The following is a 60,821-nucleotide window of genomic DNA, read 5'->3' on the forward strand; positions in this document are numbered from 1 at the left end:
GGACGCGGGCCTCTTCACTTGTAATTGTCCCCCAATTGAGTTGCGTGCCGGCAGTAAAACCTTTTATGGCTGGCCGTCCAACTGCTCCGAGATGGGATCTCAGTCACCAGCGCTTCACATAAAAAGGGGGTTACATCATTTATGGTGCCTCTTTAAATTGATCTAGATATATTCTTCATCTGTCTTGTGGATGTCACTCTACGAGTGTGTGTTTGAAGGAAGCGGGAGGGGGGGGCATATTTGTGACGAAGCCAAAATAGATCCCAGGCATCATTTTCAGACTTAAATTAATTGTTCCACCAGTGCTGTCTCTGTTTTTATTCTCTTTAAGATCTGGCAGTCCGTCTGTCTCCTCTGTCTTTTTCTTTCCCGACTCGATGTCTGACTGTCTCCCTTCTTTATGAGATACCATCTCAAACATCTACAACGTTTGCCATCAATATTCTTAGCTCTCTCCTCTATCTTTGTCATATCTCAAAAAAAATCCTTTTGAAAGCCATTTTTAAAAAAGCCAGGGGAAAAGGATTTGGCTCTTTCTTTGAAATTGTGGTTGTGTGGTCTGGCGCCACCCACAAGTATATCCTCGCTTTGACAACCTGAACCTAAACATCTCCCTCCGTGAGTTGTAATCTAGACGCAGAAATCTGGCTAACTACTGTAATTTACAGAATCTGTAGGTTAAAGGAGCCCTGCAGAGGAAAGAAAAGCAGAGGGGAGTATAGCATTTATAATTTACTTTTAGGAGAGTGTGACTCAGGATCCAGATGCATGGAGCAAGGGAGTCCTTTGTGTGGGGGGAAGAGGTCTGTGTGTAACCGTAAACCAGAAGTCTTTACATATCAACCACACAGGGCAACCCCTGACAGGAACTTGAACCCGGGAATCCCAAGGCACTTGCACGTTCTTCCATTTTGTGAGGAATTTTTAAGGTGCTTTAGATTACCACAAGCCACCAAAAATGTCTATAAGAAATAATTAGTCCCATATGTCTCATGTTTGTATATACAATTTGCACATTGTATATTTGTAATAGGCCTATGGGACTGTATTTGATGGCATATGATTGAACCCAAAGCTTCTCCAATGTTTTTATTGTTTCTTACTATTGTCTTATTTGTAACTCATGGTGATTGTCGTGAAGCCAAAGACAATTTTCCACATTGTGGACAACAAAGTTTCTAACTAACTAGCTAATCTTATTATTATTATACTTTTTGATACAGTGTAAAGAAGATACAGTAGCTGCACAAGACCAAGCATGTTGTGTTTACATGGTCGATGTCTTAACCTATCGTCCACCAGGACGACCAATTCTTCAATTTGTCCTTTATTTGATAACGAATCAAAGGGTGTTAGTGTTACACCTTTCATACCTTACACACCAGAATGCCAATTGATAGTTATACAAGGGTCTGAAACCCCTCCAAAGACTTGTAGTCACTACAGTTGGCCTGTTGCTCCTCAACATCTTGTGTTCTGACCAGGAAGGGAGGTGCAGAACTTGGATTCAGCAGATTTAATGACCTCCACCAGCTTAGATTTGTTGATGACTCTCTTCTCTTTTGAGTTTTTCATTACGGCATCACCTGAGAAAAGCTCACTCGTCGTCAGAGCAGACATCAGCAAAAAGAAGAACTAAAAAGAACTCGTTGCACAAATGTAGCTTCCTTCCACAGTGGAATAGTCACCGTTCGAAAGAAACATGACTTATACTTATATGAAGCAATAGATGTCATAGATTTAAAACAAACAGTCCAATGTTGTAGCAACAGTTAGTATTAGTCATCATTATAGATTATGATTATTCTTTACCAGGTTGGATCCTATATATTTTTTGAGATTCATGAACAGGTTTTTTTTGGGGGGGTCGGATACAACAGGAAGTCAGTTTGAACACACCACATGATGAAGAAAAGCCCCCTACTGTACAGTTTCCCCTGCTTCGTGATCTCAGTAGTGTACACAAATCGCACCATCTGCTACACTATAAATATCCCATATGCACTTGCAATCCATCAGAGGCCAGGGAAAAAAAGTATATATGTATATATTCTACCAGAAGATATCTTTCAGCTTTGGATTTATTTCAACTGATCCTAGTTACTAGACAGAAAACATAACAGGAAACATAGATATCTACCCGTTGGAGGTAGGTAGGTGGTACAAACGTAAACAAGTGATTGTACTTTTTAATACACAGTAGATCAAGTTAGAAATATTTTGTTTAACCTCTGAATATAAGATCAGTAGTATGGCTTTAATTTTAGATACTGAATGTTGTACATCAGAAATTGATTCTGTTACTGCAATGTATATAAAGTAGGGCTGTCAAAGTTAATGCGATAATAACGCGTTGATGCAAATTCATTTTGACGCCACTAAGTTCTTTAACGCATTAATGCAACTTGTGATTTTTAGGTTGTAGTTGGCTCAGTTTTAAAGCTAAAGTGAAGATAATGGCCTCATATGAAACTAGAAAACCAAGAAATCCATTGGTACCAACCATGTCATGCTAGGTTGTCCTAAAGGAGGCTAAATCACGTCCAAACTTACGCAAGATTTTAGCATGGAAAAACTGTCATGGCCATTTTCAAAGGAGTCCCTTGACCTCTGACCTCAAGATATATGAATATAAATGGGTTCTATGGGTACCCACGAGTCTCCCCTTTACAGACATGCCCACTTTATGATAATCACATGCAGTTTTGGGCAAGTCATAGTCAAGTCAGCACACTGACATACTGACAGCTGTTGTTGCCTGTTGGGCTGCAGTTTGCCATGTTATGATTTGAGCATATTGTTTTATGCTAAATGCAGTACCTGTGAGGGTTTCTGGACAATATTTGTCATTGTTTTGTGTTGTTAATTGATTTCCAATAATAAATATATACATGCATTTGCATAAAGCAGCATATTTGTCCACTCCCATGTTGATAAGAGTATCCAAAACTTGACAAATCTCCCTTTAAAAATGTGGCATTCATTTGCGATTAATCGTGATTAACTATGAACAATAATGTGATTAATCGCGATTAAATATTTTAATCGATTGACAGCCTTAATATAAAGTATACGTTGGGATAGGATTTCTTAAAGTGTTGTTGTGATTTGCTTTGTTTACACTATAGTCTCCTAAGTTCTCAGGAGATCACTGCCTTCCCACGAGCATTCAAGCTTGCCATATAATCAGCCAACAAAAGCTACTAAGCACCTTTTGGTGGATGGATGATCCACGCTGAGACCTAAAACAGCCACCAGGTGTTTACACTTGTCTTGCAGGAAGCTAATTTGACTTTCCCAACATAAGATCGACTTTCTCTCAGGGGCGAACCCATAACAAACGGACAGACAGGCATGCCTCCACAAGCGTTCCTGCTCTCGCACATTGCCGCTGGTATTTCCAGTTCATGTGGTGTGGGCCGCATCATGTGAGGCCTCTTTACCCAGATTACTGCTATGATTTTATTGCAGTCTTGATTAGGCACATGTGACTAACTGCAAACCCATGTTGGCAACGGGTGAGCGGTTGGCAGTAAGCAGAGGTCTTCCAGGGCTCTGAATTGTAACGAGATTCAGCCTCGCGGGTTCACGAGGCGAGACCAGCTCCTCGGGAATTTGATTCTTCTGGCCGTGTGGAGCGAAGTTGGCCCAACTCACTTCATTTCACACATTAAGTGTTGTGTTTGCGTCGAAGAGAGACATTTTCTTTCTGCAGGCGGTCTCCACTACCTCACAGAAGAAAAATGCGAACGCCGCTTCAGTACCCACGGAAAAACAAGCCAAGACAACTTGGTGAGAGAAGGAAAATATTGGGGTCTTTTAAATGCAAAAATTCAGAGGGGGGGGGAATGGAAATATGACCATTTTCCTGACATTAAAAGCAGAGCACATCAAGATTCAATCATGATATTTTCAAGAATAGCTTGGACCTCTTCTCTTTTCTTCCCTTGGACTGTTTTTCCAGGGGATGGGGGGAAAGAAATGGAAAAATGACACAGTTATGAATTGTATCGTGATGGATGCCAACACAAATTGGGTTTTTTCTCTCTCCCTGTTAAAGGCTGCTGCATAGAAATACCCATTATACATTTACCACATCAAAGGACCATTCAAATTTTTATCATACACACTTCAGAGTGAGAGAGCCAGGGAAACTAAATTAGAGAAACCTTTTAAAACAACAAAATGGGGGTGGGGCATTTTCAGGAATCAAAGTGAGCAGAGGGTCTGTGATGGTATAGTGTGTGGTCCCAGCTTCTCTGTGTCTCTCTCTCTCTCTTACTCCCCTGGCTCTTCCTCCTTCTCTCACATTTTCTCTTCCCCCTTTTGTGGCTCTAAGCCTATGAGCTGGCGTGGGCCCTTCCTTACTACACACCCAGTGGGGCTTTAAAAAGGCAGGGCCGGAGGTCTCAGCAGCCACACACACTCTCTGCTTGTGTCTCTCTCGGTGTGCTGCTCTGAAAGCCGGCTGCGTCAACCTCTCCAGCCTCCAGGTCGCTCGGATTAGAGATGCAGACGCCACATTGCAGGGCCCCCAATCTCCTGCTCATCCTTCTGGGCCCCGTACTGTTGGCCGTGGGCCGGGCCGCTATGGACAGCCAAGGTGAGGGGACAACAGACTTATTATTGCTGCCTGCGGTTGGGATATTAGTAGCATTTTGTGGGCAGACAACTGGACGCGCAAAGGGACTCAAGCAGGTAACCTCAACCTGGGGAAGGGTGAGTTTGTGAGGACAGACTGTGTTTGAGAACTTCAGCAGCACAGATGTGTAGGTGTAATGGAGATGCACAAAAGCGTGTGTGAGTATATTTTTGCTCGTGTCTACCTGTTTATGTAAAATGTGGGACGCGCTGTTTGTCTTTCCGTTGTTTTGGTGTGTGGCAGGAGGAATGTTCCTGTTTGACCTCCTTCACTGTGACTCTCTGTGGGCATGAACGGACAGAAAACCAGTGTCTTCTTGGCTGTTTTTGTCATTTTGACACCTCTTGAGAAACCTCCTCTCTCGTCTAACCCAAGGCCAAATATAATTCAAAGTGTCAGGCATGAGTGTGCAGGCATGAGTGTGCAGGCACCCACAGGCACACTCGAATTCACTTGAAGCTTTTCTGTACTGCAGATTTACAATTCCACGCATGCAAACACCAAACACCCACACATACTAAGCAGTCAATATCACACACAAACTTGATACTCAACGTGCGAAACCTCTGAGATCCCATCCATCCACCTCTCATTCTCCATTTCTGTGTGTGTTTCCTCGGAGCAGCGCTGTATGAACTGGAGAGGGAACCATCCTATTGGGATGCTCAGGCCAGGGCAACACTGGATGCTGCGCTGAAACTCCGCCCTCGGGAGCACCAGGCCAAGAACCTCATCCTGTTCCTCGGCGACGGTAGGTCATGCTATGTTTATGGAATCTATTCCAGCAAACACTCAACGCTGACTTGGTTGTGATTGAAGTTTGAAAAGGCTACTACTTTCAGCCTCAATGACAAATACGGCTCAATATGCAATGCAAGACAATGCTCAAGTGTGTTCAGTTACTGTACGGGTGTGTTTGCTGTGCTCAGAATGGATCATTGACGGAGAGCGGCTTGGACAGCGGTCTGTGGTAGCGCAGACGTGTGTCTCGATTTGTGAGGGCTGATGAGCAAGTAGTCGTAATAAAACTTTGGACAGCTTTAGTCATGTGTTTAAATGCTTAAAATACATTATGTTTATGTGGACTTGACCAGAAAACTCTTGGAGTTGTGTGAGTAATGACTGAGGTAGAAAGGCGTTAATCTCACAGCTCATCTCATACCAGCAGTCAACGCTGGTTCCCTTTAATCATGAGTGATTTTTCTCTAACCTCAAAGCTACAGTTGGTAACTTTAATACATTTTGTCATATTGGCTCAAACTGTCACTACAGTATATCCCTCAGTAGTACATGAGACCGGTAATTTGTGCTTCCTTCTAGTGCTCCTACTGGCATTTATAAGATTCCACTGCGCCCAAAGAAGAGCCGAGGTGTCTCTAACGGAGCTGTCATTCACTGCTCGTGAATTTCGAGAACTCCGATCAAATGGTCAAACTAGGCAGCGCTGATCAAATATCAAACTACTGTAATGCTTATTTCTCGCCTCAAATGTTTTCAGAAATATATTTTAGAAAATTGTTTAGCTGTAAAATTAGAAAGTTTGTGAAGTTTTATGTTGAAAACGGTCGAGCCAAAACCAAGCATTGCCCACCGGCCGGAGCAAACTTTCTCATTTTACAGCGAAATAGTACCCTACAAGATGTTTCTGAAACATTTGAGGCAAGAAATAGACAATTGAGCTAATACGACAAAAAAAATCATGTGCCTCTGTGTCCTCTGGTGTCCTCTGGTGCTCCTAACGGCATCTGCAAGATTTCACAGACCGGAGGAAAACAACCAGTCAGAGCAGATCTGGAGTCTGCCGTATAGCTGCCGTCTATGAGTCGGCTGTCAATCACTCGCAAACTCCGATCAAACGGTCAAACTAGGCAGCGCTAATCAAATATGAATCAATATTCTGTTACTGTAATGCCTATTTCTCACCTCAAACGTTTTCAGAAGCATCCTGTAGTGTACTGTTTAGCTGTAAAAGGAGAAAGTGTGTGACCCAGCAGCCATGTTGAGATCAGTTGAGGAAATACCAAGCACTGCCCACCAGCCGGAGAACAGCCAATAGGAACGCTGTCTCTCTGAAATGACCTGTGATTGTTCAAAGTCTCCCGTCACTGGCTAGATTTTTTATAGCCTGAAAACAGAGCCATGAGGAGGTGCAGAAGTCTAGTTATCTCTCAGAACACTTGAATTACAATATGCTGAAAGGTTATTATGGAATTTTTGTCCAATGATGCCAAAAATATACTGCCTACTACCACCAAGTAGTTTTAGTTACCTAAACTTAAAGCTGCACTGATAGATATGTTGTTGAAATGACAGAGTGTAATGTGAAAGGGGTCACTTGCGGTGGCCAACCCACAGACTCCTGACTATGCAGTTCCCCTTGGCTTTATGGAGCAATTTAGTGCCTTTCAGCTCATTGTTTAGGTTCATAAAGTCAGGAAGCTTGTGGAACATTTTGCAGCTAAAGAGCCACATATTTCAGTCCAAAACAGAGTTGGACTTATTCATCAGGTGGCAAGAAACGCGACTCCAAAAGATTTCTAGTGTTGCAAGGCACTGACGTTAACAAACCCTTATTCTGTAGTTGGACAACTTGTTGAACTTTGCATTGCATTTTTGTGCGAGTGCATTTTCTTCCTCACAAAACATTTGCAAAGCTGAATTTGTTAGATATTTTATATTGTGCATGCATTGTTCCATGTTTTCTTGCTAGCATTCTTCTTCTTTGTTGACACGTGACACATTGCTACATCTGTTGGCACTATGAACTGACGATCAGCTGTATAGCGTGAAACCAACTGCAGGATGTGAGTTGCGTCACCCCACATCCTCATGCGTGCGTGATTCAAACAAAATGGGGACCTAAGAACATTGTGCCCCAGCGTTACTAGTGGTCAGCAACTTCACAGGGTATCTTTAAGGTGGCAGGGACTCGCGGTCTCCCTGGTGATCAACTCTTGACACGCTACATCTCTTAGCAGTGTAGCCTGGCATTCAGTGACGTTACTCTCTACCAAAGGGACAACTATTGGGGAAACTTGCCATCTGGATTGGATTTGATTGGAACATTTTTCCCATTAATTGTCACTGGTGTGGTATATTTACAGCTGGTGAGGCATGAAAGAATTTTTTGAAAGGGGAGCTGTTTAAAGGCACATAGATTTAAGAGTGTTTTTCCTGTTAACTACCAGAATATCTGCTTTAAATCAAACCTACTTAGTCACGTTTCTGGGTGGTCGAGGCTGAGTTTTCTTTGTGCATCTCCCCAGTAATGCCCTCCCCAGAGCATGTTCTCGGTTTTATGACTGTGACGTTGAAGGGAGAGTTAAGTGCATCACTGTGACATGGGCTTAGTAAAGTATGGCTTTCAAAGTCAGGGGTGAAATTCAATAGTGGACCACAGGAAGAGATAAAACAGGTCCCTTAATTGTTTTTGAAAAGCAAAAGGCATATACTGTATGTTTTATGTAATATATGCCAGATAGTGACTTAACAGCAAGTATGTTTTTATGTTATACAGTATGTTCTACCAATAGTGGTCTGAATACGTGCCTGGAAGAGTCAGTGGTGGTCTGTCTGATGATTTAGTTAAAAAATGTGTTTGTACTAGAAAACCACTGCCTTAAATGCCCTGTCCATTTGTTGGTTCAGTTGACGTTAATGACCTTGACATGCGTTCATTTGTTTGTTTAGAGAATTACTGAATCATTCAATCTGACAGTTATAGTCTGAGCTTTTCAAACAAATAATACTTTTGGTCTGGATTTTTGAAATGTTCACCAACTGGACAGATGACAGTATTCTGGGGTCGTTGGGGTCAGAACAGCAAAACCTTCACATGATGTGAATACATTCAGAACATAGATTTCTAAATCGTTGTTTCTTTAGACTTTGGCCAATAACAGGTCATTTCAGAGAGAGCGTTCCTATTGGCTGTGCTCCGGCTAGTAGGCGGTGCTTGGTATTTCCTCAGCAGATCTCAACATGGCTGCAACAAACTTTCTAATTGTACAGCTGAACAGTACACTACAAGATGATTCTGAAAACATTTGAGGAGAGAAATAACAGTAACAGAATATTGATTCATATTTGATCAGCGCTGCCTTGTTTGACTGTTTGATTGGACTTTGCGAGTGACTGACAGCTGGCTCTCATAGATGACTGCTGGATGGCAGTCTCCAGCTCAGCTCTGATTGGTTGTTTTCCTCCGGTCTGTGAAATCTTCCAGATGCCATTAGGAGCACCGGAGGACACCAGAGGACACAGAGGCACATGGTTTTTTTCATATTACCTGTTTCGTGTACTACTGTGAGGATACAGGGACCGTTTTATAAAAATAACTTTTTTTAATCACATTTGCTCCGTTTCTACCCACCGCAGCTTTAATATGTCATTCAATATGTCAGTAGACTGAGATGAACTGATGACTGAGTGAAGCTAAAAAGAAATATCTTGACGGACCATATCTGTGACTTTACCTGTAAATCATTGTCTCCCAGGGATGGGTGTGTCCACAGTGTCGGCAGCTCGAATCCTTCGAGGTCAGATGGAGGGCGGATCAGGAGAGGAGTCAATGCTGGCCATGGACACCTTCCCATATGTGGCCCTGTCAAAGGTGACGACACAACAATGTTGACCTGTAGCTTAATTCATCAGCAAACTAGAAAATGCATTTCCTCCAGAAAACGCATGTGAATGCTGAAAACTAAAATAAGTATTTCTGAATGCATAAATGTGAAATGACTTGCATGAATAAATGTTAAAGCACAAATGGTTTGGTCTTTTAACATGTTGCATCTTGCCTCATACCATCCCGCTCTGACTTAGGTAGTCAAACCTTTGGTTGAAGATGGTTTCAAGGGATTTAGCTAAAAACAACCCATTAACTGAAAATGCTGACATTGTGGTAGAAACTGTGAAAACAGGTTGGATTCAGCCTCGTGGCGTCTAATCCCTCAATTATTGTAACTCAAGTGTGAGTGAGAGTGTGAGTGTGAGTGAGTCTGAGTATTCAGTGTCTTTGTTGTCTTCTATATAGTATAGAAATGGAAATACTACTTTAAATATATATTTCTTTACTGTCCTGTACTTTAATGGTGTTTGTGCTTCTACTCCACAGACCTACAGTGTGGATAAGCAGGTAGCGGACAGCGCCAGCACGGCTACAGCCTACCACTGTGGGGTGAAGGCCAACGCTAAGACGGTGGGGCTCAGTGCTCACGCCGTAGCCTACGAGTGTAACACCACCTTCGGTAACGAGGTCTACTCGGTGCTACGGCGTGCTAAAGCCCAAGGTAAAGGCACTAACTGGCTTGGCTAAGTGTAATATAGTGGGCGTAATGGAAAGGTCAACTGGTTTGAATTACATTCTGATCTCAAGATATGCAATGATAACTGCCTTGAAATAAAATATGAGGAATAAAACAATTATCCGATAAGCATGTTTCCTGCTACTTGATTTGTCACCAGCTATAGTTCAATGTTCAGAATACAACTAATTAAGAGATCATATCACATTGGCGCCCTTTCACTTTTGGGCTTATATAACATGCACACCGTATATCATTTATGTTCAACTGTCTGTGTGTCAAGTAAGGGATAATGTGTAGAGAAACCAATGATTTGACACAAAATATTAATTTAAAAATTATTTTATTGATTTAAAGATGATTGTATGGCTTTTCCGCTAAATAAAAATAGTCCTTTGGAGATCAGGATTGTGTCCATAGCAACGGTCTATTATTCATAGCAACGGTCTAAAAAACACCAAACCATAGAATGCTATAAATGACCAATCAGAGTTGAGTATTCAACACAGCTGTGTATTGGGTTTTGGATTACTGCAGATATATAAGCTCTGTGGCAAACACACATTTATGATACTTACACGTTTTGTTCAGCAAGATATTCTCCACAAATGAACACCACTTTTATGATTTTTGAAGTGTAAATGTAATCGCCAGAAGTAAAAAGCTAACGTTAGGCTATAAACGAACTACACCACGGTCGCATGAGCGCGAGTAAACACAACGAGGCTGTAAAGACGGACGAGTCGGCGTGATGACGTTAATAGTCTCATTTAGCCACTTGTTAGCAACCGTCTTTTTAAGACACATAAAGGCTTCAAAATTCACGAGTGGGATATCTACTCTATTTTATGTCGTAGAGCAATACGTTAAAATCTCTTCAGCTTGTGTTAACTACAGACCTTAACCACAGACCTTATTTCAGGCATCTAACCAAAAACCCATTCAAAAAACCCATTGACTTCCAGACGACGGCACCGGAAGTGCTCAAATGTGAACTCATTTCTAGGTTTTAGGACTCGTTCCCGTAGCACTCTATAAGGCGTGTTTATGATTGGTGTGTGAAGGATCAGTGTCCCTTATTAGAAATATTATGCTCACTGTATTTATGTTGGTTATGTGTCCGTGGTCTTACATCTATACATCTTTATACTGGAATATTTCCCATAAAGCCATACAGTTTTAATTATAGGCTACAAAGTTTCTATGAGGCGGCACTTTGTTGTACGAGGTAAACCTCAAAGGTTGAAGCCAAAAAAACTAAGTTACAATGAAATTGGGATTTATTTTTACATTTTTTATTGAATTATTGTTAATTAGGCCAGCAAATACTACGATATACTACACATATAACACTACAATATACTATATATATATATATTTATATATAAGGATCAGTGATTTTCATTTTTTACTCATTCATTGCTGTAGTAACAAGCTTTTCTAAAAAGCAATAAGTTATGTGGTGACCTGGAACCTCTCTCCCACTGGGCTTCATTACTTATAGTCAGAAAGGACTGTGGGACTGTGGCTACACCCATCAGTCTTATTATTTCTTCCTCCAGAGCAGCTTTATGTCCAAGAACATTTGAGTTCCCACAGTCATTTGTTAGTTGTTATTTTGTACCAATGACAAAAACGTTCACATGGTGTGTGATTTGCCTTTACAGTTTTACCTCTTGTTTGGGTGTGTCTCTGCATTGTCCAGGTAAATCAGTTGGCGTAGTGACCACCACCCGTGTCCAGCACGCCTCTCCGGCCGCTGCTTATGCCCACTCTGTCAGCCGCAGTTGGTACAGTGACGCAGATCTTCCTATCAGCGCCCGCCGACAGGGCTGCGTCGACATTGCAACACAACTGGTCACCAATTTTGACATTGATGTAAGAACAATTTCGCTTGGCACATTTATCTTTTTGATAGCTTAATGCATTTCTCAATCTTGATCCTCATGACCCAGAGAGTATTACTGGTTTAAATTGTAGCCATGTAATAAAATAAGTATGGTAACACTTCATTTTAAAGGTCTGCAAATTTCATAGTAATTAGTTGATAGTTAGCGAGTAACCTTTGAAATTTCTCAAAATATATCGAAAATTACTTTATTATAAACATTATTTAATAATTATATGCTAAAATAGCATATAATCGTTAAAGTAGGGCCCTTAGGCTTGAGAAGCGGCTGCGTGCTGCTCTTCATCACAGGTGGAAAACCAAAACTAATAGCAAATCTCACCATTGTGTGACTTATTGTCTACACAAATATAACCTGGTATTTAATGTCATGATTCAGGGAGTTTTTTTTAAGAAATTTCAAAGAAGATATTTGCTAATTATTATCTATTTACCAGCAGACATGGAAATAAAGCATATCAATTAATTTTGTATTCTTTTACTGGAAATGTATTAAATAAATTACCAACTATTTATTACTGCTTATTGGGAAATAGCGGAATATAATTATTAAATAATGTTTATAATAGATATCAAATAATAATAATAATAATAAAAGTCCCAAGTCAAGACAGCCAAACAAAGTATTTTTTGATAAATGTTGAGGTAAATATTGGGGTAATTTGGCAGTAATTTTAAAGAAATTTCAAATAGGTTACTTGCTAATTATCACCCAATTATCATGAAATTGTTAGACATGTAAAATGAAGTGTTACCATAAGTATTTACACATAAGAAGTAAGTTGAATGTAGTTAAACACCTGGTAGATGGAATTTACCAGTGCTCTATTGTTAGGGAAGAATAATTCTTCAGTACAACGACCATCATAGGCTACTAAACATAATGATTCTGTCTGGTGTCCCTTTAAGGTGATTCTGGGTGGAGGGAGGATGTATATGACGCCGAAAGGCACTCTGGACCCCGAGTACCCTACCTCCAACTCTCGCAAGGGAGACCGCAAAGATAAGAGGAACCTCATTGACGTGTGGCTGAAGGCTAAACCAGTAGGATTGTTTATTTAACTTTTGGATATTTCCATATATTTTAAGAAACGAGTCAAAGGTTCAAGTGTCCTCTGGTTTGTTTTACAGAACAAGAAGTCACACTATGTCTGGCACAGGAAGGAGTTCGATGAGATAAATGTGAAAGCTACTGATCGTCTCATGGGTTGGTATACTGTAGCTGTGTCAACACAGGCAAAGACACTCAGGAGTTGACAGATAAACTTCTTATCTAAGTTACGAAACCTTCTCAATGGCTCAGAAGCAAGGGGATTCCAGTAAAATCAGCTTTACAGCCATAAAATGGTCATGACAGTACACCATAAATGCAGTTAGCTGGTATTATCACCCCTAACTACAGCAACAAAAAACAAAGGATTAAGGCTGTGATTATGCGTATCATAGTAATACAGATACAATTGTTATCGTCATGCACAGTTATATTGCTTTCGTGTATGTGTTACAAATAAATGTGTACTGTCTGTAATCTTTACTTTGCGTTGATGATCTTGGAAGCAGCTTTAACTGAGAATTCTTCATGTGTTTTCTCTCGCTCTGTTTGCTCTAGCTCTGCCAGTTTAGATTTAACTCAGCGTTACCACCTTACGGTACCAAAGTCTTTTAATTCTATAATGTCTTCAAAATATTCTCTCCTTTTTTTTCCCGGCGGTTTCAGGTCTGTTTGAGCCGAAGGACATGCGATTCGAGGTTTTCCGGAACAGATCACGTGACCCCTCCATTGTGGAGATGACGGAGAAGGCCATACAAATCCTCAGCAAGAATCCCAAAGGATACTTCCTGTTTGTGGAAGATGAGTACTATAACACTTTCTATAAAGCCCATGTCTATAATGCATTATAAACATACTTATCATGCATTATAATCTGCTCATAGCACTGTGTAATTATATTTAAAAGCACTCATAAATATTCATAATCCTGTATAATATTAATCATAACACATTATAAAACATTTTAGACTGACTTATAAAGTCAAGCATCATCACATCACATCACAATATTTCATAATTACTGTTCACTCATTGAAATTTTTTTGCAAGGAACATAGTGTATTATAATTCCCATAGATGTAATATGCTATATTTTTTATAATGCATTATAATCACTATTATAATGTGATTATAAGTTACTGTAAGTGGTCATTTTTTGCTTTTTAAGTAAGGTGAAAAAAAACACATCATTAGATCTATGCAAGAACAATACACAAAACATTGTAAAATTATTTTTTACTTTACCTAAAGCAAATGATGACCACTTAGAGTAACTTACTATGATCCTTGCAACAAAAAAAGTCAGTGAGTGATCAGCAATTACGAAGTATTAGTTACTTGACCTTATAAGTCATTATAAGATGATACAGAATAAGTGGATGAGATAATGATACAGTGCTATAAGCAAATTGTATTGCATTATAAGTATGTTTATAATGCATAATGGACAGATTTCTAACCTAATGATTTAAAGAATATTTGAATGTTGTTGTAAAACAGGAAATTCATTCTTTAATTTTTGTCTTTAATGTTGTCTTTAAGATAGATTACTCTACAGCACCAAACACTTATTTATGAAGAATGTAAGGCAAAAACAACATATATGCTAAAATGAGTGTAGAGGAGACGTGCTAGTGAAATGTTTTGAGCCAGGTCTAATTCATTGTTTTGTGCTGTTCTGTTACGAGGGAGAATTGATCATGGCCACCACGACGGCATTGCCAAACTGGCGCTGACAGAAGCTGTGATGTTCGACCGAGCCATTCAGCGCGCATCACAGCTAACCAGGGAATCCGACACTCTCACTGTGGTCACCGCTGACCACTCCCACGTCTTCACCTTTGGTGGTAACACACCTCGAGGAAATCCCATCTTTGGTATGGTTCCAAGCACAAACACTTGAATGCAGTCCAGATTGAAATTGGCATGAAAATCATACTCATAATAAAGATTTAGAAAGTACAGGAGGAGAAAACGGGGATTTATATTCGGATGCGGGCCATAATGTGGTAAATAGTAGAACTAGCCTAGAATGACTAGTTTTATACATTCTTGTATGGAGTTGATGACATAGTTTTGGAGATTGAGGTTGCGTAACTTGCGAGTTGAAAGCTTCTAATTTGTATTTGTCTCATAAAGTACATGTGAGCCGTTTACTGGTAATGCCTCTAAGATACTGTGACCAATGTATTATTACACGCCTTCTCCAATAATTTTTTTCATTCAGGTCTGGCACCAAAGAAAGCCGATGACAAAATGCCTTTCACCAGCATCCTGTACGCCAACGGCCCCGGTTATGTCCATATAAATGGAACCAGAGGGAATATCACAATGGTGGATTACTGTAAGCACAAACTAATGTCTTTCAGATGTGACACTCGTCTGTGCTGATGTGCGTACAGACAGCGAGAACTTATGTGGTTACGGCTGACTCATGCCTGCGTTTTCCTTTGGAAAGCAAAGATGAAATATGATGTTTGTGGCATTTGCTGTGCTGTCTTCTGCTCTGTTCCCTGCACAGGCCTCATTGTGTGCATGTAACCGTACTAAAAAAAGGCTATTTGTATTTCTTTGTGGAACACTGGACAGCAATGATCCAGTTCCTCCTCCTCTTGTTCTGCACCATTCACTTTAGTCATTGCATGAGTGTGTATACTTGAAGGTGGAAATACCTCTATTCAGGGATGAATTACCTTTTGAAACCCCCAATTTTGTGTTTCTGAATGTTTTTGGAACCAGTAGTTGTGTCTGAAAAGTGCACACTCTGGCACCTTAAGTAAACATGCAATTACAAGTGAGGGATTCTTTCTAAAACTTTATGTATCCATCTGGAGAAATATGAAGCACTGTCAGCATCTATATTCTGATGAAGACTATGAGGCCAAAACACTATTGCAACATTTTTTTTAGAGACGTAGAGGTATGATTAGCCAAAGGTTACAAGATAACAATCAGTCTACAAAACGGCAAAGAGGACCCTTATCTAGAGCGCACTAAAGACTACACTCTTTTTCTATCATGACTTCAAGAACACTTTAGTATCTTACTTGGTTAACAGTTTTATATGTTTGAATTCTGGGAGGAAAAAGTTATGGAATATGTCAGTACACTTTAGAAAGTTCAGGCAGCAAAGTTAGTTACTTAGTTAGTGAAGGAATTCCCCTCAGGGAGTCGTCACCTTCATGCGTGTTGGTTTATCTTCTAAGCAGCTGCAAGCTCAGAGTAAATCATAAACAAATACAAGTAAGTTTAAAGCATAATCAGTATCAATTTATTCCGAAGATATACTCATCAAAGTTGCACAGAGTTATTACAGAAGTTCTGGATTCATCAATGTGTCCCTGATACCATGCAACACGGTTGTCAGTTCGCAGAGAATGAACCCCGATCTCTGCTATACATTTAACTTTATACACAGCAGGCTCACCCTGGGGGAGGGGTCAGGCTTTTAGCAGAACCAATACTTTTCCATCCTATGTCTGACTCCATCTTTTACAACCTTGGGTCTGCACGAACATCCTGTCCCTTCCCCCTTCCGGTTTTACCCCCAATGCCCTTTTGACCTTGCAACTGCTCTTTGTACAGGCCCACTCAACATTCCATCACGAGATAATCCAGGTGATCATTCTTGCCCCGTCTTACATTAGTCAATTATCTGTAGACAGTCTAAGCCTAGTATTTAACACTAAACTCGCTAAACTCACAACATAATTAAGTTTGTTACACAACAACAGTTTTATCATGATATATTTCCAACAATTCCTCTTTTGAACTTGTCCAAGTTCACTTCTGTCCTAGAAATATATTCTCATGAGGCATTCATCAGTATTATACTATATACAGTGTTACAGTTTTTTTACACAGAGTTATCATCTACCACCTCGTCCTCTGAGTCATGATCATGGAACTCTATGTTGAGTAACCCCTGTACCTGAAAGCTAGTGTTACTTCCCACGGTGTAATTTAATTGTACCCTGGCAGGCGGACAGTGTGTTGATCGTTTTAGTCTATTATGGACCTGTTTCTGTGTGAAGCTGTTGAACGCTTGTGTGTAGTTGTCAGGTGTTGAGTTAGTCGGTGGACTGGTTGGACCTGGAGCATGTTTAGTTTTTTGTCGTGGTAAGAAATCTAAAAAGAGAAGGATAAGGCTCACCAGTAGCACTGATCCCAGTACCACTAGCGCCTTATTTATCCATCCCATGTTATCCCTAATATTTCTCCCTCTTCCTCTGGATACATGCACAAAAAGTAAAATATCGTTAAAGCAATGTATAAGGCAAGAAGTAAAATAACATAAAGCATATAAATCTTCTATTGAGTCACCTTTTCTTTACTTGTAAGCCGTGTTTTAACTGTAAAACCGGCAAGACCTTGAAACCTTCTTTCCCTGATTTGTGTCTCATACAGCTCTTTTTAAGCATACAGATATAGAATGTATAACATAAGATGAATCCTCACCAACGTTATTACCAAAATAGACAAAGAAAATACAGTTGACTTGCCCGTCTGGCGACATCGAGATTTAAAATCGGAAAAGAGAGTTTTATAGTCACGCTTTTACTGTTCCCGTGTCTTCTTCTGTGTTCTTCTCTGGTGTCCCTGCAGAGATGCTTGCATCTACCCCTGGTGCTGATCCTTTGTCCGGTTCTGGTGTCCCTGCAGAGATGCTTGCATCTACCCCTGGTGCTGATCCTTTGTCCGGTTCATCTGGTGGTGTAGTTGGCTCGTCCACTCCTCCGCTGATCAGATCTGCCTTTGGCGGTGGATTTTTTGTTGAGCTGCACTGGGTTAAGTGCCACCATACGCCACCTTTCCCTTTGAGTTGGACTGCTGTTGTTGTTCGTGCGGTCACTTGGTGTGGACCCGTCCACCGTGGCTCCGACCACTTCCTCTTTAACACCTTCAACCAAAGGTGTTCCGGTGGACCCGCTGGGGTGGTTTTCAACACGGGAGGATCAGGATGGGGGGCACCTGGACAAGAAAAAGCTGATACAATAGCATTAACCGACTGATAATACGGGCGGTAACCAACAGCAGGAAGTACACAAAAAGGATGCGAAGGACCGGGAAATGGTCTGCCACAGGTTAGTTCAAAGGGAGTCAAACCTGTAGAGGTGTTTACAGAGGATCTGATGGCCAGGAGCACAATAGGCAAAGCATCTGGCCAGGACATCCCCGTGGTTTTACAGACTTTCAATAGTTTACCCTTTATAGTCCGATTAGCCCGTTCAACTTTGCCTTGCGATTCTGGGTGGTACACTGAGCCAAACTTATGTTGAAGACCTAAGACCGTTTCCACCGTCCTTAGGTCTTTGTTTTTGAAATGAGAACCATTATCGGATCTGATTAGTTTTGGAAAACCATGTTTTGGTATATAATCGTTAACCAGGCATTTTATGACTGATTTCGCGTCCTCTTTTCCAGTGGGATAGGCCTCAATCCACCTGGAAAAGGCATCTACAATTACCAAGAGAAACCTTTTCCCCCCAGCCCGGACACCCATGTCAGTGAAATCCATAATCACTTGTTCCCCCGGACCCTGTGGTTTCGGATATGTGCCCACTGGAGGCTTGTCCGTGGGTCTTATGTTACACGCCTGACAAACAGCACACTGTTGTACAAAATCCACCACAACTTTCCTCTTTTGAGGGAACCACCATGCATCCAATGCGAACATCATTATTGCTACTCCTGCGTGGCATAAACCATGAGTCTGTTTCAACATTGACGGGATCCATCCCTCGGGCATGACAGTTTTCCCATTCTTCTGCCATAAGCCAGTGAAACAATCAGAGGCACCTGCGTCTTCCCAGGATTTTTTCTCATGCTCGGGAGCGTCCTCCTGAGCTTTTTGTACATCATCTATAAAACTTCCTATGTTTTCAGCTAATAACATTATGCATTCAGCGACATACCCTGCAGCAGCCTTTGCTGCTTCATCGGCAGCGTTATTCCCAATGCTCTCTGGATCACTACCCTGTGAGTGTCCTTTTACCTTTACCACAGCCACCTTCTCCGGAAGGTGGACAGCAGCCAATAAGTCTTTCATGAGTCCTTCATGAGCCATAGATTTATTTCCGCTTGTTTTGAATCCTGCCTGGACCCAACCTGACATATCCCTGTGTATTGCGTTACATACATAAGCTGAATCTGTAAAAATATTGACAGTTTTACCCTCGGCCAATCTAAGAGCACATATCATGGCAGTTAGCTCAGCAGCTTGAGCTGATTGTTTGCCCTCAAGTGGGGCAGATGACATGGTTACAGGATTTGCACCGTCGTCAGTACAGGATACAACAGCATATCCAGCTTTAAGTCCCTCTGTAGGGTGCCTGAAACAGCAGCCGTCAGTGAAAAGGCTAAGATCAGGATTGGTTAGCGGTAAAGCGTCGAGTCCTGGTCTCAATTTCACAAAAGGTTCGGATTTTTCAGCACATAAATGTTTTTCTCCCCCCCCTTCAACCATATTGTCTGCCATGTTACAGCCTTCGTGTACAAAGGAAACATGTGGTTTTGATAATATCTGTAAGATCTTGGTTTGTCGCAATGGAGTGAGAGTGAAACACGCTGATGTAACGTAGGCTACAGTACTATGGGAAGTGAGAATTTGGAGTGGGTGGTGCATGACGATATGACCCACTTTCTCCACTATTTTAGCCAGTGCAGCTGCATATCTTACACAGGGACTAGCTCTCTGCTCTGGTGTGTCCAGTAAAATACTGCAGTAATAGAGTACTTTCCTGTCCCCTCTTTGCTTCTGAAATAGAACACCATGTGCTGTGGAGAGCTGTTCCGAAACGTCAAGATGAAAGGGCTGGGAGTAATCAGGGAGGGCTAAAGCAGCCGCCTCAGCCATCTCTTGTTTCAGTCTGATGAACCCCTCCTCCCCTTCTTGCGACCATTCCAGTTCTGCAGTAAAATTCCTCATCCCAGCCATAGTTACCATTTGTCTTAGTAACTGTGTGTCTCCTGCATAGTTAGGAATGTACTGTCTGGAATAACCAGTTAGACCTAGAAATGATAACATTTCCTTCACCGTTCGTGGTTTTGGGTGATGCAAAATCGACTCTCTGTGTGCAGGTGACATAGCAGTGCCTTTAGCTGTAATCATTCTTCCCAAGAATGATACCTGCGCTCTGCAACACTGGAGTTTTTCTTTAGAGACCTTATAGCCACAACTATGTAGTCTTAATAACAACACATGCGTTAAGGATAGACACACCTCGGCCGAGGGTGCTGCCACCAGCAAGTCGTCAACATACTGTACAATAAAACATCCTTCTGGGAGTTCCAACCCTTTTAAGTGTTGTCTCAATGTTTCATTAAAAATAGAGGGTGAGAGGATAAACCCCTGTGGTAAGACATTATAGGTTAATCTTTGTCCCTCATAGGTAAATGAAAAAATATCCTGTAAATGTTCTGCTAATGGTAGACAGAAAAAAGCATTAGCCAGATCTATACACGTAAAGAAGGTGTGAGCCGGAGTGAGCATTGAGAGAGCAGAGTGGGGGTTGGGCACTGGTGTGACTTGAGTCAACACCTCCTTGTTTATGACTCTAAGGTCATGAGCCATTCGATACGATCCAGAGGGCTTTATTACCGGCAGGATGGGCGTATTCCACTGTGAATACGATTTTCTTAACACCCCTGCTTTTATTAGGCCCTTAATGGTAGGAGAGATCCCTTTTGCTGCTTCTACTTTATGTTTGTATTGTGGTTTCCAAATGGGACAGTATGAGTTCATTTCAAAGGTCACTGGTTCCATATTGCATCTCCCCACATCGAATGGTCCTGTAGACCACAAAGAGGAAGGGAGAGTAGCCAACATGGAAGTAGCTCCTTCCCCATCGGTCATTTCACATCCGTGATGACGCTGCAACGAGACATTCTCACATCTTCCCCTTACGGTCCCAAAATATGATATTTTGTAATGTCTTCCCTGGTCAGCCACCCATACTCCCTTTAATGTGGTTTCCTCCCATCCGGTGAGGTGCCCTGCTTCTTTACACATATTTCCTAAGTCTTTTGCTTGATGTTTTGGAGCTAATGCTAATGAGATATGGGGAACAGCATAATCTGAAAGACGGTACCATTCCGTTTGCTCTGGGGTTAGAGACACTACAGCGGCCACCCCTTGTGGTCCTATTATAATGTCTGTCACCTGTAAACACCATTCTTTATCAGCTAACTGCTGTTGAAACTCATCTTGATATTGTAAGTTACTTTCCCTGTCATAATTTAGTGTGCAGTGGGGAGGATCAGGAACGGGGAGATAGGGATGAAGGGCTCGAATCCATGGTTGCCACTGTAGATAAAAGACCAGTAGAGGGTTTGGGTCATCCAAGAGAACCCAATATATCTCAGCCATGGGTTCTATGTTCTGTGGGTCTGATAGTTCTTTTAACATCATTTGATGTGTTTTCCCTGCTGACCCGGAACAGTGTACTATTTGTCCATTCGGGAATTCCACTGATATTCCTTCCTTGGAACAATGTACTGAAGCTCCCAGTGCAGCCAGCACATCTCTTCCCAAAAGATCTCTAGGACATTCTGGTGCATATAAAAAAGAATGCATCAAACTCTGAGTTCCATTTTTAACAGTGAGGGGTACCGTAAAAGGTAACTGTTGTTCCTGGCCGGAAAACCCTAAAACAGACACATAGTGAGAGGATAGTTGGCACTGTGGTTCTGCCATGGTTGAATACCGGGCTCCGGTATCCACCATGAACCATCTTCTTTTTCCGTTCACTGTTAATTGTAAGCAAGGTTCGGCCAATCCCTGCTCTTTTCTGCTTTCTAGGCTTCCCTATAGTCCCCAGGGTGGGGGCTGTTGATAGAGGGAAGCCTGAACTGGTGCGTACTGCTGGTTGGGAGCCTGTGGGGGTGGGGGTGGGGGTGGGGGTGGCCCACCCTGACTCTGCTGCTGGTTGTTGCTGGGACATTCTCTTGCCCAATGATCCAGGCTTCCACATAGGAAGCAACCTCCTCCTCCATGGGGTCCTCCTCTTCCTCTTCCTCGTCCTCCCCCCCTTCCTCTTCCTCTATTCTGTCCCTGTCTGTTCTGATAAGGTGCATATTGAAACGGGGCAGGTGGTGGGGGGCCATACTGCTGGGGTGCGTAATATTGCGGATATGGTGAAACTGGAAGTGGGGCAGGTGCGGGAGGTGGGATAGGTGCAGGTGTTTGCACCATTTGTTTCTGTTTTTTGTTCTTCTTATCCTCTGTAGCACTGTCCCTAGCTGATGCTAACTGTAGTTTCGCTAATTGTGCCACTATTTCCCTCATTTCCCCCATCTCACTATCTTTCTTATCCTCATGTTTGCTCCAATGATGTAGGAAGTGTGTTTCCCATTTCCCCACATCAGCCCCATGCATATCGGGATTATTATCCATAGCGTCTTTCACTCCGTGGGGTGCATACTTTAGGACTGCAGCCCTGAATGGGTGTTGGTGATTTACTTTATCTGGATTATGTCCAGATGCATCTGCCCATTCTTTTCTACACCTATTTAGATATTGTCTTCCGGATTCGTCTGGCTTTATTTTGAAGACCAAGCTATGTAATTTTCCTGCAGGTATGGGATATTTTGCCCTTATACTGTCCCCTAAAGGAGTGGCATAGCTTGCCCAGGGTCTGTCATCATTCACTCGAGTGGTGTTTGCTTCTTCCTCTAATTCTCTTTGAACCCATGTTGACACTCCTCCCCCGCCCATAAGTGCTCTCACATCTCCCATAGAGAGTTCCACACCCCGAGTCTGCGCGTCCAATGCTCTTAACCATGCTCCTCCTCCTTCTGTTAGTTCGGGCATTAAAGCCAAAATAGCCCCTTTATCTCCAGCCCCAAATGGCTGATATCTAGGGCCACCTGTACCCTGGACTATTGGGAGCATATGTTGTGCGGATTTCTTCATTACTTTATTATCTGGTCCTCTTTTTCTCAATTCATACCCATGTAATGGCCCACCATCGGTGTCTAATTGGGCAGTAAATCGTCCAGACAGTATACCAGGTTCGTCATTACCATTATTTCCTCTCTCATACAGTTGTGGTTTTTCCCCAGACCTTTGCCAATGAAACTGTTCCTTACCATCTTCCCTTTCTCTGTCATCTTCCCTCCTTGACCTCTCTCTTTCATCCTGCCTCATCGATCTCTCCCTCTCCCTGCTGGACGTATACAGGGGTCTTGTCCTCATACACAGACTCATAGTGTCAGATGAGTCACCACCGTCACTATGCTCGTCTTTCCCGCATGCTTCTTCTAAGTCTTGTTGTAATTCTCTTTCTTCCGCTATCCTTCTTCTTCTTATTTCCTCCCACATTCTATCCTCCTCCTTCTCGTTACGTTTCTTTTCATCCTTCTCTTCCTTTCTTCTTCTTTTCCCCTGCTCAGTTTCTTCTTCATCTACCCGCCTACCCTTAGGGTCAGAGGATTTGCTTGGGGGGACGACCATCAGTGGTGATATGGGAGATGTTAAGTTCTGTTCTGAGATTGTCTCCCCCATTAGATCCACAACCCCAGGCTGATTTCCCACTCTGTTTAACCCTAGCAGGCCTATTTCTAGGAGCCGGGTCCTTCTTTCTAAATCTTCTCTACTTCTTGTGTCTTGGGGATCTTCTTCTAACCATAGTCTGCCCCCGTTTACTTTGAACAGAGGCATTTGGATAGTCACGATAGGTTTTGGAGGGTCGGGTTCATCAGTCTCTGGGGGAGGGAGTGGGGGAGGGAAGTCTTTGTCAACATATGGGGGAGGTGTAGTTGGTGTTTCTCTCATTATCATTTGATGTTGTGGCATGGGGGGAGGATCGGGGAATGGGTCAGGATAATCACCTAGTTTAGGGTACAGAGTACTCTCTGTCTTAGGCTGTTGTTTTTCCTTTTTTGAAGACCACTGATGGCCTAATTCAGTCACTGAGGCCAGATACACACCATTAACCTTGGCCAGAGCTTTGGCCTTTTGTTCTACTAATTTTTTTTGCTTTTGCTCGTGTGAACATGTTGCTGTTTTTCAATTGTTTTCTACTTTCAGCCAAATCGTCTTGCTGCTTTGATATGGTCTTTCGAACTGTCAGGGTAACAGCTGCCTTAGAGTCCTCTTTGGGAAACTCCTCTTTTTCTATCATTCCTTTGAACCAGTCATCCAAATCCCTAGTTCGTTCTGCCCTTTTCCTTGGGTCAAAGGTGCATATCACATTTGTCCTTACTTTCGCCCACTGTTGGCCGAAGGTTAACCCACTTTTGTTACAACCGCCTTTCTCCTCCCAATCTTTGTCAAATTCTCCGTCCATTCTGTCCAGTACTACTTCACACAGGTTTATTCAGTTTATGACAGTAACTAGATTCAGAGTAAATGGGTCGTTATGCCCCCACCACAGATCCCACCAACACAAGCTTCTACTAACGGTCTCCCGTCAGCGGTGCTGGCCCGGTATCTGAGGCAGTTTTAATTTTCCTCTGAATACTAGTTATTAATGTACACTCATACAGGCGCTCCAAGCGCTATTTTTACTAAACTCTAACGTCCCAGACGTTACTAAACTAGCGCTCCAAGCGCACTACTCTAGCGCTCCAAGCGCAGCGTTCCAAACGCTTTTCTAACGTCCCAGACGTTACTAAAAGGGCAACTTCCCTCCTTTTAGTTTTCAAACAGTAGTGATATCAGAGTAATTGGGTCGTTATGCCCCCACCACAGATCCCACCAACACAAGCTTCTACTAACGGTCTCCCGTCAGCGGTGCTGGCCCGGTATCTGAGGCAGTTTTAAATTTCCTCTGATGTACACTATCAATACAGTTTATTAGTGTTCCAAACACCACAGTACGGATCCCAGATCCTTTTTAACTAAGATCCCAGATCATTAGCGGATCCCAGATCCTTTTTAACTAAGATCCCAGATCATTAGCGGATCCCAGATCCTTATTAACTAAGATCCCAGATCATTAGCGGATCCCAGATCCTTTAGGATCCCAGATCCTTTTAACTATGCAACTTGATGTTTTTAAATAAACAGAGATGTGTCTTACTCAGCAAGAGAGATTAAATTTAGAGCCTATGCCAATATGCAGATTTGATTTAACAGGTTCTGCTTACCTTTTGCCTTGTAGTCAGGGATCCCTTATTCTCTCTCTCACTGAGTCGTCCAGTCTCTGGCTCGCGTCACTCTTTCTGAAGATCACGTCGGGGTCACCAATTTGAAGGAATTCCCCTCAGGGAGTCGTCACCTTCATGCGTGTTGGTTTATCTTCTAAGCAGCTGCAAGCTCAGAGTAAATCATAAACAAATACAAGTAAGTTTAAAGCATAATCAGTATCAATTTATTCCGAAGATATACTCATCAAAGTTGCACAGAGTTATTACAGAAGTTCTGGATTCATCAATGTGTCCCTGATACCATGCAACACGGTTGTCAGTTCGCAGAGAATGAACCCCGATCTCTGCTATACATTTAACTTTATACACAGCAGGCTCACCCTGGGGGAGGGGTCAGGCTTTTAGCAGAACCAATACTTTTCCATCCTATGTCTGACTCCATCTTTTACAACCTTGGGTCTGCACGAACATCCTGTCCCTTCCCCCTTCCGGTTTTACCCCCAATGCCCTTTTGACCTTGCAACTGCTCTTTGTACAGGCCCACTCAACATTCCATCACGAGATAATCCAGGTGATCATTCTTGCCCCGTCTTACATTAGTCAATTATCTGTAGACAGTCTAAGCCTAGTATTTAACACTAAACTCGCTAAACTCACAACATAATTAAGTTTGTTACACAACAACAGTTTTATCATGATATATTTCCAACATTAGTTAGTTAGTTAGAAACTTTATTGTCCACGATGTGGATGTGAAAACTTCTGTAATTTCATCAAAATGATTTAAGTTATCCTCTGGGTGTTGAAAATGTTGTAATTAAATGTAATTAGGTAAATTACAGAAGATTTTCCAAACACCATTTTATGGGCAACACCCACAAAAAACATCTACTGTATGAGGAGAATGTAATCTTAACGCTGGGCGTAGGTGCTCTCTTTAGTGAACGTTCAGTATTTGAATTGACAAACAAAGGGAATCCGGTGCTGCGAGCAAACGGTGACATTTCTACACAGTCACAGTGAAGAGTGCAGTTAATCTTGACTGGCATCATGGTTCATTTATGGTGACATAGTCTATAGAAGCTTTGTATTGTACAGTTAATGATCCAAGCAGAGAGTTGCCTAATAATACAGTGCTTGGTTACATTCTACTCACATTTCTCTCCTGTAGACGATGAGGAGTACATGCAGCAGGCTGCCGTCCCTTTGGATGCCGAGACGCACGGCGGGGAGGATGTGGCCATCTACGCCAAAGGCCCGATGGCTCACTTGTTCCACGGGGTGAAAGAGCAGAACTACGTGGCCCATGTCATGGCCTACGCTGGCTGCTTAGAGCCCTACACGAACTGCCCTCCTCACCCCCACAGCCGCCCCTCGAGCGGGTGTGCGAACACAACCCCGAGCCTCCTGTTTGGCCTGCTTAGCCTCCTCTGGTTCCTCAGATGACCCCAAACACATCAACACACACACACTTACATAAATACATTGTATGCATGCAGCAATAAATGCACTAAACATTCATAGAGTATAGAGCACACACAATCACTGTATGCACACAGGCTGGCGAAGTCAGAACGCAGGGAAAAATATACAGTACTGTAGCCTTTGTGTTAACAGAAATACTCGCATACATCCTGGTGTATATTCACATGAGCTTGTAACCTAGAGTGCATCCAAAATGCAGGCTTAAACATGCATGTAGTCGCTGTTATTCAAATACAAACTAACAAACAGGCAGGCTAGAACGCAGACAAATATGCAAACATTAATTCACACGCAAGCAGCTCTTTAAGAAACACTCCATGCAACTGTTGCCATTGTAGAGCCATCTGTATTTACTTCATAAGGACTATTTACAACCTGTACTTGCAACATGACTACTAATTTGCACTAACTAGTTCTTTCAGTAGTTAGTTTGATTTTTGTACTCTTTTTCCAAAGTTCAATACAAACTCTGTTATCAGAACTCTGCTCGCTCAGAGCTATTAAACATTTGCAAGGAGCTGTATTTACTATTTACACATTAATCTGAGGCTTCAACCAGAATAACTTGAAATAAGCAAGCAGGCTGAGGGCTCACTGTTCAGCTCTACACACAGCTGTTGATGAACATGACCGTCATTGTCCAGATGGAATAAATGACTATGACAGTAACGTGAACGAGCCATCGTGCCAATGCCAAGCTGCGACACCAACCGACCTTACGAGTATTCATAAAGATGCTGTACCTCTTTCAGGAGTGAAAAATATGTAGCTTTTAAGTTTTTTTTTTGTTTTTTTTTTTATCAAGTTTGTATCTTGACCTCATTGGTTCCAAATAGTAAATCTGCTTTCTGTCAGATCACTTGATATGTAATCTGTTTGGATTGTACATGAATGTATTTTGTAAGCAAATATTTTGTATTTTTATACTGTGTTTTTGCAAATGTTACTTAAATAAGGATGACAAAAAAACACTTTTTCTTGGTGAGTCCTTTCTCCAATTTATTTGATAGCAATTGTTTTAGGTAACACTTTATTTTATTAGAAAGTAACTGATATTTGGGACATTTTCTGGAAAGGGTTTGCTGATTTCTAACGCAAGAAATATTTAGAAAGGACCTATTATGCTTATTTTCAGGTGCATACTTGTATTTTGGGTTTGTACTAGAACATGTTTACATGCTTTAATGTTCAAAAAATGCTTTTCTTTTCTTATACCGGCTGTGCTGCAGAACCTTTTGTCACCATCTGTCAGAAACACTCTGAACATAGAAAGAGTCACAGGCCTTATTATACATCTATGCTTCAATCTCACAGCTCGTAGAAACGACCTTTCTCTTACAATGCCACACTGTCACAACAGTAGTGAAAACATTCCCAGTTAAGCAAATTCCATGGCATTGACCTTTTGGAGAAACTCAAGGTCTTTTCCGTGGAAAGCTGTGTCCATCTCGTGCTCATTGTCATTTACTTAAATTTTTTTGTGGATTCTACTCACTTGATTTATTACCTCAGTAAACATTGTAAACATGAGTTTATGGTCTCAATCGCTAGTTTAAAGTCTTCTTCAATACAGCATGAAGTTCATTTAGTAAATTATGGTCCCATTTAGAGTCAAATGGTTGCAAAAAAACAAGATAGCGACGGCCAAAATGACAAAGTCAAGGCGGCTTCAGAATGGCAGTCCACAAACCAATGTGTAACGTCACAGTGCCTACGTCAACTTCTTGTCTATGGCTGTAATATGTCCAAATGTTGATGCTGACAAAATACTACGTGACCTTGTGACGGTCTGTCTGAACCACAAGGCCCATCAGAGTAAAACTGCTGAGGATTGTTTAACCACACTGCTGAAAAGCATCCCACAGACGGATATAAACTCCGACCCGACCACCTGTACACACACAGACTCACATGTTACCAATTATTTCTGCCACAAATTCAAATAAATGGTCTTTCTGTTAGAAAAGTGTTTTAATGAAGCAGTAGTTGGTTGAATTCTGGCCTCTGGCCTACACGTAAATATGAGCTGTATATTGTAAAACGATAATAATATTGTGCCATAAAACACTGTAATCATCATCATCATTACCTGATGATTGATGGTGGCTATAAGACAATATTGAGTAAAGCTGCTTCTGTTTAACATTCATCATAAAGTGTTGTGTGTTACAGCTGTGTTTGTACTTTAGCTGAACTAATAAACACAAAAATAAAAATAGATAATGGGCCGATTAGATCACAGTTAAGATCAATGATTATTAAACCTCATGGACATCATCTTGCATTCATTGCGCTGTCAAACAAATAGAGTGTTTTGTGTCTCATGTTGAAAGGTTCCTCCATGTGCCCTTTGCTCCTTGCCTGCAGCTATAAAGGACAAGCACTCTACTTTCTTTTAATCCACATACAGTCAGCGCCATGGCCAGCGGACATAAACTCATTTTCACTGGATTATTGATTTTTATTTCAGTGCCATGGACTTTGTCTGCTTCAGGTAAGGATCTGTTACATACTGCTGCTGTTAGACAAAAATAGACTAAGAATGCTTTCTTTCAGAATTCAAGTTGAACTTTTACAACTTGATTTCAAGGACAAAACAAAGACGTACCTTTTTACAGTACACATATCAACTTTCAATTCAAGAAAGAAAAAAGTTTACATGCAAAAACAATAATAATAGTCAATTGTTACAACCATTTTTATACATAACAGAGTGTTTAAAAAAACTCGCAGTGACTTAGCACGGTCACATAATCAGCCTTTGCTCTTATCTCTCATTCAGCTTCTTTGTCTTGTATAACTATTCCAGTGTCATGAGGTTATTGTGTGTCCGTAATGACTTTGCTCATTGTATTTCTTATTTCAAATGGCAGTGATGTAAGAATTGGTGTTTATACACCTGTTATTGCAAGTCACACTAAATAAAAGCATCACCTGGATGGCAAATATAGATTTAAAATGTAAAAGCACGTTTAATTAAGACCCTTCTGATTGTGGGTGACATCATCATATTGTATTTTTCTTGCTTATAGACGAAGAGCTCCAGGCCAGCTACTGGAACAACAAAGGGAGGCAGGCTCTTTACACTGCCTTGAATAATCAACCTAATATTCACCAAGCGAAGAACATCATCCTCTTCCTGGGGGACGGTGAGTATGATGAAAAAGCAGCTTTTCCCACCATTAAAGAGGTGTCTTTGATTTGAAGAAGCCATTATAGCTGGAAAGTGTGAGTCTCGTCATTATTGTGGTGTAGTTCACCAAGAGAGAGAGAGAGAGAGAAAATGCAATGCAGACCAAATGTGACCCCAAAAAGCATGGGTTTACGGGTAGAAGGAGATGAATGTTGACATTTGATCACCAGCAGTTATTACTGCTTGGAAAAGCCAAAATAAACTGAGGCTCAACCACAGTCTACACTGCATGTGTAGCCAAGCCATTTCCACATTGTGTCCTTAACTGATCTGAGCACCAAAGAAATGTATACCACTGCAACAAGTTAAAAAAAAGCCCCATGTATAGCTAAAGTTTTAGAAACTGGTCGCTTATTAAATTAGTTTCAACTCCCATTAACACTAATATCTCTAAACTGGTAAAATCAGATTACGCTGAGTGAATGTAAACTGAACAATTACTCACAAAAATGGAGCAAAGTGAACTTTTCCCCCTATATTTAGGTAAAAAGAAGAAAAATAAACAGTGAATCCTGTGTAAAGAAGCCAAACAACATATTTAAACATTAGCCTTAACCTGGGACTAAACACACAGATAAAACGCTGTTCACCACATTCTGTTAACTACATGATCCAGTAACAGTATCTGGACACTCCACTGCACAAATTAAACATTTATAGATCAATGGATTTATGGTTACAGCTGCCTCCAACTACCCCCAACCCACATACCTGCTGATAGCAACGCAATGAAGATGTTATCAGTGTTTGGGATTGATCAGTAACATTTAATTACCCCGTAGTGACATGTTTATGAGAACAACGTTAATGACGTGTATCAATACTATAAGGAAGAATGACATATTTGACCTGAAACTTTGGCTACGGGCAGTAATTTAACTCTGATTTATGTTGAAATACAGTATATTTGAGATTTTCAAAGGCATCTTTAATCTAATGGTCAACTTAATCAACTGAATGGCCTCATGGGAAACAGACCCAGAGGAAAGATAGGTAATTTGTTTCGGTAAATGTAGTTCCTAACCACCACTTTATGATAAATAACTCAGATGTCTTTCACCACCTTTTAAACTCTCACATCAGCTGAGCCTTATGAGGTTAACGGAGCACAATGGCAGCCCTGTGTCTGCCTGGCCCAGGTTATCTAACACTCAGGTGTGTTTCCACCTGCTTCCAGGTATGGGGGTATCGACAGTGACCGCTGCCCGCATCCTCAAAGGCCAGTTGGCGGGACATTCTGGGGAGGAGACCAGTCTGGTTATGGATACCTTCCCTCACCTGGCGCTGTCTAAGGTCAGCCCACTGTGACCAACACATTCAGACTGCTACATACTGTAGGAATGTTATACTCTCGGAAGATCGGCAGCAGTACTTCAACCATGCTTACTAACAACCACTAGAATTAGGATTTTCTTTGTCATTTATGCAAAACACCACATATTTATTACATTATCATGGAGCGACGTGTGCATTAAAGCAACTCACAAATAATTCTTAGGAAGTAGCTCACATATTGTATTTAGCAATGATGCTTCATGTTGTTTTATTGTATAACTAAACTTGTGATGTAATGCCAACACTGGCAATCATCATTTTTAAACCCACATTTTTACCTAGGTTGGACAATTTTAATTCCTTTCTTCACAGTTAGCGCGAGTTTTCTTTCTTATTTTCAAAGTGATTACCCACCTCTTAACAAAAGGGTTGCCAAGGAGTACGCCTGACCCAAACCGACATTTGACAATTTGATTGGAAGTCAACAAAACAACTTCGACTACAGAATGATTGGATGTGAAGCAGTGTTGTTCAGAATAAAGACATTGTTTGAGCTGCCTGTACGTTATACCACACTAACAAGCTAATAATAATATATTTATGTGTTCTGCTGAAGTTGAAGAAAGATTTGAGTTTAAATGTGAACAGACTGTATTTAGAGGTTGGAGGTAGTCATTATAATCATGCCATGGTCACACAAGTAGTCATCAATGTGTCTTGGCTCTGATTCTTGGCTTGCAACACAATTCCATCAAATTTCATGAAATGACAATGCCATCTGAAATGCAAGCAGCGTTGTCAGCATGAATAATAAGAAGGTAACATTTGTCCACCGTGGATGTGATTTATGATGAGAAGCTTAGGCATGTAAAATAACTTTAATTAGAGTTAGTGGATTGGAACATGGGGTACATGTACATGCCCACCTAGTCCAAGAATATAATCTCAGTGTAAGTAATTGGATGCTGCTAAACGCCTGAGATGATAAATGCTCATGTTAAAGCAGCAGTAGGTAGAATTGGAGCAAATATCATTACAAAAAGTTATTTTTATAAAACGGTCACTATATCCTGACAGAAAGTAATCATGTGCCTCCGGTGTTCCCAATGGCATCTGCAAGATTTCACAGACCGGAGGAAAACAGCCATCAGAGCCGAGCTGGAGTCTGCTGTCTCTGAGCAGCTGTCAATCACTTGTGAATTCCGACCAAACAGTCAAACTAGGCAGCGCTGATCAAATATGAATCAATATTCTGTTACTGTAATGCCTATTTCTTGCCTCAAACATCTTGTAGTGTACTGTTTAGCTGTAAAATAAGAAAGTTTGTGACCTGGCCGGCAGCCATGTTGAGATCAGTTAAGGAAATACCGAGCACCGCCCACCAGCCGGAGATCAGCCAATAGGAACGCTCTCTCTCTGAAATGACCTGGAAAGTCTCCTGTCATAGGATGGATTTTTTATAGCCTGAAAACAGAGCCATGAGGAGGAGCAGAAGTCTAGTTATCTATCAGAATACTTGAATCACAATATGCTGAAAGGTTATTATACATTTTAAGCCCAGTGATGCCAAAAACATTCTGCCTACTGTAGGTTTCATGCATGTGTGTGAATTTATTTGGCCCCTGCAGACGTACAATGTGGACCAGCAGATGCCAGACAGCGCTGGCACAGCCACGGCTTACTGTTGTGGTGTGAAGGCCAACTACGGCACCTTGGGTGTCTCTGCCGCCTGCCCAAGGTACAACTGTAGTACTGTCAAAGGAAACGAAGTCTCATCAGTTCTGCACCGCGCAAAGCAAGCAGGTATAGGTTCAGGTTCACACAGCTTTACTTCATACTGGTTTCATTTATACATCTGCTCTGATACTGTTTGGATGAGTCCTTGTTAATGTGTCAAGGACATTTACTTTGACTATGACTTTGCGTCTGCCGTGGATAATATCTGTCTATAATATGGTTTGACGCAAATATCAATCTTGTTTTTGGTGTTACATAACTTTCTTTAATGTCTCATAGGTATACATGTCTATAGTAAAAAACATGTTTGATCACAGCTTCTCTGTGTGTTGCAGGAAAGTCTGTGGGAATTGTGACTACAACCAGAGTGCAGCATGCCTCTCCTGGTGCAAACTACGCTCACACTGCCAACCGAAACTGGTACTCTGACTCCGACCTCACCGCTGAGGCGATCGATAATGGCTGCCATGACATTGCTTACCAGCTAGTTTATAACACAGAGATAAATGTAAGTCTTAAAAATGATGGTATTTCTAGAGCATGACTCAATAGATGTCATATCTGTGGCTATATGTACAATCTCTCTCCTGACAAAACAACAAAAACCAAACAGCAAGTCTATAACCTGGATGACAGAGAATTTCCTTTGACAAAATGAACTCAGTCATCATCAGGAAGCCATATTAAAGGTGCTTTTAGGTCCATTTACTTCACAACAAGTCGTTGCCAGGCACTTACCGTCAATATCAGCCGTTTATCTGTTTTTTCCACACTAACTGACGACCCAGAGAGACCATGTGATACCAACGTCGTTATACTATTGGCCCAGAAGCCTTGTTAGAAGTGGGAATCAAATATCTGATATCTTCCACAGAAGATGTATTTCAGGAAAAGCCATACTTTTATTCAGCACCTTTCTAAAGGCTCTGTAGATGTATAATGTTTTTTTAAATATTCATCTTCATAAAAATTTTATTAATAAGACCACAATTTGATCATTACCAGACAACATGGGATTCAATGTTTGATGTGATCCTTGCACTACAACGTGCCTAAACTAGCATCCCAAACGATGGTTGTTGCAGAGTAAACTATAGGGGCAGCACACGGGTGGTAGGCATCAGACACCACTCTGGTTTAGAGAATCTGCTAAAAGCTTAAAATGCATGAAATATATATAAACTGTCGCCCTGTCTCTTGATCCAGGTCATTCTTGGTGGAGGTCGTCAGTACATGTTTCCAAGAGACGTCGCAGACCCAGAGTATCCAGAGAATTCAGCGTATAGAGGAGACCGAGATGATGGAAAAAACCTTGTTACGGAGTGGTTGAAGAACAAAATGGTAAATGGTCCCTCTGGCTGCAACTTATCTTTTTTAAATAAGTTATTAAAAAAAGATTCCTCCCTCCCACCACCACCCTTCCAAAAACGTCTAATAAATTGTTTTTTATTCATTACCTACAGAATGCTAAATATGTTTGGAACAAATCTGAATTCGATGCAGTCGATCCTGCAAAAACAGACTTCCTGATAGGTAAGAACTATTTTGCCATTTTGACAATCTTTGGCATGGTCATTTTCAGTGGGGTCCATTGACCTCTGACCTCAAGATATGTGGATGAAAATGAGTTCTATGGGTACCCACGAGTCTCCCCTTTACAGACATGCCTGCTTTATGATAATCACATGCAGTTTGGGGCAAAAACCATGGAGTTTTTTTCATGCAGTAAAATTGTGTTATTTTCGCCTATTCTAAAAATGATGTATTTGAATATTTCTGCATAATGGGGTCTCTAAACAGCCTTTGAATTACATAAATTGGGTATCACTGTAAAGCTGAGACTCTTGTGGATCCAATAAGCCCAATTGCATTTATATGTGATGATGTTAGTCCCCATAGTAATCATTTCATTGCATTGAGACCATTTTTTAAAATTTGACCTCACTGTATAAAATGACCTGTGGTGACCGCTAAGATAATCACAGCCTCATGAAACTTTACATCAACAAACTACAGACCTAGAGCATTCAGAGGATGGATGGCTTTCCTATCTATGTTGACAATAAGGGGGTTTCTGAGCAGTTTCCAGAACAGAAGTGCTCACCATCCAATCGCAGAAAAATGCAATTCCTGCAGAAATCTTAAAATGTCAAAAGTTTTTGAAACCAAATCACAGCATGGCTTTTTCTGTGGTGTTCCTCAAGGTCTTGATGTCTTAACGTGGTATTTTAGAGGGATTATTGATCATTTTAATCAATTCTCAAATGGTAAAAATTATTAAATTTAGCACCAAATCTGTGTAACAAATGGTATCAACTCATGAGACATAGAGCATGGGGATGGATATCATATACTTCTATCATAATGTTTTAAACCCTTATACACTTGAACAATTAATTTTAATTAATTAATTAATTAATGAATTTGTGTTTATTTCTGATTCATGACTAGAACAAATTAATCTTTAGGTTCCCAGCTTTATTATGATGTACACTACTTCTATGAGACATCTTCTGCTGACCTAAATATTTGGTGCTTAAATGACTGCCTGAGCTGTCCTTGGCGAAATAGGGTGAATCAAACAGGGTCTTGATTAAAAAAATCATAAGATTATCTTCTTCTTTGCAGCCTCAATTGCTTTGCAATTTAGAGCCATAACACAAGTTGTTATTTTGCAGAAAAACTCACATTGTGCACATTTAATCATATCGTGGCACTAACACTGTCAGCTGTATTAAAAGAAAAAATGAGCATGTATTTCTTCAATCTGAGGCTTGTTGTTTCTGCATTTAGGTCTCTTTGAGCCCAAAGACTGCCGCTACGAGTTGGACCGTGATCCGTCCATGGACCCCTCCCTTACGGAGATGATGGAGAAAGCAATTAAGATTCTCAGCAAGAACCCAAAGGGATTTTACCTCTTTGTGGAAGATAAGTGTTAATTGTTTTCTATGCATATTTCCCAGACAGCAAACAACCATTTCATCTTGAAACTGTCAGTGTAACTGTCGCCTTCCCACCATAAATGTACTGTTAAATGTTAAACACTCTTTATTTCAAAACATTCCTCACCTTTCATAGAGGATATATCATTTTAGTTGTGGCTTGTAGTACTTATTTACCAACTTGCAATTCTGAATTACTAATATGAGATATTCTGCTGATGCTTATTAGTCAATTGCTTCCTTTTGGACTTTAAGTGGAAGAATTGACCACGGTCACCATGCCGGGAAGGCCAAAATGGCTCTCAATGAGGCTGTTGAGTTTGATCGGGCGATCGGGCGAGCAGCTGAACTCACCAGTGAGCTGGACACCCTGTCTGTGGTCACTGCTGACCACTCTCACGTCTTCGCCTATGGAGGATATTCCGGCAGAGGAAACTCTGTTTTCGGTAAAATGCACTCTTAGAATTTGATAAGAGCTGAGCTGAGGGAGGTTATATCATCTGATTTTGAACAAACCTGTTTTTGTCCTGTGATTTACAGGGGTGTCTCGCTCACTAGCTAAGGACGACAAGCACTTCACCACTGCTGTGTATGGAAATGGACCAGGATACCGGAATGGAACTCGCCCAGATATGAATGAAACAATTTCATGTAAGTGTGCATTGATAATCTTCTAAGGAAGACAAAGTGATTTAGTAGCTCCATCTTGTGGTGTAAGAGCATACCTACTATAGAGGCACAAAGAAGAACTGAATCTAGGTGTAGAGTGACAGGAATGTCCCGATGAAGATGATGATCCACCACCTGCTCACTCATATTAAAAAAATGTGTTATAGCTCCAAGTCAATGTTGGCTCTTTTGAAAGCACAGCAACTCTATAATGTAACACCTGTTCTTTCACACCGTATCTGTTGTCTCCTCTATGCGAAATGTGCCAGATATTGTTTGTGCAAGAGCTTTGTAAATATTATATTATTTGCAAAAACATTTGATGTATGAAGGGATCACAGCAGATGCCATAGATATTTTTTTCCAGCTACAAATAAAAACAGAATAACTCTTAAATACCAACACAATAACTGTTGTTATATTATAAGCACTACATGTAATATAAAATACTGTAAAATACTATAACATTATCATCCTATAATCATTAAGAAGTGTCAAATACTGTCCAAAAACTTGGTGCAATACTGTAAAAACTGTCTACCTTATGTTATGACTGATCGTTTACAACATAATGCAAAGATACAATTCTGCAATGAATACAACAGTAAAACGTATGATATTCCCTTGTTGTTGTTACTGTGTCAAAGATCTGACTCAGTTTAGCTGTATTGGATTTGATCATATAGTCATATTGTTATTTGTCTATGTGCCAGAAAACCCCGATATAGCTACTATAATGCTCCTTTGTCCCGTTCTTCCTCAGCGGATAAGGAATACCGTCAGCAGGCTCCTGTCCCTCTTTCATCAGAGACCCATGGCATAGAGGATGTAGCCATCTTCGCCAAAGGTCCCATGTCACATCTTTTCCACGGGGTCCAGGAGCAGAACTACATTGCCCACGTCATGGCTTACGCTGCCTGCCTGGAGCCCTACGAGAACTGCGAGCTACCCGAACCCCTGCAGCCCAGCCACGCTGGATCCATCCACCCCAGCCTGCTGGTCCTCCTGATGGGCCTCCTCCTCCTCTCCCTCTGCTCTGTCTGAGATGACTTTGGCATCTGGTCCTGACCTTGGAATAACTGTGCTATCTGACATTTTGATTGAAATATTAATAATCCTTTCATCGTGTTTTCTTTGTGGAATTTAAGAGCTGTATAGTTGCACAACTTTGAGATCACTGCCATTTTTATCTTGTTCAGATAACCTTGTTGTAAAAAATCAATCAATCAGAGCCATGACTTTTAACACTCCATTGAGTTTATTTTTTATAAAAAATGGTGTTGTAATTATTTTTTATATATATATTTTGAATAAAGGAGTAATTTTCTCATATTAGATAAAAAAAAATGTAAAAAAAAACACTCTTTTAATGTTTCAATATGTCATGCTTTCATTTGTTCTTTGTGGGAGAATCATTGTCCTACAACGTAACAGAGTAATTGTCATTATTGTAGGCCTATCTCTTTCCAGGCCTCTCTTTCTCTATACAGATAGACAAAATGCTTATTGTAAAAGGTTAGAACCAGTCACATTTTCGTCACCCTCTATAACAATTAGCCTATGCTAATTGTTTTTAAGTGGCTTGTCAGTATCTTGTTACTGAAACATAATTTTATTAAAAAAAAATATGCAATGAACACACAAGACTCAACATTTATTGTGGGATAATTAATATAAAAATAAACATAGCATGTAACCCAGAACATAAAGCATGTCTTTGCAGAGTCCAAGTAGCAAACATTTGAGCTTTACTTAACTTAATCAGTTAATGCAAAAGTATGGATCTTTCAAAGTCATCACAAAGCCAGTATGTGATTTAGGCCTATAACAATTAGGCTACATTTAAATATAGATTTCTAAAATGGTGCTTTGAGGTCAAGCTGTGATACTTAATGATGGAATCTTACTTTAACAAAAGACCACACATCTTTTATTCAAACATTAGGAACATGTGATAAGTACAACAGTGATTGTTAAAATCTGTTCTAAGATTATTGGTGTTCAACAGAGAGACTTGAATTCCTTTTGTAACCAACAGATCCTCCGTAAAGCGGAAAGTATTTTAGCATCTTCTGGTCATGTGCTTTTTAGTGAATTTTCTCTGTTGCCATCAGGACGTCGTTAAGGTTTACCGGTTTGTAAAACTAACCGCTATTCTAGATCGTTTATCCCCTCTGCAATCAGATTATTGAATGCTACTTAGATCTTATATTTCTTATGGGTTTTTATCCTTTTAGCATCACAGATCATTTTATTCTTTATTAGACTGATCCTTCTGTTGTTCTTATTCAGTCTGTTTATTTATTAGTTAGTCTCATTTACATCAGTAATCGTTTTGGGTCCTTATTTATATTTTTTTAGCTTACATGGAGGGGGGTTATAATTTAAGAGGAAATTGAATTTTAAAAAGCATTGTGTTCGTACAACAAAGAAGAGTATGTGTATTTCAGTCTGTGGGGTGGATTTGTGGAATGGGTTAGCACCTAACCCATTCCACAAATCCTGGATGGGTTGAAGCGGAGCACAAATATAAATCAATTTAAAAAGCTATACAAAAAAGATATTTTTGGGAGGAATATGGATGAGGAGGAGTTGTGATAAGGGTTGTGTTATATACTTTTTAACCCCGGATGGATTTGTGGGTTGTAAATAAACTTGGGATGCTGTTCATATATTTAATTTGGGATGTAAATAAATCTGGGATAGTTTATATATTATATTATATCATCATTCTATGATATATGAGTTATTAGAGGAGAAGTGAGAAAGGGGTAGGCAAATATAAGTTTTACTTCTACCTACTCCTTTTCGGACACTATTACTCTTGTTTTGTTTGTTATTATTTTGTATCTGTTTTTATTTATTTTATGTTCTAAATAAAGTCTTTCATTCATTCATGCATACATATACAGTATGTTGTTGTGTGTCACTATGTTTTATCTATGTTTTTATGTTTTTATGTACAAGCTGTTCCAAACCAATTGCCCCTAAAGAGATTAATAAAGTTGTTTGAATTGAATTGATACAGAAACTGGCTTTTGACAGGTTAAATGTCCTTTTTCAATTAACGTCTCACCTGATTGGGTGAAGTGAAAGCATTGTCCAATCAGAGACAGCGAGGGGCGGGACTTCCGCCTGCTGCCGGAAAGGAGGATGTGTTTGTGAGTTTGGAGGGAATTTCAATGAAAACAGTCGCGCTGGTTCCTCGATAACTATGATAAACAAATATAACATATGAACGGAATATAACATATGAACGGAATATAACATATGAACGGATAACGCTGGCCATGGATCGAAAGGCGGAGAGGCTCGTGAGTCAGCTGTGTAAAGCAGTGAAGGATGGAGACCCGAGGTGATGTGTAGCCCTCTTCCTCTGTGTTGTGTCTGGACATGCCTTTTGTTGACATGCGACAGCTCTGACATGCATGTTAGTACATCTTGCACCATATGTTCCTGATACCATAGTGCAAGTAAAGCGAGCTTCCTTCCTTCCTAGCTAAGTGTTTGTTTTCTGAAGTCCTCAAACCCACAGAGTTTTAAATGTTTTCCTGTTTGATGATCTTTGTTTTAGCATTGTTTCTAAATAATCCATCAGCATTAGGGGCCTGTTTGTGACCACAGATTCCCTTAAACAGAGCAGTTTGTGTGTGATATGTCCACATGATGAATGAATGAATGAATGAATGAATGAATGAATGCATGAATGAATGAATGAAAGCATGAATGCATGAATGCATGAATGAATGCATGCATGCATGCATGAATGAATGAATGAATGACTTTATTTCGAACATAAAAAAAAATAAAAACAGATACAAAATAATAACAAACAAAACAAGAGTAATAGTGTCCGAAAAGGAGTAGGTAGAAGTAAAACTTATATTTCCCTATACCCCTTTCTCACTTCTCCTCTAATAACTCATATATCATAGAATGATGATATAATATAATATATAAACTATCCCAGATTTATTTACATCCCAAATTAAATATATGAACAGCATCCCAAGTTTATTTACAACCCACAAATCCATCCGGAGTTAAAAAGTATATAACCAACCCTTAATGCAACCCTTATCACAACCCTTAATGCAACCCTTAATGCAACCCTTATCACAACCCTTAATGCAACCCTTAATGCAACCCTTATCACAACCCTTAATGCAACCCTTAATGCAACCCTTATCACAACCCTTAATGCAACCCTTAATGCAACCCTTATCACAACCCTTAATGCAACCCTTAATGCAACCCTTATCACAACCCTTAATGCAACCCTTAATGCAACCCTTATCACAACTCTTATCACAACCCTTATCACAACCCTTAATGCAACCCTTAATGCAACCCTTATCACAACCCTTAATGCAACCCTTAATGCAACCCTTATCACAACCCTTATCACAACTCTTATCACAACTCTTATCACAACCCTTAATGCAACCCTTATCACAACTCTTATCACAACTCTTCCTCAACCATATACCTCCCAAAAATATCTTTTTTGTATAGTATCTTTCAGATTTTTACCATTTGACATGACTGAAGCTTTTCACTGATGCACCAGCCATCAGTGAGACCTTAGTTAGGCTCTAAATATAAATATAATATAATATATATAAATATAAATAACTAGGGTAACTTGTCCTATGCTGTACAGATAAAGCACCCTGAGGAAAAAATAAAACTTCCTGTTCACTACAGATTTACTTGTCATCTGTCTACATCATCTACAAATTGCAGATAAACATGATGACTTAATATACAGGGCCTAGTATTTAAAATAAGGTATTGAATCACCTGATAGTGATACTCCTACCGTAACTATTTAGGGATGCATTGATCGGATATCAGGCCGATACTGACTGAAATAACTTGATTGGATATCGGTGACGATGGGGTCGATACATTAAATTCAATTCTATGTTTATATACAATATACGTTATGTACTGGAATTTAAATTCCTGGTCAAGTTTTGACCAATTTGTTGCTTCATTAAAAAGGTTCACACTTGAACTGTATTTCCTATTCATTTTGAAGATTTTGTTTTTGCCAAGTTTTGGTGTATATCCATCCATTATCTGTAACCGCTTATCCTATCAGGACTGGAGCTGATCCCAGCTGACACTGGGCGAAGGCGGGGTACACCCTGGACAGGTCGCCAGACTATCGCAGCGCTGACACATAGAGACAGACAACCATACACGCTCACATTCACACCTACGGGCAATTTAGAGTCAACAATGAACCTAACCTGCATGTCTTTGGACTGCGGGAGGAAACCGGAGAACCCGGAGAGAACCAACGCTAACACGGGGAGAAGGTGCAATCTCCACACAGAAGGGAACCTTGAACCTGCGACCCTCTTGCTGTGAGGTGGCAATGCTAACCACTGCACCAAAGTGCAGCCCTGTTGGTGTACAATTTATTATTTTAATAATAAATAACAATTCACTTAATGTATATCTATGTATTGATTTGGTACATTTTGTTTTATGAAGTTAGGAAAGCAATGTTTGAGTCAAGCCTGTTGTTGCCTTGCACATAAAAGTCCCAGTCACTTCCACACAGTGAGGCATATAGATCCGATCGGTACTCGGTATCCGCCGATACCCAAAGCCCAGGTATCGCTATCGGGACTGAAAAAGTCTGATCGGTGCATCCCTACTCATATTAGCCACTGTGTTTAGAGTCTTTAAAGTTTCTGTGTCAAACACAGGAAGCTATTGTATAAGTGATTATGCTTTTTTTATCCACCTTTTATCCAAACTACAACATTTTGCAGGACATCCTACCTTTTCTTAGTACAGTAAGTCTGTATCCTGCACTACAGATTGTAACAGATCTTTCTTCCTGGGCAGATCTGTGCTGCTGCTTCTTTCACAAGGTGCATGCCCCGACCTGGTGGGTGGTAAAGGGGTGGCTGCCTTACACTTGGCTGCTGGCAAAGAGACTGAGAAGAACACACGCTGCCTGAAGATGTTGCTGCAATATGGAGCGGACCCCAATATCAGGTATGGTTAGAACACAGTGGAAAGAAAAATCCCCATGTCACCTTGTTAGATCATTTTCCTCTTCACCTCTTCCTCTATCTGTATAACTACAGAACCCATTTATTTGAAATTGCTTTTGAGATTACTGTTCTTTTGATAAACACAGCATCTGTCAGTGTATATGAAGGTTGATTTGAGCAATCCTCCACAGATTTTTTGCACCACATAAAGCCTGCAGTAACTTTACATTGTCTCTAATAGCCTCCTCTATTTGGAAATATGTTAAAATATAGACACGAGACACTACTAAAATTCTTTGAGCATAACAATAATGTAATGTTTTGTAAAGTTGTTTTCTTGTGTTTTTCTCCCAGGTCATCAGACGGCCTGACTCCTCTTCACATTGCTGCACTGTGGGGATGTTATCAAAATCTGAAGCTGCTCTTGATGAACGGAGGGAACCCAAACATTAAAGATAATGTAATTAATCATTTTCCATCAGTGCTGCCGCACCCGAGCTGCAACAAGATATGTACTAATGTGTGGCTTTAAATGTTTGCTTCAGTTTGGTTTACACCTGTTGTCTCCTTAACGTATGTAGGAAGGGAATGCACCAGGGCAGCTCGCAGAGCAACAGGAGAATCGAAAATGTGCCCAGCTCCTTCAGGAGCACCAGTCCAGCTCAGTGGAGACAGAGGAGGACGACTTACCTCAATTCCAATACTGTAAGAAAGTCTCTTTGAAGCCATTGTTTTGTTGGAGTTTACTTAAAACACTTCATCTGAAAAATACCACTTGAATGCAGAGGTCATTTGTCCAACTTCTGTTATTTCATAAACTTGAAGAAAACAATACATATCAGTGTTAGAAATGGAGATACAGAATATTACAGGAATATTTATTCAGCTAGTCAAGGGTTTAACATCAAGCTCGGCTGCAAGCAGATTATATCATAGTATGATAACTAGGGGTGTAAGAAAATATCGAGTATCACAATATTTATATTTCGTGATACTGTATTGAGTTTCAAAAACAATATTGATTTTTATTTAATAGTTGACATGCAAACATTAACTCAATCAACACTTTATTTCGTTTTCAAAGAGATGCCCCCTCTCAGTGTTTGTGCCCTCTCACAGTAGTGCTGTGATGTTGGATGTTACAGGGACTGTGATAAATGCGAATGCAGATCCCACTGTTCTGATTGTCAACTTTTACTCAGATTTGATGCATATGCTGGTGTGTTCTTTATACTATGACAGTTTTCCTAAAATTAGATTTAAAAAATCACAATACATTGCCTTGCTTACAGTATCACAATATAACGTAATATATTGAATCGTAAGTTATAACCCTGTATCATGATACGTATCTGGTCGCCAGATTCTTGCCAATCCACTGCCCTAATGGTAACGTCATATCTTAGTAATACCACAATTATTACAGTGGTCATATACCAATCTCAAGTGTTAACTCCCTAAATCCCTTTGAATACAAAAAACACACATCTGACTGTATTGATCTTGGATATTGTGTCTTAAAAATGTAGGGAACCAGGAAAAAAATACTTTGTCAATACCTGTCATCAATTTTTTTTTTTTTTTTTTTTTTACCTTTTTCAGACAGTTTAGACTTTTATTTTACGGACATTTTTCAGATCTTTTTTTTCAGACTTTTTTTGTCGGACATTTTTCAGATCATTTTTTTCAGACATTTTTCAGATCTTTTTTTCAGATCTTTTGTTTCAGATCTTTTTGTTTTCCAACATTTGTTTTTCATACATTTTTTCCAGACTTTTTAATTTTTTTTTATACCTTTTTCAGACATTGTTTAGACTTTTGTTTTCCAACATTTTTCAAACTTTTTTTTCAGACTTTTTTCAGACTTTTTTTTTAACGGAAATTTTTTCAGACTTTTGTATTCCAACATTTTTCAAACATTGTTTAGACTTTTGTTTACGGACATTTTTTCAGACTTGTTTTCCAACATTTTTCAAACTTTTTTTTTTCAGCCATTTTTCAGACTTTTTTTCGGACATTTTTTCGATCTTTTTTTTCAGACTTTTTTCAGATCTTTTTTTGGGACATTTTTTTAGATCTTTTTTTTCAGACATATTTCAGATTTTTTTTTTCAGACATTTTTAAGACTTCTTTTTGGGACATTTTTCAGACTTTTATATTTTTTATTTTTTTTTACCTTTTTCAGACATTGTTTAGACTTTTGTTTTACGGACATTTTTTCAGACTTCTTTTCCAACATTTTTCAAACTTTTTTTTTCAGATATTTTTTCCAGACTTTTTTATTTTATATTTTTACCTTTTTCAGACATTGTTTAGACTTTTGTTTTTCAGAGCTTTTTTCAGAATTTTTTTTGATCTTTTTCAGATCTTTTTTTTCCGACTTTTTTCCGATCTTTTTTTCGGACATTTTTTCAGATCTTTTTTTTCAGACATTTTTAAGATATTTTTTTCAGATCTTTTTTTTCTGACTTTTTTCAGATCTTTTTTTCGGACATTTTTTCAGACATTTTTCAGACTTCTTTTTGGGACATTTTTCAGACTTTTATGTTTTTTATTTTTTTTACCTTTTTCAGACATTGTTTAGACTTTTGTTTACGGACATTTTTTCAGACTTGTTTTCCAACATTTTTCAAACTTTTTTTTTCAGCCATTTTTCAGACTTTTTTTTGGACATTTTTTCGATCTTTTTTTTCAGACTTTTTTCAGATCTTTTTTTGGGACATTTTTTTAGATTTTTTTTTCAGACATATTTCAGATTTTTTTTTCAGACATTTTTAAGACTTCTTTTTGGGCCATTTTTCAGACTTTTATAATTTTTATTTTTTTTTACCTTTTTCAGACATTGTTTAGACTTTTGTTTTACGGACATTTTTTCAGACTTGTTTTCCAACATTTTTCAAACTTTTTTTTTCAGATATTTTTTCCAGACTTTTTTATTTTATATTTTTACCTTTTTCAGACATTGTTTAGACTTTTGTTTTTCAGAGCTTTTATCAGAATTTTTTTTGATCTTTTTCAGATCTTTTTTTTCCGACTTTTTTCCGATCTTTTTTTCGGACATTTTTTCAGATCTTTTTTTTCAGACATTTTTAAGATATTTTTTTCAGATCTTTTTTTTCTGACTTTTTTCAGATCTTTTTTTTGGACATTTTTTCAGACATTTTTCAGACTTCTTTTTGGGACATTTTTCAGACTTTTATATTTTTTATTTTTTTTACCTTTTTCAGACATTGTTTAGACTTTTGTTTACGGACATTTTTTCAGACTTGTTTTCCAACATTTTTCAAACTTTTTTTTTCAGATATTTTTTCCAGACTTTTTTATTTTATATTTTTACCTTTTTCAGACATTGTTTAGACTTTTGTTTTTCAGAGCTTTTATCAGAATTTTTTTTGATCTTTTTCAGATCTTTTTTTTCCGACTTTTTTCCGATCTTTTTTTCGGACATTTTTTCAGATCTTTTTTTTCAGACATTTTTAAGATATTTTTTTCAGATCTTTTTTTTCTGACTTTTTTCAGATCTTTTTTTTGGACATTTTTTCAGACATTTTTCAGACTTCTTTTTGGGACATTTTTCAGACTTTTATATTTTTTATTTTTTTTACCTTTTTCAGACATTGTTTAGACTTTTGTTTACGGACATTTTTTCAGACTTGTTTTCCAACATTTTTCAAACTTTTTTTTTTCAGCCATTTTTCAGACTTTTTTTCGGACATTTTTTCGATCTTTTTTTTCAGACTTTTTTCAGATCTTTTTTTGGGACATTTTTTTAGATCTTTTTTTTCAGACATATTTCAGATTTTTTTTTCAGACATTTTTAAGACTTCTTTTTGGGACATTTTTCAGACTTTTATATTTTTTATTTTTTTTTACCTTTTTCAGACATTGTTTAGACTTTTGTTTTACGGACATTTTTTCAGACTTGTTTTCCAACATTTTTCAAACTTTTTTTTTCAGATATTTTTTCCAGACTTTTTTATTTTATATTTTTACCTTTTTCAGACATTGTTTAGACTTTTGTTTTTCAGAGCTTTTTTCAGAATTTTTTTTGATCTTTTTCAGATCTTTTTTTTTCCGACTTTTTTCAGATCTTTTTTTCGGACATTTTTTCAGATCTTTTTTTTCAGACATTTGTAAGATATTTTTTTCCGATCTTTTTTTTCCGACTTTTTTCAGATCTTTTTTTCGGACATTTTTTCAGATCTTTTTTTTCAGACATTTTTAAGATATTTTTTTCAGACTTTTTTTTCCAACATTTTTCAAACTTTATTTTTCTGACATTTTTCTCTGATTTACTAATTTACTCCAACATTTGCCAGTAGCACTCACTATTTTCCCAGTCAAATAAAAAAAATAAATACAAGGCTGATCATCTGCCAAACTGTCTGGCAGTTTATAAAGATGATTTGATTTGGCTGGCTAGTAGTCATTTTTTTTTTTTTACCTTTTATAGAAACCATGTTGATTTTTATTTCTTTTTTTTCTCCACAGCTGTGTATTCAGACCAAACAGACACATCCAGCTATCCTGAGTCAGACTACAGCTTCAGTTCCCGCTCTTCTATGATAAGTGACTTCGGTGAAGCCCTATTGAGCAGCACAAGGCACTCATCATTTTTCAACCTGTCAAACATTAATGGAAGGCCAGAGTGCAGAGGAATATCATATAACAGACTTTCTGACATGGACACTAAGAGGCATCTCAGCCAGGACTGGAACAATGCCTCCTCACATCGGGCATCTGAAGGTCCCTCCATACTATCAAGCACTCGCATGTCTGCAGCGGGACCTGCAGCTGCAATGCCGACTCTTAAGGAGGAGGATTTATGTACTGATGATGGTGTGTTCACATCAAAAGCAAGTGAACATGTTGCCACAACTGATGGCAGAGTCTCCCCCTCCAGAAGAGACACTCTCCAAGCGTTTCTCTCCAGGCGAGCGAGTCGTAAGAGTGTGAGCTTCAGAAATGTGGATGAGTATTTCCCTGTTTTTAGTCCTGAATCCCCCAAACAGCAACTTGGTGTTGACGGAGGCGGCCAGTGCTCCAGCAACTTATCTTTTGACATGTCTGAGTACACTGACTTCCTGGATTCCGATCGCATGGCCACTGTTTTACACAAGCAGGGCATCGACGTCACATCTCCGGATCACGTTTATGTTTTTTGCAGGGAGAGCAGCGGGAGTGCAGAGGAGGACATGGAGAAAACGGTCATCAGTCCCTGTGATTTGGAAGAGAGTGATGATGAACGTGTAAAAGAGGCTCAGGTGGATATAGCAGATCGGCCAGCCCGTTGCCACGTTGGCAGCAGTAGCAGCGGTTCTGGTAGTAGTCATTATAGTAGCTGTGAAAGCGATGACCATTACACCAGTGCTCTGGATGCTTCTATACACCCCAGGCATCGTTTACTCCCCAAGGTAAAGGAGGTTTCTCTTGAGGCTGAATCTGACAAAGAGATTCAGATTTGTACAGACTCTGATTGGAATCTTCCACCTGTTCAAACAGAACCACAGGTAGATTCAAAACCTGAAACTAAAGAGCATGCACCAGGTATGTGTGACAAACTGGAAGAACACCCAAACAGTGTATTGTTTGAGGCTTGTAATGGTGCTGTTGTGGACACTTCAAGTGAATGTGGTGTTGACACCCCATTGAATGATGCAGCTGAGGCGTTACAGGAAAACGTCCACCTCCCGTTCACTCCAAGTCCTTTTGTAACAGGCAGGACTCGCTCCCGGTTGAGTCGCTGCTCATTGAGAACAAGCCAAACCCCCGAAAGCCTCCTCGCCACGTCTTCTCTGTTTGAAGAGACCCTCCCCACACCGTTTCGAACACGCCGCCAGACGCCCAGATCTCAGAGCAGTGAAGACTTTTACAGTTCACCACATGCACCTTATTACACACCATCCTATGCAGACAGTAGCGCGGGACTTGCCTCCTTGTTGCCTGCTGATTGCCAGGACACACAGTCCAGCACCCTCAGAGCCGGTTCAAGTGTTAGCGATAGCCAAGCCGACACTCTCGTCCTCTCCAAGAGCGTAACCGATTCTGCTTCTGAATCGCAGACTTTGTCTGACACAGTCATACTGGAGGAAAAGCAGGACTCTTCAATGGATGCTTATGAGAGAAACCTTGCAGAGGTCATAATGGCCATGCGAGGCCATAATCTTGTTGAAGGTAGGGACTTTCTGACTGATGATGTGACTAGTACAGATGAGGCAACAACAGAGAGAAACGTAAATGATGCTTCTGGTCAGGACAAAGTAGAAAGCCCAAAAGACGCCTGGATCACTGAGGACTACAGCTCTCAGCTGGACTCTGTCTCATCTTCATCCAGCTCCACCTATTTTTCCCCAAGGAGGTCCAGGGAAGATTCCGACCTTCCTTGCACTCCAGGCACCGGATGCACCCCCAGGTACAGCATGAGCCGGCTGTCGAGCTGCCGCAGGCCGCAACACCTGGCCAGCCTGTCTTACACCCCTGGAGGGCGTCCGCTCATTCAGGATCTGGACGAACCGGTGGAGTACCTCTACACCGACTCGGAACAGGGCCACAAGCTGATCGAGACTCACGTCCCGCCTACGGCGAACACCTCACTCAGCGCCAGCATGAGTACCAGCAGCAGCAGCGAGGATACCATCCTTTATGACTGGCGCTCCACGCAGACTGACATGAGGAACGGAGGAAAGGAGAACCAGAAGCCCCAGATGGTGCCGCAGAAGGAGGAAAATGACGAGGACAGACTGTTGCCGGAGACCAAAGGGTTGACTGACAGGGAGCTGAGATCGAGGCTAGTAGAGATGGGGGAGAGCCCGGGCCCTATCAGCTGCCGTACCAGACCCACCTACATGCGAAGGCTGTGCCGTCTGTTGCAGGAGTCAAAATCCCAATCAGCACATCCCCAGCAGCAGTTAGACCAGCCACAGACAGGTAACGCTTCTGATCTTTATTTAAAGTTCTTATTTATCGTACTTGAGCCATGCTCACCACCACTGTGGGTGGATTAGATTAGAAACACTCAACGAATGAGGCATATTAATACACTTAATATCATTTAGCTTATCGACCCTGTCACTGACGCAGCGAGCAATTTTCTTGTGTTGTCTTATTTTATTTCTGTAGATTTAGGTTATAGTCCAGAATTGTGTCGCGCCCTGCGGATTTTCGAGCTGCCTGACTGCCAGGCTGACGAGCAGGCTTTGTGCCAGCAGTTTGACCAGCCAGATCAAAACAGGAAGTGGAGGGAGGGCATCATCAAGTCCAGCTTCAACTACCTGCTGCTCGACCCAAGGTCTGCCGCCTCTCGATTCCTCTTTCTCTTTGCTTTCTTGTTGCAAGCTCTCTGAGGAAAGATGTTTCGCCTAATGTGATGAGATGATGCCATTTCTTACTTGGCAAGGAAATCATTTCTACAACCCCACTGCTTGTAATGGTAATTACAGGAGGCTATGGTGTGTTTGAAAAGCAGCCATTTGATCATTTTGGGATTTGCTGTAGGAGCTCATCCATTTATTTTGTCCCGTAATCGGAGAAACAGCTCGGTTTGTCGGTTGTCATTTATTGTAAATGTCACTGGGATGATCAAAAAAGCTGGAAAATCAGGCAAAACATTTGCACAAATCAGCAACAGTGGCTCAGTAAGGAAAGCCGTATAAACTCCTCTCCATATATGTGTGTTTTTATTGATTTGGCTCCATTATCATATCACTTGTTATAAGGTCAACAGAGCTGGAACTAAACTAACAAAACAAGCTAATTGGCTGATTTTCTAGATTAATTAAGTCTTAACCACCATATCCCTGTAAGACAGAGAAACACCGTTCACCCTCAAAGTGTAATTAGATGGGTCTTTGTTTTTCTTTCTCTGCCAGAGTGACAAAAAACCTCCCGTTCCGCAGTCACACCATGACTCCACACGAGTGTTTCCACACATTTATCCACGCTATATTTTATGTGGGCAAAGGAAAGCGCTCCCGTCCCTACAGCCACCTGTATGAGGCTTTAGAGTACTTCAAAGGAGACAAGACTTCCAAGGTAAGGCAGCAAACACCGATCTGTCTTAGTTTAATTACATTTAAATTACGTGTACATTACGCATTATAAAACGCTGTCCCTTTATTCTCTGTGACAGAAACTGTGCTCCAAAGTGCAGCACATTCTTCAGGTGTGGAACGGCGAGCAGGGTGTCATCTCTCTGCATTGTTTCCAGAACGTCATTCCAGTAGAGGCTTACACAAGAGAGGCCTGCATGGTGGAGGCCATCGGTGAGTACAAGGAGGGGTCAAACTCATCACCAATTATCTTTGTTAAGTTGCAAACAATAATGTAACCTACTGGACTGTATGAGACATCTGTTAATTTTTCCAGAGGAAAATCCACAAATGAAACGACAAACTTGGAGAACATTGATCTTATGCCAGTCCAGCATGTCAATAACTTTAATTCTCCAATTGTCCCAGGGTTGAAGATGCTCACCAATCGGAAGCGAGGCGATTTTTACGGCGTGGTGTCCAACTGGCAGTTGAAGAAGAAACGGGACTTAGGCGTCCACCTGCTCTACCGGGCCATGCAGATCTTCCTGGCAGAGGGTGAAAGACAGCTCAGACCAGCAGACATCAGACAGTAGTGACCCCCACTGGAGGGGGGTAAGAACAGCAGTCGAATGCACAGATGGGGACATTTTGCTTCTCAACTGCTGTAGCACTAATGACTTTTTCAAATTGATCCAAATGCATGTCAGCATAATCAAATTAGCTGATTAGCTGTCACATTAAACATAAACAAGTTAATTCATAATGTCTTAAAAACATATTTACCAACGAAGCTGGGAGAGTGTTATTTACATAAGAAGCATGGTAGTTAATCATGTACTTTTTGTAGTTAAAAACTGTTAGAGCACTATAGCATTAGAGCATTATTAAACTTAGCATTATATGGTTTAATGGATAAATCAACAATGAAATGTATAGTTTTAGAAACTTAAAGGGAGAGTTCAGGTGTTTCTCAGTGAGGTAGTGTGAGGTACTTATTCACAGTCAGTGTATTACCTACAGTAGATGACGGTCGGCACGCCCCGAGTACATTCAAGAGGACATTCATTTTATAAACAACAATGAAGACCATTGTTCCTTAATATGATATGCATCATTTAAAAAAAAAATCAACTCATTAATGCGAAGCAAAGGGCTGCGAAATCTGACAGAGAGACAGTACGCTATATTTAGAATATTTTCTTTCAGTTTATCTTGCCATGAGAGCTATACAGTCTTTAATTCTGACAGGGAACTGAAGCCGTTATCTGTGCTCTCGCCAAAGCAAACAGACTCCACTGGGGGAAAAAAAACGCTGCCTCGATCAGTTAGTTTGTGTTATTGCGTGCCTTTGGTTAGTTCTGATTCACCAAAGATAGAGATTTTTTTTAGGTGAGCCTTTCTTTTAGGAGGCTAAAATACGTTTTGCCGCCGGCCCCGTCCACAGCAGTACATTGCTTTGCTTCCGTGCGGTAACTCCTGTCTGCTTCTCCAAACTGGGGGCGTGCTGACCGTCATCTACTCTAGATAATACACTGACTATGGAGAAGTACCTCATACAACTATTCCTTTAATGTGTAAAATGTGACTGAATATAATTTGTTTACATGGCTGGATTTCCATTTTGTTTGTTGTGCTATTTTGTCATTGTTAAAAAAAAAAAATGCATTACAGGGAAGCCGATGATATGATAGCGTCCACTAGTAATAGGTTTTTGTGTGTATACAATTCTTTTAGAAGTGTCAATATATTCAGATATGTAGAAATCGGTTGCTTAAGTTTGTCTGTAGTACATCGGCACTAGAAATGTTAAGATCAGTAGACTGTCTAAGTTGATAGCAGAACTAGTTTGTATTAGTTAACGTCATTGGGTTGGCAATAGTTGTCTCACAATCTCATCTCATGGTTCACACATTTATGTCAGCAAGCTTCAAAACCATTAATTATCTCCTCAGGGTAATGCACTTGATCAATTATCTTGGAGCTGCACATATTCTTTATTTCACACAAAAGACATCACTTTGTATTTTAGAAATCTATTTTTTTTATCCCCATTGAAGAAAATCAAAGCATGAGATCATAGAGGGAGTAAAAAGCACCTGATCTGTGGCATTTACTTTTAATTGTGAAATTAATGTCATGAAACTAATTACCTATGATAATTAAACTATAAAACCACAGATAGTACAATGATTAGGTATGCGGACACTTTTGTTTCTAGTTCTCGTTGTTCTAAAAATAAAGCCCCTTCATTGTGTTTCATATGTTTTCTTGATTGATTGTCAAAAAAGAATTTATCAGTTTCAATGTGTCACAATGTGATAATGCATGTATACATGTTATCAAGTGCTCTCTTTTCATTATGATCATTAACTTCTACTTACCCCACCCTTTATTTAGCATTTATGTAAATGTAGTAATAAGAAAAATACAAATGACATAAACCTGAGCTGGGAGACTCTTTGGTCCTTCTCATGTCCTGTTGTTGGGCGTCCCTCTAGTGGACAAAAGAAGTCATTAAATTTGTTCTTCAGTCTTGCGTTCTTCCGTCTCTTCACAGTCTTCATCCACTATGATTCATTCAAATTAATGTTTGGTGTTGATATTACAAACCGGTCTTTCATGGAGAGCTGTATATTGTGCTTAGGTCTAATACCCCTCTTTAACAACATATTCAAAAACTAAATTTAAATCATTCAGAAACTGTCTATCTTTACAAATGTATAACATTTTGCCAATAAGGGCTTCAGTTGCCTCAATCCTAAAACACAATTCAGGCTTTAGTGTGCCATACAGTCTTTTGCTGTGCAAGAATGAGTTGATTTTCTTTTTTTGTCATCATGCACATCCTAATTAAACAACTAGTCTTCAATTGCTGTTATCATGACTTATTCAGTTTCATAGATCTGCAGCTTCTTGCTAATGGTTTGACATTATTTTATCACAAGCATCACAGTGGTTTATACAATAAATGTCCTCTTGAATGTTCTCTTGTATAAAGTCAGTCTTGAGACATTAAATTACTTGACTGAGCAGAGCTGCAAATCTCATCTGAGTATTTGCTCTCCTGCACCCTGCCCATGCACACATTTCTCAATTTGGTCTTTTGAGATAATGGTATTAAATGTGCAGAATATGTGTATATTTTGTATAAAATATAAGTATATTTAAGAAAATATTTAAAATATTGGTGATACTGATCTCCAATCATCTCCTGTCTCCAAAGCCCATAGTGCGTAAATTAAATTTAAAGACCACATGCACCTGTACTGTTCCTCTGTCTGTGCTGGTCAAGCAGATAATTAGCTCTGTTCAGGTTTTCATTGAAATACTGTGCAAGTACTTTCCTGACAAGATAAATGAAAATGATTTCAATTTACTGGAATTATACAATGTCTCAAATTGTGGTTTGCAAAATGTGTTTTTAATTGTGCAAGCTGGGTGAGCAGCTGGCTTTAACTAAAACTATTTCATATGAATTATATTTACGTCACATCCCTCGTCCTAGATTTTAATTGATATGAAATGTCATTTAACCATAAATGATATAGGAAATATGATTATCATGACATAGCAGTCTACTCTGAGGCCTAAGTGAATTCAGGCAACAAGGAGTCAGCATTAACAGTGAAAAAAAGTAGTGTGATTGATGTTTGCATTTTGTTGGCTGTTGCATGTTGAGTGACTCATAAAAGTTTTGTTGGGCTTGTCATTTTCAGTTGCAAGTTCTTTTTTTATTTTAATTGCTGACTGTTCGGTTTGCTGTGGTTGTGTGTACAGTAGTTTCTTTTTCTGTGTGTTGTATGTAATAATCTGTTGAACCAAAAGACATTTGTACATGGTATAGTAAGTCATTAAAAAGTCATATAAGATGTTATAGTATATTGCAAAAAAAAAATCAGACGGTCTATATCTATTTCAATGACTATGCTTTTGGTATGACTTTTTTATGACTTTTTTTTTCAATATACTATACTATGACTGTTTTCAACAAACTTTACTTATGACATACTATACGAAGACTTTTTTATGACTTTTTTCGAAAAACTATACTAAGAATGTTCCTGACTTTTTTCTACATACTATAGAATGACTTTCATGGCTTTTTCCGTAATACTACACTTTGACTTATTTATGACTTTTTTTTATCTACTATACTATCACTTTTTTCTGATTTTTTTTTCGACAGACTTTGCTATTACTTTTTTTTCGAAATACTATACTATGACTTTTTTATGACTTTTTTCGACTTACTATCCTTTTACTATTTTTGGCATACTATACTATGACTTTTTCCTGACTTATTTCGACATACTATACTATGCCTTTATGACTTTTTATGACTTTTCTCGACATACTGTAGTATGACTTTTTTTCGACATACTATACTATGACTATTTCCACCTTTTTTTTTTTACATACTTTATGATGATTTTTTTCGACATTATGTACGAAGACTTTTTTATGACTTCTTTCGACATACTATACAGATTTTTTCACGCTTGCACCAATGCAAGCAATGGCAGCAATGGCACCATATAGTGGTTAAGAGGGTACTACATAATGGCGTCCACCCACAATGGGCATGCCCTCCGCACGTGGGGACATTAATTAATTGATCCTTTCACTGCAGTATCATTTAAAAAAAACTTTAGACATACTGTCCTATGACTTTTTTTTTTACCCTTTTTTGACATACTATACTATGACATTTTTTTTTTTTCCGACATACTATACTATGAATTTTTTTTTACATACTATACTATGACTTTAAAAAAAAAAAATTTCAACATAATATACTATGACTTTTTTTCAACATACTATATTATGAATTTTTTTTTTTTTAAATTCGACACACTATACTATGACTTTTTTTACATACTATAATATGACTTTTTATTTTTTCAACATACTATACTATGACTTTTTAATTTTTTCGACATACTGTCCTGTGATTTTTTTTGACAAGATATACGATGACTTTTTATTTTTTATTTTATTGACATACTATACTATGATTTTTTATTTTGTCCAAATACTATACTATGAACTTTTTATTTTTTCTACATACTATAGTATGACCGTTTTTTGACATATTATATCTTTACTTTTTTGTAGTCTTTTTCTGACATATATGATTTGTGAAATGGCTCAGGCTGGTAGATAGCTGGTTGGTAAACTAGAGGTTGTGGGTTCGATCCCTATGTGACACAGTGATTTTTTAGGATCAACTTCAAATGAAGAAGTCAAATACAGAAAGAAACACCACATAAGTGTATCTATGTAAAAAAAAAGTCATAGTGTAGTATGACGAGGAGATTAATAAAAAAGACATATGTCGAAAAAAAGTAATAGTATAGTATGTCAAAAAAAGTCAGACTATAGTATGCTGAAAAAGTCATAAAAAAGACAGTATAGCATGTCGAAAAAAGTCATAGTATAATATGTCAAAAAAGTCAGAGTATAGTATGTCAAAAAAAGTATATAGTAAGTCGCAAAAAAGTCATAGTGTAGTATGTTGAAGAGAAGTCATAAAAAAGACAGTATAGTATGTCGCAAAAAAGTTATACTATAGTATGCTGAAAAAAATCATAAAAAAAGACATAGTATAGTATGTCGAAAAAAAGTCATAGTATAGTATGTCGAGAAGATTAATAAAAAAGTCATAGATTAGTATGTTGAAAAAAGTCATAGTATAATATGTCAAAAAAGTCAGAGTATAGTATGCTGAAAATAAGTCATAAAAAAGACAGTATAGCATGTCGAAAAAAATGTCATATAATAGTGTGTCGAAAAAAAGTCATAAAAAAGACATAATATAGAATGTAAAAAAAAAGTCATCGTATAGTATGTCAAAAAAAGTCATAGTATTGAAGAAAAGTCATGCTATAGTATATTAAAGAAAGTCTTAAAAAGACATAGTATAGTATGTCGAAAAAAGTATTATATAGTATGTCGCAAAAGAGTCATACTATAGTATGTTGAAGAGAAGTCATAAAAAAGACATAGTATAGTAGGTCGAAAAAAGTAAAGAAAAGTCTCAGTATACTTTGTGAAAAAAAGCCATAGTACAGTATGTTGAAAAAAAAGTCATAGTACAGTATGTCGAAAAAAAGGTCATAATATATTATGGCGAAAAAAAATCGTAGCATAGTATATAAAAAAAAGTCATAGTATAGTATATCGATAAAAATTCGTAGTTTGGTATGTGGAAAAAAAGTCATAGCATAGTAAGTCGAAAAAAAGTCATAGTTCAGTATGTCGAAAAAATGTCATACAGTATATTGAAGAAAGTAAAAAAAAGTCTTTGTATACACTGTGAAAAAAAGGCATAGTATATTATGTTGAAAAAGTTTGAAAAAAGTCTCAGTATACATTGTGAAAAAAAGCCATAGTATACTGTAGTTTGTTGAAAGAAAGTCATAGTACAGTATGTCGAAAAACAGGTCATAGTGTATTATGTCAAAAAAAAATTGTAGCATGGTATGTCAAGAAAGGCATGGTATAGTATATCGAAAAAAATTCAGTTTAGTATGTGGAAAAAAAGTCATGCTATAGCATGTTGAAAAAAGTCATAGTATAGTATGTCGAAAATAAAGTAAAAAAAAAGTCATAGCATAGTATGCCGAAAAAAAGTCATAGTATTGTATGTCGAGAAAAGATTGATAAAAAAGTCATAGATTAGTATGTCGAAAACATGTCATATTATAGCATGTAAAAAAAAAGTCAGGGTATAGTATGTCAAAAGTCATAGTATATAGTATGCTGAAAAAAGTAATAAAAAAACATACCATCAGCTTTTAAAAAGGTGTTTGTGTGACATTTCTGCCTCTGACAATTGATTTAAAAAGCCTCTAGGATCTAGTTTTTTAATAAATACATATTTTGATATTCATATTGCTTTGAGTGCAGGGCTCTTTCACTTTTTGCTGTATAAATCATGCTAATAATATCTTTGTTATGACCATCATCAAAGTAATGAAAACTATTTTTTTTCCTTCTACCTCAGGTAGGGGTATCTGAAAACTAAAGCCCTTTTGAGGATTTGTGCCTGTACTGATAATAATAATTGTACCTCTGAATATTGTATATAGATTAAAATAAGCATTAAATCAGTGTCACATTAATCTCACATTCTTACTTTTCTGAATATTCAAAGGAATATTTGACTCTGTTACATCCAACCTCATCACTTTCACATCTCCCAAACCGAAAGAAGAACGAAGGAACAAACAAAGACCCACCACATCTTTGAGGGCGGAATTGGTGACTTTATTTGATAAAACACAGCAACTCAAAGAGCATGCAGTTCATATTTCATTACACATAAACAGTTGATGGTAAAATGACATGTCTACCGTTAAAAAGATTATGAAATATTAATATACTTACATTTACTTTTGAGTGGTTTGGCTGTTAGTATTATCTTGAAAAATTGGGTTGACCTTTAATGACTAAATCCGTTTTTTTCTCCAAAAAGGTAATTTATCTTTTTGGAATGCATCTATTTATAGTCAACATATTGTTTCTGGTTATTTTTCATGTAATATTTACAACATTTAAATAATTCATCAGACCCTGGATGCAACGCAAGCTATGTACTCGGTGTATTTTTTTTGAAAGGTCATTTTCTTCCAACTATCTCTTGCATCTTTCTTCTTCTTCCTCCTCTTCTCTAGCCAGACTCGGGGCCCCTACGCCTCAGCAAGCGTGATCGAGATGCAATCTGAACTGCCTGTCAATTCACACTGCCTGTGTGTGCCTGTTGTTGGTGGGAGGCGAAGGGGGGGAGACAGGCGGAGAAATAAATAATGCCATCATCAGCATATCGTGACGCTATTCCTTGTGACGTTCGGATGAAATCTGGGACACAGTTGCATTCATCGTTCAGTGAGCTCTTCCACATAGTTAAACCCACCGACAGCAATGAATGTTGATTGTGACCTTTGCTGTGGTTTGGAAGCTGAAAGTATTTTCTGTTTTCTTCTTTGTGAAGGATGTATGCGGCGCTCTTCATGGGATTTTTCAAGGAGTCATGCCTGTGTGCAGGTTTCTGCATGTGTTTTACCTCTTTCCTTCTTCTTTTAGACACTGAGTGACAAATACTGGCCACAGGGTACAATCAACGGTCGATGGTTTTTCCAATTTAGCTGAAAACTCACCGACAGCGTTGAATGTTCACTGGGGCGAGCACAGACCTGATGGTGACCAGGGATGACAGTCTGCTTAGAAATGCAGGGGGGAGCAAGTCTTCTCTGTGGGCAAAGAGGCTTCTAACACTCACCCTCTCTCACTAAATCACTCTTTCATTCTACGAACGGGAAGGACACTGAAAAAGTCATGAGTGTTTCACCATACTTTGATGATGTTATCTTTTCCATCTAGGCTTATGAGAAAACTACAGAGGTCTATTCTATTTCAGTTTACATTAGTGGTCTTACTTCTAGAGTTGTCAAATTCATAACACACACATCATACACATCATGAAAACCTAAGTCTGCTTTTTCATTGCACCTGGTGTGGGCCATTCACTACCTGAGGATAAGAGACATGAAAAATAATTAATATGAAATTATGAAGGATGGTTGTAGCGGGTTCAGTTTTAAAAGCGAGAGTGTAGATATTGGCATTGTATGAAACTAGAAAAAACCTAAAGAATCCATTGGTACCAACCATGTCATACTAGCTTGTCGATAAGGAGGCGAAATAACGCTCCAAACTTATTGATTTCCAAACAAATTGATTTCCAATGATAAATATATACATACATTTGCTTTATAGCAAGTATATTTGACCACTCCCATGTTGATAAGAGAATTAAATACTTGACAAATCTCCCTTTAAGGTAGATTTTGAACAGATAAGAAATGTGTGATTAATTTGTGATTAACTATGGACAATCATGTGATTAATCACGGTTATATATATACACAGTTTATTGTTAAAATTATCAGTCTACTGTGCTCTTTCCTCTACCACAACCCTTGCAAAATATTACCTTCCATGGCACATGGCTATTTTGACACCAAAGACAGTGTCAGTGTGTGGGAACACATTTTACTTCACTGCAAGTAGCAGTTAGAAGGGGGAAGTCATCTTGAAACTACTGACTCATAGCGAGTTTTTAGTGGAGGCTGCAGCTAGTCGCCTGTGTTAAAGCACAGCGGTACGGCCTCTAGAGACGCACCAGCATGCCTCGAGGGCTTCGTGCAAGGTGGAGGATGAGGCAGACATCGGGTATGAAACTGTCGACTCACCCATATCTATAGCGTCTGTTGTTTCGCTATGATGTGGCACTGTGGCTGGAGAGGGGTGTTTTTTTGTTTTTCTTACACCAATACCAGTAAAGAAACTGTCCGCCATCTTGTACAAAGGTTTCCTTGCACACTGCTGAATCATTGTTGTTCATCATGAGAAAAAAAAGGGTAGAGTTTGTGAGAGGCTCAAAATTCAAATACCACAGAGCTGCTGTAGCAATTAGATACGACTTGACAATAAAACTGTGGCAATGAGTCAAGATGTGGTCGGATGATTGTAATTGTTGGAACTCTTTTACAGCAGGATAAGGAGTGACTAAGATGATGTGGTGGATACCTTATGTCCTGCCAAATACTCATTTCACACAGAAAACAGAGCTAAAAAAAAATAACGCTATGACTCTGATAACCTCTACTATGAAGCAAAACAAAATTAGTATTTATATCTGAAGATTTTTAAAGACTTGAATTTCTACTACGTGCCTGACAGCAAAGAGTGCGCTTGTTTTCTTCTGTCTTTTGGATCACAAGAGCTGCTTCATGCTTTGTCACTCCCTTAGTCCTCTGAAAAGCTTGTCATGTGTGAGCAAAAACAAAAATATAATCATAACTCAAAATACATCAATCAAAATCCAGTTTGCTAGATGTTGACACGTCACCCTAGCTCGGGCCAAAAAGCACAGTCCTTGCTGAGAGGGACACCGCAAACTCGGCCTCTCTCCACTCTCCCGAACAGTGATTTGAGTGACAGTGTTGGAATTGACAGAAGTGGATGAGAAGTAATGTTGCTTTATAAGGTCTTCTCTGGCCGCAGGACGAGGGTGACAGTAGGAAGAAAGATCCGGGACACGCAACTAGAGAGAGAAGGGCCCTGAGCTGACAATGTGGCCCTAATTTGAATGACAAGGTCTGCACATCAGCCCTCAAACCAGCCTGGGTTGGGATGATGAGTGAGCTAAGGGGAGATAGGAAGGAGAAGGGAGAGAGCGAGAGGAATAAGAAGAGACAGAGGGGGGGGGGAGGATGGAGAGGGCAGGCAGGGGTGTCCTTCCTTCAAACATGCTGGCCTTAATGGCACAGACAGCTCTGACATTTAACCACTGAATCATTTTTAGATAAGTGGATGTGGTAGTCTGTGTGGGGAGAGTTGGGACTTGTAAAAATTTCAGGAGGCTGTTTTTATGTCTAAATATAAAGAGCTTTGGAAAAGACAAGAAAAAA

The 60,821-nt window shown here is 39.3% G+C and overlaps 3 protein-coding genes and 1 long non-coding RNA gene across 4 annotated transcripts; 3 read left to right on the forward strand and 1 right to left on the reverse strand.

Moving 5' to 3' along the window:
- Positions 1-4,391: 4,391 nt before the first annotated feature.
- Positions 4,392-27,435, forward strand: alpi.1 (alkaline phosphatase, intestinal, tandem duplicate 1). Its single transcript, XM_037770544.1, has 11 exons — positions 4,392-4,603; positions 5,268-5,393; positions 9,139-9,254; positions 9,759-9,933; positions 11,654-11,826; positions 12,767-12,901; positions 12,989-13,064; positions 13,575-13,709; positions 14,594-14,785; positions 15,136-15,252; positions 26,170-27,435. Exons 1-11 carry the CDS (start codon positions 4,510-4,512, stop codon positions 26,442-26,444), a joined length of 1,614 nt encoding a protein of 537 aa, XP_037626472.1. The 5' UTR covers positions 4,392-4,509; the 3' UTR covers positions 26,445-27,435.
- On the reverse strand, positions 24,534-43,742 carry LOC119488693. Its single transcript, XR_005207011.1, has 3 exons — positions 43,729-43,742; positions 33,113-33,117; positions 24,534-24,677 (listed from the first exon to the last, which is right to left on the reverse strand). It is a non-coding gene; the product is annotated as an uncharacterized LOC119488693 (long non-coding RNA).
- LOC119488692 (intestinal-type alkaline phosphatase-like) lies at positions 28,899-37,522 on the forward strand. The gene is made up of 11 exons (XM_037770545.1): positions 28,899-28,977; positions 29,516-29,632; positions 30,854-30,969; positions 32,580-32,754; positions 33,024-33,196; positions 33,895-34,029; positions 34,152-34,221; positions 35,482-35,616; positions 35,885-36,076; positions 36,171-36,281; positions 37,063-37,522. The coding sequence occupies exons 1-11, from the start codon at positions 28,902-28,904 to the stop codon at positions 37,341-37,343; spliced, it is 1,581 nt and encodes a 526-aa protein (XP_037626473.1). The 5' UTR covers positions 28,899-28,901; the 3' UTR covers positions 37,344-37,522.
- On the forward strand, positions 39,421-50,987 carry ankle1 (ankyrin repeat and LEM domain containing 1). Its single transcript, XM_037770543.1, has 10 exons — positions 39,421-39,531; positions 39,568-39,654; positions 42,165-42,317; positions 42,671-42,776; positions 42,898-43,021; positions 46,808-49,243; positions 49,436-49,604; positions 50,185-50,347; positions 50,445-50,577; positions 50,773-50,987. Exons 2-10 carry the CDS (start codon positions 39,590-39,592, stop codon positions 50,937-50,939), a joined length of 3,516 nt encoding a protein of 1,171 aa, XP_037626471.1. The 5' UTR covers positions 39,421-39,531; positions 39,568-39,589; the 3' UTR covers positions 50,940-50,987.
- The last annotated feature ends 9,834 nt before the right edge of the window (positions 50,988-60,821 follow it).

Source organism: Sebastes umbrosus, chromosome 5 (assembly GCF_015220745.1).
Source record: "Sebastes umbrosus isolate fSebUmb1 chromosome 5, fSebUmb1.pri, whole genome shotgun sequence".
NCBI lineage: Eukaryota > Metazoa > Chordata > Actinopteri > Perciformes > Sebastidae > Sebastes > Sebastes umbrosus.

Bases quoted from the DNA above. Each gene is read 5' to 3' on its own strand.
- alpi.1 (XM_037770544.1), top strand. From the start codon at position 4,510: ATGCAGACGCCACATTGCAGGGCCCCCAATCTCCTGCTCATCCTTCTG. The intron at 13,710-14,593 runs ATGAGTACTATA...CTGTTCTGTTAC, and splicing joins ATACTTCCTGTTTGTGGAAG to GAGGGAGAATTGATCATGGC. The intron at 15,253-26,169 runs GTAAGCACAAAC...TCTCTCCTGTAG, and splicing joins TATCACAATGGTGGATTACT to ACGATGAGGAGTACATGCAG.
- LOC119488692 (XM_037770545.1), top strand. From the start codon at position 28,902: ATGGCCAGCGGACATAAACTCATTTTCACTGGATTATTGATTTTTATT. The intron at 32,755-33,023 runs GTATAGGTTCAG...TGTGTGTTGCAG, and splicing joins GCACCGCGCAAAGCAAGCAG to GAAAGTCTGTGGGAATTGTG. The intron at 36,282-37,062 runs GTAAGTGTGCAT...GTTCTTCCTCAG, and splicing joins TATGAATGAAACAATTTCAT to CGGATAAGGAATACCGTCAG.
- ankle1 (XM_037770543.1), top strand. From the start codon at position 39,590: ATGGATCGAAAGGCGGAGAGGCTCGTGAGTCAGCTGTGTAAAGCAGTG. The intron at 39,655-42,164 runs GTGATGTGTAGC...CTTCCTGGGCAG, and splicing joins GTGAAGGATGGAGACCCGAG to ATCTGTGCTGCTGCTTCTTT. The intron at 49,605-50,184 runs GTCTGCCGCCTC...TTTCTCTGCCAG, and splicing joins TACCTGCTGCTCGACCCAAG to AGTGACAAAAAACCTCCCGT.